This window comes from Perognathus longimembris, chromosome 11 (assembly GCF_023159225.1).
Source record: "Perognathus longimembris pacificus isolate PPM17 chromosome 11, ASM2315922v1, whole genome shotgun sequence".
Classification (NCBI taxonomy): domain Eukaryota; kingdom Metazoa; phylum Chordata; class Mammalia; order Rodentia; family Heteromyidae; genus Perognathus; species Perognathus longimembris.
The window spans coordinates 68,026,873-68,095,407 of record NC_063171.1 but is presented as its reverse complement, the minus strand read 5'-3'; the positions used below and the strand labels follow the sequence as shown (position 1 = coordinate 68,095,407).

The 68,535-nt window shown below is 65.9% G+C and overlaps 1 protein-coding gene and 1 pseudogene across 1 annotated transcript; one reads left to right on the top strand and one right to left on the bottom strand.

Moving 5' to 3' along the window:
• Nucleotides 1-37,050: 37,050 nt before the first annotated feature.
• LOC125360306 lies at nt 37,051-37,224 on the bottom strand (annotated as a pseudogene).
• A 2,899-nt stretch (nt 37,225-40,123) lies between these two features.
• Nucleotides 40,124-56,366, top strand: Psen2 (presenilin 2). The gene is given in 15 exon segments (XM_048357776.1): nt 40,124-40,160; nt 40,554-40,681; nt 46,226-46,384; nt 47,065-47,276; nt 48,697-48,725; nt 48,728-48,769; nt 48,772-48,836; nt 49,558-49,625; nt 50,609-50,829; nt 51,256-51,354; nt 52,062-52,145; nt 52,277-52,378; nt 53,028-53,146; nt 53,527-53,724; nt 56,356-56,366. Coding segments are annotated over 12 exon segments (1,338 nt in total). The 5' UTR covers nt 40,124-40,160; nt 40,554-40,681; nt 46,226-46,243; the 3' UTR covers nt 53,683-53,724; nt 56,356-56,366.
• The last annotated feature ends 12,169 nt before the right edge of the window (nt 56,367-68,535 follow it).

Genomic DNA, 68,535 nt, shown 5'->3' with positions numbered 1-68,535 from the left:
CTGGGTACGGTAGCACACCCCAGTCATCCGAACCACCTGGAGGCTGGGATTAGGAGAACTGTGACTTCAGGCCCGCCCAGACAGGATGGCCTGGGAGGCTCCACCACCACGGAGGGAAGCGGACGCTGTGCGTGCGCTGCAGTTCCAGGGGTGATGGGGAACCTAAAGTGGGGGGGTCACGGCTGAGGCACGCCCCCTCACGCTGGAGGGACGGCCCGTGTACGAGAAGGCCAGCCTGGAAAGTGCAAGCAGGACGCCAACTTCAACACCTAGTACAGAAAGCACAAGGGAGGGAGGGGGGAGGGCCGGAGGGAGGGAAAGATAGAAAGGAAGGAAGAAAGAGGGAGGGAGAAAAGAGAGAGAAGAGAAAACTGCAGATCTCTGGGATCGTGAGCTAGACAGATATTTCTTAGACACAGTACCGAAGCTGTACTAGATCAACGTTGCCCCCTGAAGGCTCTGGAAGCTGGCGGGTGGGCGCAGCGCTCACGGGCTCTGCGGCCCGGGGCACCGCGGGCTACGCAGCCAGTCCTTGTCTTAAACAACAGAAGACGTGAAAGGGGGCCGGGATGGAACTCAGCCAGCTTGAGCACCGGCCACTGGGATTTCATTGAAAGAAAGTTCTAGAACATACAAAGTATAGCCACAGAAAGCGGATTCGTGGCCCGGACGGAAATGGGGGACCCCGGGGAATTGTAGAGGGAGCTTTGGGAGGTGATGGTGGTGCTCAGCGTCTTGGGGATGAAGGTGAGTTCACGTGCGTGTGCGTCTGTGTGTGTGTGAGAGAGACTTGCCAATAACAACATGTTAGGAATGTGAACTTACATAGGCCGTAACTTTAATAAGCTTTCAATGGAGCAGTTCGTTGCTCCCTTCCCGAAGCCGGAGGACGGCCACTGGGCCCGGGGCCCGAGGGGGGGCTGGGGCTCCCCGCCTTCCCTCCCCACCCCTCTTGCTGAAGCCGGTCCTGAAGAGCACGCAGGGCCTCCCTTTGGGCTTCGGGGGGTGGGGGTGGGGGGAGGTGGCTCAGCTCTGCCGGCCCCCAGGGCCCCGCTTCCAGGGCCGCCACCCGCGCTGACCCCGGGTGTCCCGCCCGGGCGGGGGGGGGGTCCCCGCGGCCCTGCCAAGCCGGGTCTCTCCGCCCCATCCGGAGACACCCTGAAGTCTTAAGCACCTCGAGACAGCCATGCCCATATTCAGACATTCGCAGCTGCACGAGCGGTGCTGGCTGGCTGGCCGCCCTCGAGCCCTCGGCCTGCTCCCCCAGCGGAGACGCCGGGCCCCCGAGCCTCGGCCTGCTCCCCCAGCGGAGACGCCGGGCCCCCGCGGCCCCCCGAGCCCTCGGCCTGCTCCCCCAGCGGAGACGCCGGGCCCCGCGGGCCCCCCGAGCCCTCGGCCTGCTCCCCAGCGGAGACGCCGGGCCCCGCGGCCCCCCAGCCCTCGGCCTGCTCCCCGACCGGAGACGCCAGGCCCCGCGGGCCCCCCGGCCGGGTGGACGCCCGCGGGGACAGTGGGGGGCGGCTTGAGCTCAGCAGCCCGAGGGAGCCCACAGGTGTGCCGCGGGTCTGTGTGCGCCCTGGGGGGGGGAGCCCCCCCCCCCCGCCTTCTCCTAATTTCCAGGTTTAGGAGGCAAACAGGGCTGGAGGTGGGGCACCCGCGGTGAGCAGGACAGCCCAGTGCGCCTGCCAGGCCCCGAGTTCAAGCCCCGGTGCCGGCACAGCGCAGGAGGGAGGCAGACGCCGTCCCCGTGTTCCGAGCTCCCCCTCCAGGAGTGCGGGCTCAGGGGGGCTTCAGAAGAGCTGGGCGGGCACCCCGAGGCCCCGGGCTGGGGGCGCCCCCGGCTCAACGTGGGTCTGCCACCGCCGCTCCCGCTGACTGGACGCAGGGGGGCCAGCAAGCCAGAGCGCGGCCCGAGGGCCCGCCAGCACGCCGAGCGTGGGGGGGCCCCCCGGGGCGGCCGACGCGGGGTGCGGGCGCGGGGCAGTCAGCCCCTCGGGAGGTGCGGGAGACGCCCAGTGCACCTCCCAACCCTCCGTCCCTCGCCGTCCTTCAAGATGCGAGCGCTTGAGTCGGCGTTCAAGCCTCACCCCTGCCCAAGTCGCCTCGTCACTGCCTTCCAGATCCTTCTCGGGGCCTCTGCCTTCCTCATCTGCCTTGACGTGTCTGTCATCCTCTGGGATCTGGTTCCCCACAGGGCGCGGCTCCCCCATGTCCCGCGATCCCCCCGCCGAGCCCTCCGGTGCCGGGCCTGCGGGGGCTGCTTCCTCCCGCGGGGCCCCCGCCTCTGCCCGCGGGGGCCCCCGCCTCTGCCCGCGGGTCCGGAGCGAGGAGGCAGGCGACGCCCCACCCTTCCCTGCCGCCTGAGACTTGGGCGCATTGTTTACTTGTGATTAATTCCGGGGTTTGAACCCAGGGCCTAGCTCATTCCTTCACTTCGTTTTCTCCCCTCCAGGCTGGCGCTCTACCACTTGAGCCACAGCTCCACGTCTGGCTTTCTGCTGGGGGCTTTCCTCCCCAGGCTGACTTTGAACCTCGATCCTTGGACCTCAGCCTCCGAGCAGCTGGGGTTGCAGGCCTCCCTCCCCGGGCTCAGCTTGATTTCTTACTTTGATTTTGTGTTTTTTTTCTTTTTACTGTTTTTTGGGTGGTATGTGTCTGTAATCCCAGAACTTGGAGGTTGAGGCAGGAGGACCTCAAACCCAAGGCCAGCCGGGGCTCTGCAGTGAGAACCAGGCTCACTGATTGCACCGCTCCGCCATGCTCGGCTCTGCCCGCCCACCAGCGTGACGGAGGGGGGAGGGCAGCCGGAAGTAGCAAGTGTTAGGACTCCAGACTGAGCTGCTGGGACAGCACGTCCACTCTGCCCTCTCCTTGCTCCGTCCCCAGTCCTCGAGACCTCGTTCTGAGCACGCTATAGACATTCGTTCGTTCATTCATTCATTCATCCCTTCATCCAGCGTGGTAATCCGCTCTGGAAACACCTCCGCACTTCCAGGGCGGTGGCTCCACGTCCCTGTGGACGCGGCAACGAGGGCCTCGCGGCCAACCCACGCCCCGACCTGCGCAGCCCGGTGCCCTCGCCGCTGGGCAAGGGGCCGAGCGAGGCCCGGCGCTGGCGGAGCTGCCGGCTTGCGAACGCCCGCGGTTCACCGCCGGCAAGCGCCACGCACCGCTGACAGACGGGCCGGAGAGGCGCGATTGCGGTGCGTCTCAGAGCGCCACCCTCGGCAGCTCGGAGCGGGCCGGCCCCGGGGCGGCGGCGGGGCTCGGCTTGGGCGGGCGGCCCGCCGGACGGCGCCCCTCCCCGCCGGGAGCCTGCTGGCTGGGTCGTTCTGCTGTTGGGCGTTTGGGCTGCGCTGGGGTGGAACCCGGGGTCCGCCTGTGCCTGCTGGGCAGACTCTGTGTCTGCGCCCCCCCAGCCGGGCCCCCCTGTAAATCAACCCCGGGGGCAGCCTGGGGGAGGGCGGCCCGATGCCCGTGTCGGCATCGCTGGGGCTGCGCGACACCCAGGGGCCCTGGGGGACCACGCGACGTGACCGGAGCCAGCACCGGGGGCGGGTGAGACGCCTGGAGGGCACAGGTCACCCCCTTGGGTGGTCGGGGGGGGGTGGGCTTTGAACCTGAAGATCTCGGCGAGGAGAGCCGGGAGCCTCCCCCCCCCCCCGTTGCCTGGTGGGGTGTGGGGGGCGGGGGGGTGCAGCCGGGGCCGCGGGGCCGGAGGCTCTGGACGCGGGAGGCGCCATCCGCAGCGCCCTCCCGCAGGAAGGGGGGCTTCCCGCGCCCCCTTCTTTCCGCTCCTCACGAGGACGGTGGCCGCTGGGCCTCGGCGAGGCTGCGCGTCCGCGGACGCCGCTGTGTGCTTCACGCGCCCCGTTCCCCCCGCCCCTTCTCTCCTCGCCATTCCTGTCCGGTCCAGGCGGCAGGCGGGGCGGGCCGGCCGCCGAGAGCGCGCGTTACACACACACACGAAGGACCACCTGCAGATCAGTGAAACTCTGCCTGGGGTGGAACAGCCGCCCGTCCTCCCCAGACGCGCCCCGAAACGAGGGCGTCGCAGGGGTGGTCGCTGGAGCTCTTTGGCTGTGATGGTCTACGAACCCCTCGCCCTGCATCTTTTTTTATTATTATAAACACTAAATAGAAATAATCCTACTTCCTAAACACTTAGGATGACTGATGAGATGTTACTTTAAAGTACAACTTTAGTTCATGAAATAGTTAGGTTGATTTTTCAATAATTGTCAATAATGCAGTCGTTTATTATTGATGACCAATATTAGTTTAGTAATCATTAGACTCATATAATCTTCAATGTGGATGAAATTCAACCCTGTGTCGTGTTCAGCAACACTGCTATAACCCTCCACCCCTGCGCCCCTGTACCCTTCCCCCACGCATACACCCACCCTTCTCCAACCACCCCACCCCTCCTCCCTTCCTCCTTCCCATCTACACTCCCACCCACCCGCCACTCACCCCCTTATCCACCCACTCACCCACGCACCCATCCACCCACCCACCACCCACCCACGCATCCATCCACCCACCCACCCACTCACCCACGCATCCATCCACCCACCCACCACTCACCCACGCATCCATCCACCCACCCACCCACTCACCCACGCATCCATCCACCCACCCACCACTCACCCACGCATCCATCCACCCACCCACCCACGCATCCATCCACCCACCCACCCACGCACCCATCCACCCACCCACCCACGCATCCATCCACCCACCCACCCACTCACCCACGCATCCATCCACCCACCCGCCAGTCTCCCCTCTCCATCCTCATGCACCTATCCACCTTCTACTTCCCATTCACCCTTCTATCATCTGTGCATCCACCATCCACCCACCATCTCTCCTGTCTACCTGACCACCCACCTATGCAGCTACCCACGCGCCCGTCCATCTCCCCACCCTCCGCCTGCCCTGCGCTACCCGGCGAGGAGGTGTTGAGGTGCTCCGTAGCGCGCTGCGTTTCTGGTGGCCCGTGAGGATGCGGCGGGGTCGGCAGGTGAGGGACACGGACTTTGGAGTCGGGACCCTGGACTCACCTGTAGCTTCGGCTCCTTCACAGCTTTAGGCCACGCCGTTGACGTCTGTGAGACATCAATCTGAACCTCGGAGTGGTTTTCTAACGGGAACACAGAGCTCACCCGTTTATTGTTCCACCCTTAAAGGAAAGGTATTCTCCAGGGCACCCTAGCGCTGGCAAAGTCACTTCTTGTTAGAAGTTCCTTAAACGCGTACACACACAGGACTGTGTGTAAACACCGGGTTACGAGGAGTCAAATGAACCTGCAAAACCAGAACCATTTTTGAAGTAAAGCCTCTCACGCTGCCACGGACAAGAAGCCTTCAGATCCTCGTCGGCCCGCAGCCAGCGAGAGACACGGCTCCGCCATGCCTCGGGGTGCCCCTGGGACCCCGGGACGACCAGGCAAGGGGGCCAGGTGGAGATGCCGCTCAGGGTAGAGGCCCCGCCCCCCCCCCCCCCGCACAGTGCCAGGCGAGCACGCAAGCGAGCACGCAAGCGAGCGATGACAAACACGCCGCAGCCGCGGGGAGCTGGCCCTGCGTGCCCGGCGCCCTTGCGTTCCACTGTTTCGAGTTTCTCCCCCCCCCGGTTGGCGCTGGCTGTGCCTGTTCCTGGGGGGCCGGGAGGGGGGGCGGTGGGGGGGTCCCTGGCATCTTCAGTGGGGAAGTGGTGGGTTCTGCGGCCATGTTTGCCTCTGCTCCCCCGGATCCCCGGCTCAGAGGCCAAGGAGGAAGGGCTCTGGGAAGAACAGGTGGAAGGCAATGGGGGTTTCACGTTCTGAGGGCTGAGGAGGGAACGAGCTGTGTGGCTCAAGTGAAAGCGCACCGTCCTCACACGCAAGGTCCAAGGGAGCGCTTGGGGCCCTGAGTTCGAATCCCAGTACCGGAACAAGAAAAATGAAAAGGTAAATATAACAAAACTAATGAGGACAAGAAGACTCGGAGTGGTTGACTGACGCAGCCGGGACACACAGCAGAGGGGGGTCCTGAAGCCCAGGCCTCCGTGCCCCCCCCCCCCCCGCCGCTGCCAGTGGGGCTCACGAGGAGCAGAGCAGAGCCCTGAGTCCACTTGGGGATGTGTCTCCCGGGGAAGTGGGCAGGGGCGGAGATGGACAAGGAGAGGGGCGGCCCTGCCCCGGTGGGCGGCTCCCGGTGGGCAGAAGCGCTCGGGAGGGAGGGCCGGTCCACCCGGGCCCAGCCACCGCTGGAGGAAGGAGCTCAGTGCCCGCCGCCGGCCAGGCGCTGGATGAGCCGTGGGAGGGACGAGAGCACGCGGCGACAGCAGGGACACGGCAGCCAGCGAGGGCGGCGAGGTGTGTGCAGAGCGCGGCCAGCGGGCCGGAGCTCACGGAGGGCCCCGCGCGGCGGGCGAGGGCCGGAGCTCACGGAGGGCCCCGCACGGCGACCGAGGGCCGGAGCTCACGGAGGGCCCCGCGCGGCGGGCGAGGGCCAGAGCTCACGGAGGGCCCGCGCGGCGGGCCAGGCCGGAGCTCACGGAGGGCCCCGCGCGGCGGGCGAGGGCCGGAGCTCACGGAGGGCCCCGCACACGGACCGGAGCTCACGGAGGGCCCCGCGCGGCGGGCGAGGGCCGGAGCTCACGGAGGGCCCCGCACACGGACCGGAGCTCACGGAGGGCCCCGCGCGGCGGGCGAGGGCCGGAGCTCACGGAGGGCCCCGCGCGGCGGGCGAGGGCCGGAGCTCACGGAGGGCCCCGCGCGGCGGGCGAGGGCCGGAGCTCACGGAGGGCCCCGCGCGGCGGGCGAGGGCCGGAGCTCACGGAGGGCCCCGCGTGGCGGGCGAGGGCCGGAGCTCACGGCCACACTGCGGGTCGGTCGCATCAACTGCGCAGAATGAGCGCGTACGACACAAAAGAAAACTCGGCGGCATCACAGGCGTGTTCTGTGCGCGGCCGTCGGCGGGACCCCGGATCCGCAGTCCTCCCGCTCGATGGGGGAGGATGAGAAGTTGACAGAACCCCGGCAGCAAGGCTCCCTCCCGCCCGGCCCGGCGCGGCGCCCAGCAGCCGCAGCCCCCCGGGACCCGAGGTGACATCCCTCCCTTCCTGCGACGGCGCGAGGGAACTTGGGGGTCAGCCTGGCCGCAAGACTCAACTCAGAGGTTCAGCATGACGCCATCATCCTAGCCCTAGCGGGTGCAGGCCAGGGCCTCCCGTCCCCCCCCCCCCCCGCCTGGCTCTCCCCAGCCCAGCCCAGCCCACCGGACCACCAGGTCACGGTCCCTGCTGACGCCATTGTTTCTGCCCAAGTGAACCTCCGGACTCTTCCCTTGGTCTGACGCGCACCTTGCTCCCCGCCCCCCCCCGCCCCAGAGGCTGGAGAATCCGCACCCCCCTCCCGCCGAATCTTCCCGAGCTCAGCCACCACCTCGCGCCGGGGCTGCGGGGAGAAGCGGCCCCGTCCCGCGGCGGGGGCCGTGACGTCGCGTCACGCCCGGGCGGGTTCCGTGGGCACCCTGCCTCCTCGCGGGGAGGGAGACGGTGGGCAGGATGGGAGAGGGGAAGGCAGGACACGCGGGGGGCAGACCCGGCACCCACACGATGTACGCCTGCCTGCCTGCCTGCCTTTGGCTATGGATTGCTAGAAATTTCCTGGAACTGGGAGCTTAGTGGAATTAGAGGCTTTACCTGTTTTCTCCCAAACTCTGTATGTGGCTACGCGTCTCCTCCCCTCCCCGCCTTCTCCCTTCTCCTGGCTCTCCGTTGCCGCGCCCTCCGCCGACAGCTCCCCACACCCCAGCCGGCTGGGTGTTCTGAGCACCAGCCCTGCTTACCACAGCCTAAGTATTCCAACCCAGGGGTCAGAGTGTAACCCCCTCTCCTCTCCTGTCGCTGAGGACTCTGGGTCCTCCCTGTAAAGCATTCCCTCTCCCTCGTCCCCTTGCGCTATCCCACCCTCGCAGGGAACGTAGCGTTCCCCTCCAACTCCCAGTGTGACTCAGAGCCACCCTCCTCCTCCACGTCTGCCCCCTTCACGAACCCACGCAAAAGCCTGCTAATTTCTTATCCATCCATGCATCTGTCCATCCATCCAACCACACACCCAGCTATCCACCCACCCCCCACCCACCCCTGATTCATCGACCCGTCCATCTACCTGCTCACCCACCATTCACCCATCTAACTACCCGCCCATCCATCTATCTATCCACCATACTACATCATCTACCCAGCCATCCATTTGTCTGCCCATCTACCCATCTACCTATTCAACCACCTATCCATCCATCCATCCATCCAATCACTTACCATCTACCCATTCACCATCACCCATCTGTTCATCCATCCATCCATCCATCTACCCACTGGCGCATCCATCCATTCCATCTATCTATCCATCCATTCCATCTATCTATCCATCCACCCACCACCATCCATCCATCTACCTACGCTCCCCTCTCTCCGTCCAACCATCGATTTATCTCTCCATTCACTCTCTATTCACTGACTTATCCATCAGCCTACAAATGCTTGCCAGGCACTTGTTACTCTATACCATTCTAGGATCTGGGGACTTAGGAATAAACCAAACAAGCACAGCCCCTGTCCTTAAGGAAGGTACTTTCTAGCAGGGGAGCCAGATAGCATTAAAACATAACAAGAAAGGAAATTTTCCTTTTAAGATGGAATCTTGAACGTTTTTCCTAGAGTTCTGTTCGGCCAATATGACAATGGTCTCCCCCCCGTAAGGAATGGAGAAGTCAAAGTGAACCGAAGAGGCTCAGCAGCAGCGAGCGAGGAGGCTTCGGCTGCCAATACTGATCACCAAGAAGGGGTCTGGGAAGGGGGCGCAGCCCGCAGACCTGGGGCTCCCCAGCCTGGCCCTGCTTCCCGAAGTGGCAATGGAGTGCCGTCCGCCTCTCTGGGGTCCTCCCCCGGTACCCCCAAGCTGGGCAGCGCCAAGCCCGAAGCTCGCCGCACCTTCCCTCCCTGACGGACTGGAAGGTGAGAGGAACGGCTGTTGTGGAGAGGTGGTCGGTGTGCATGTGCGTGCGTGTGTGTGTGTGTGCGTGCGAGCGGGCTCGTTCTGGCCACAGTGGGGCTCCAAGGCAGGCAGCTGAGCCTGGGCGGCAGCAGAAGGTCCTGGCTCCCACGGGACGCTGTGGGTACCCCCCCGCCCCCCGGGAGGGAAGCTGGACCCGGCTCAAGTCGCACGGGCCAGGCGGGGCCGGGACCCCATCACCACCCCCGCCCCGCTCCGGGGTCTGCCCGCCCTCCTCCCCACGAAGCCGAGAGACGGACAGGAACGCGAGGGAAGTGAGGCCCAACGTCCCCCACGCTCCGCCGGGACGGCCCAGGTGGACGGACGGAGCGCCTCCAACGGCAGCAACGTGCCGAGGAAAACCACAGCCACCGGGAGGCCCGCTCGAGGCGGACGGGGCGGCCGCGGGAGGAAAGAACCCGAAGATGACGCCTGCCACCACGACACGGCGTGCAACGCTGACTCGGGACGTCAGGAAACACACGAGAGCCTCCTCAACACGGATTCGAACACGAGTGACGCTGCGTGCGTGGGGCTTGCACCCGCAGTCCTGACTGCTCGGGGCCGCTGAGCCCGGAGGGCCAAGCCTCAACGCCAGCCGGGCAGGAGAGTCCTCGAAACTCTAACCTCCAAATGACTACCGCAAAACAGGAGGGGAGCTGTGGCTCGCACGGTGGAGCACCAGCCTTGAGCAGAAAGGCTAAGGGGCAGCAACCGGGCTCTGAGTTCAAGCCTCAGCACCAGCCCTACAATAGAATAGAATAGAATAGAATAAATAGGTTAGACGAATAAATGGGCACTGTTGCCATCTGAATAATGTGAATGAAATGTGAGTACACAGGAGAAAGACCTGGGTGCACAGGAGGCAAAAACATGACTGTGTCAGGGTGGGGAGCGAACTCACACACAGAACCAGAGTCTTTAGGAACCCAGTCCAAGCTAAGCACGGCGGGGCACACCTGTCCTCCCCACTGCTTGAGAGGCGGAGACGGGGGGCCCTGAGCGGGACGTAGACCGCGGCAAAGGTAGGGAGACATTATCCCAAAACCTAGACAAACCGAAGGGCCAGCGGCGGACTGGAGCCGCGAGCCCCGCCCGCGCGGGTCAGGCCTCAACCCTCAGCATTGCACAAGGGCAAACAGGAGCACCAGGGGCACGTCAGTGAAACAAGGGGGTGAACGCTTATTTAAAAACAGGATAAACTAGGTCTGGGGATGTGGCCTAGTGGCAAGAGTGCCTGCCTCGTATACTGAAGCCCTGGGTTCGATTCCCCAGCACCACATATACAGAAAATGGCCAGAGGTGGCGCTGTGGCTCAAGTGGCAGAGTGCTAGCCTTGAGCACAAAGAAGCCATGGACAGTGCTCAGGCCCTGAGTCCAAGGCCCAGGACTGGCAAAAAAAAAAAAAAAAAAAAAAAGATGTTTTGATGTTTTGGCGTCCACGCTGGGTGAGTGCTCCCGTCCACGCTGGGTGAGTGCTCCGCGTCCACGCTGGGTGAGTGCTCCCGTCCACGCTGGGTGAGTGCTCCGCGTCCACTCTGGGTGAGTGCTCCGTCCACGCTGGGTGAGTGCTCCCGTCCACGCTGGGTGAGTGCTCCCGTCCACGCTGGGTGAGTGCTCCGCGTCCACGCTGGGTGAGTGCTCCCGTCCACGCTGGGTGAGTGCTCCCGTCCACGCTGGGTGAGTGCTCCGCGTCCACGCTGGGTGAGTGCTCCCGTCCACGCTGGGTGAGTGCTCCCGTCCACGCTGGGTGAGTGCTCCGCGTCCACGCTGGGTGAGTGCTCCCGTCCACGCTGGGTGAGTGCTCCCGTCCACGCTGGGTGAGTGCTCCGCGTCCACGCTGGGTGAGTGCTCCCGTCCACGCTGGGTGAGTGCTCCCGTCCACGCTGGGTGAGTGCTCCGCGTCCACGCTGGGTGAGTGCTCCCGTCCACGCTGGGTGAGTGCTCCCGTCCACGCTGGGTGAGTGCTCCGCGTCCACGCTGGGTGAGTGCTCCCTCCGTCACGCTGGGTGAGTGCTCCCGTCCACGCTGGGTGAGTGCTCCGCGTCCACGCTGGGTGAGTGCTCCGCGTCCACGCTGGGTGAGTGCTCCCGTCCACGCTGGGTGAGTGCTCCCGTCCACGCTGGGTGAGTGCTCCCGTCCATGCTGGGTGAGTGCTCCGCAGCAGGCTCCTCTCGGTGTTGCTTCCTGATGAACTGTGTGCACTCAACCTACCTCATGCACCTTCTCTGTTTAACACGTTCCTTACACACGCACACACACACGCACACGCACACACACGCACACACACACAGAGTCAGGTAGGCAGGGCTGATGGACACCGATGCGGGATCCGTGCGGTGGAGCCGTGGCCCAGGCTGCCGCGCCGGCTGCTCCCGCTGGGCTCCGCTGCTGCAGGGCCGCCGGCTCCACGGCCTTGCCACATCCTCCCTCCCCGGGGCCCACGGCTCCAGGGCCACGGCCTCGCCGCGCCCTCCCCCCCCGGGGCCACGGCCTCGCCCTGCCCTCCCTCCCCGGGGCCACGGCTCCAGGGCGAGGCCTCGCCCTGCCCTCCCTCCCCGGGGCCACGGCCTCGCCCTGCCCTCCCTCCCCGGGGCCACGGCTCCAGGGCCACGGCCTCGCCCTGCCCTCCCTCTGCGCCGCGTCACTGTGTCTCCACCCAGAACTAAGCAGGGTCTGGGAAGCCCAGTTGTGCCACGCCACGCTCTCAACGAGGGGGCACGCTCCTCCGCTCCCCGCGCCACGAGGCCTCGGAACCACGGAAGGCGCTGGGGTGGCAGACTCTGCCCTCGTCCGGGGCCAGGCCTGCTGGACGGCAGGCCACGGGGGAGGGAGGGGGAGGGAGGGGGCCCAGGTGCTCACCGCCCCTCCGTCCCGGGAGCACCTGGGCCTCTCTGCCTGGCCCGCCCTGCAATGGCCCCCTGTGCTCTGGCCGCGGGTCTGCTCTGTGGGCTCCTCACAGGGCCGGCCTCGTGCGTGGACACCCAGCACCTAGCCCGCGCCACCCAGCACCTACCGGCACCACCCAGCACCTACCCGCGCCACCCAGCACCTAGCATGTGACACCCAGCACCTACCGGCACCACCCAGCACCTACCCGCGCCACCCAGCACCTAGCATGTGACACCCAGCACCTACCCGCGCCACCCAGCACCTAGCACGCGCCATCCAGCACCTAGCACGTGCCACCCAGCACCTAGCCCACGCCACCCAGCACCTAGCATGTGACACCCAGCACCTACCCGCGCCACCCAGCACCTAGCATGTGACACCCAGCACCTAGCACGCACCACCCAGCACCTAGCATGTGACACCCAGCACCTAGCACGCGCCACCCAGCACCTAGCATGTGACACCCAGCACCTAGCATGCGCCACCCAGTACCTAGCATGCGCCACCCAGCACCTAGCACGCGCCACCCAGCACCTAGCATGTGCCACCCAGCACCTAGCATGTGACACCCAGCACCTAGCACGTGACACCCAGCACCTAGTACGTGCCTGGATGCAGGAAGTACTTGAGAGTGAACGCTCGCTGGCGCAGCTCGGAGTTCCGTGTGCACAGGTGGCTCTTACTGTCAAGATGGCGAGCGAGGTCAGCGTAACTCTGCCTGCAACTGGAATGTTCCGGCCCACGGTGCCATCAGAAAGGGACGGAAGTTTCAGGAGGTAGGGCCCAAGGAGAGGTCCTTAGGTCACTGGGGAGTGTTCTAGAAGGGGACTGTGGGACTCCAGCCCCCTCCTCTTTCCCGCTCTCCCTTCCAGGTCACGAGGAAAGCAGCTCTGATCCGCCGTGCCACGGTCACCAAGCACCCGACCCCGTCGGAGGCCTGAAAGCCACAGGTCCGTCTGCACATCCTGGAAGCCTCCAAACGGAGTCCATCCCCCCACCCCACGCAGAAACCGTCCTTGGCGAGGTTATGCGCTCTGATGCTTGGGGCAGTCATAAAACACGGACTGACACGAACGTCCATGTACATGTCCACGCACTAAGTTGCTAAAAATAAGCCCTGGTTTAAGGGAATTCCCCGGGACGGACGTCACTGAGCTCAGGGACCGCCTGCCAGGTGTGGAGGGACTTCTCCTCTCCCGTCAAAGGGAGCCATTGTCCCGTGAGCGCTTCCCCAGGGAGGACTCTCACCACAGAACAAGGGGGGGATGACCTCCACCGAGAGGCCGGGCCGGAGCCAAGGACGCGGGCGCCAGCTGCCCGGCAGGCCCAGCCCCCCCCCCACATCATAAAATGTCTGGGTTCCCCTGAGGCCAGCAAACAAAGGAACAAGTGCCTTTCGGAATAAGTAATCCCGGGCTGGGCACCGTCCAAGCCACGCGGGAGGAATCCCTCTGGCAGGCGGGCCGCGGAGCCGCGGAGCGGGAGGGACCTTCCCCCCCGCGGAGGCCGCACGGCTGGTCGGTACGGAGCCCCGAACCTGCGGCCACTGCGCCCCGAGGCTTCCTGTCTGCCCGCTTTACCGGAACCCTCTCCAGCTTCCGCCAAGGGTCGGGGGGGTGGGGCCTCTCAGAGAGCGCCCCGTGAGTTTCTTGGTTAAAAGTCTTGGTTCGGGGCCAAAGGTGAGAGCTTCAAGATAGACATGTGCTCTGCGTTCTAGAAACTTCCCCGCTCAGGACGGCAGAGTGCGATACCCAGACCCGGACGCAGGCCCGTCGGAGCAGTTCCCTGAGGTTCTCTGAGATCGCAAGTGATGTGCATAGAGCGTTGTGCTCAGCAGGGAAGGCCAGCCCCCGGCCCCGGGCCTCGACGACCCTCCCGGCCCCGGGCCTCGACGACCCTCCCGGCCCCGGGCCTCGACGACCCCCTCCCGGCCCCGGGCCTCGACGACCCCCCCCCCCCCGGCCCCGGGCCTCGACGACCCCCTCCCGGCCCCGCGGCCCGGCCGGCCGCCTTCTCTGCCCCGGGAGGCTGCGCGGCCCCGTGGCCGGTGAAAGCTGGTGGCGCCTGTCTGTCTGTGCTTTGGGGCGAGGCTCTGATCACAGCGTCAGAACAGCCACGAGCGGGGTGCTCCTCCGTGGCACGGCCCCCCCGGCTCCCCTTCCCACGGCGGGGCCCCTCTGGGTGGGGGATGGGGTGTGGAGACACGAGCGGGGCCCCGCACGCCGGCAGGAGTCTCCACCCGCCCCGCTTGCTCCCCATAACCGCGACAAACCTGAACACGAACGAGGTGAAACCCGCTGGAAGCCGAGGTCCTCGCCCTCGAACCGCGGAGGGAGGGCGGGTCAGCCTGCTGCCACCGTTCCACGGCGCGTCCCAGCCCACGCAGCACGCCGTGAGCGCGCGCTCTCCATGTTCCTGCGTGAGCCGAGAGAAAGACGCGCGTTCAAACAGGTCCTCTCTGCGGGCGGCGGGCGGCGGGCGGCGGGCGGCGGGCGTGGTCGCAGTCTGGCCGGCGGGCGGCGGGCGGCGGGCGTGGTCGCAGTCTGGCCGGCGGGCGGCGGGCGGCGGGCGTGGTCGCAGTCTGGCCGGCGGGCGGCGGGCGGCGGGCGGTGGGCGGCGGGCGTGGTCGCAGTCTGGCCGGCGGGCGGCGGGCGGGAGCCCCCTGCGCGTCTGAGAGGCAGGAGACCGGACGGCGTCAGCTCCACCCCGAGCCCACGTCCAAACGTGGCAATGAGAGGCGCCCCGCTTGGATCCCCGCGCCGTGCGGGGTGGAGAGGCGGGGGCCCCCGGTCCTTGGGTCCTCTGTGGGAGGGCTGGGGGCTCATCCCCATCAGGGACGCTCACCCCGCACCCCTACAAGTGTTCAACCAAGCGCCTGGCACCCGGTGGCCCAGTGACACCAACCCACGAAGTGAGTTACCACCCTCGGGCGCGACTGTCCCCCTATGAGCCCACATGAACCCACACCCCAGCCCCTGCCTGGGGGTACCCCAGAGCGCACAGTGAGGCGGCCCCCCGGGATGGACAGGGGTAAGACACCCCCTGCCCCGCCCCCGCCCCCCACGGGCCGCAGGCGTTGGCCCTCCCGCCCCCCCCCCCCGGGCGGCCGCACGGCCGAGGCCCCGGCTGCCCAGCACCTGCAGACGCCGCCCAGCCGCCCCCGCGCCCGCCCCGCACCCCGCGCCCGCCCCGCACCCCGCGCCCGCCCCGCACCCCGCGCCCGCCCCGCACCCCGCGCCCGCCCCGCACCCCGCGCCCGACCCGCACCCCGCGCCCGACCAGCGGGGGAGGCGCCTCCCGCCCCCGCCGCCTCCGGACCGGCTGCCCGGTTGACCACGCGCCGTTTCAGAAGCAAACGCACCCACGACGGCGGCCCCAGGCAGAGGGGGCGCCCTGCCCGCCCCACGCGGTCGCAGACGCGTCACGTCCGCCCCGACCGCCCGGTGACGCGCCCCCCCTGCCCCGCCGCGCGGCCGCCCGGGGCGTGGACCCGCCTGGGGTTCGCGTCTTCGGGCCCCGCCGTGACCCAGAGGGGGGCGGGAGGGGGGCGTAGACCGAGGGTCCCCAATGTGCGTGTGTGTGCGCGCGTGCGTGCGTGTGTGCGCGTGTGTGAGTGTGTGCATGTGCGAGTGTGTGCGCGCGTGTGGGCATGTGTGCGTGTGTGTGTGCGCGTGTGCGAGTATGTGCATGCACGTGCGTGTGTGTGCGTGTGTGCGCGTGTGCGCGTGTGCGAGTGTGTGTGCATGCACGTGTGTGTGCGTGTGTGCGTCATCGGGACGCACAGTGTGCGCGCGTGTGTGCGCATTGTCAGGACGCACAGTGTGCGTGTGTGCGCGTGTGCGAGTGTGTGCATGCACGTGCGTGTGTGCGTCGTCGGGACGCACAGTGTGCGCGCGTGTGTGCGCATTGTCAGGACGCACAGTGTGCGTGTGTGCGCGTGTGCGAGTGTGTGCATGCACGTGCGTGTGTGCGTCGTCGGGACGCACAGTGTGCGCGCGTGTGTGCGCATTGTCAGGACGCAGTGTGCGTGTGTGCGCGTGCGCGTGTGCACGTGTGCGTGGCGCGTGTGCGTGTGCGCGCGGTCGGGACGCACGGTGGGGGTGGGGCTCTGACGCGCGTGCACGTGTGCGTGGCGCGTGTGCGTGTGCGCGCCGTCGGGACGCACGGTGGGGGTGGGGCTCTGACGCGCGTGCGCGGTGGAGCGAGGCCGCTCCCGGGAACGCGAGCTGCCCGTCCCGGCCGCGGCCACGCGGGACTGTGGACGAGGAGCCCGGGGCGTCCGATGGCTTCGCGGAATCCACGCCGCCCCTCTCGCCCCTCTCGGCCCACGGCGCGCTCGCGTGGGTGGCGGGGACTCCGCGGGCGCCCGGGGTCCGTGGGCCCGGCCAGCGCCCCGCCCCCCTCGGTGCGGCCCCGGGTCCCCATCTCCTTCCCGTGACTCGGCCCGACCTGGGGTGATGCTGCCCAGTGAGCTGCGACCCCGAGAGGCCCCGGCCGCCCGCCCGCCCGCCCCGCCTCTGCCGCCGCCTCCTCCGCCCGCACAGCTCCTGGTCCGGGCCCGTGAGCGCGGACACCGGGGCTCACGGCGAAGCGCGTGTCCCGGGGTGCGCGGTGCCCACGCGGCTCTGACCACGGGAGCCCCGTGACTTCCGCCCCATCTTCCGGGACAGACGGCGTCCCCAAAGCCCTTCTCCCCAGCACACGCCACGGTCGTGAGCGCCGTGCCCGGCCCGACCGCGCACGCGGGAAAGGGTCCCCCCCAAAGCCAGGTAAGGGGCTGCGCCCCAGAACCCGCCGCACCCCGGGGCCCCAGGAATCCAAACGGCGACGGCCAGCGGGCGGCTTTGAGGGCCACCGCAGCCTGTCTGACTCTCAGAGGAAAAGAAAGGCGCAGCCAGGCTCCCCACCTGTGTATGAGGAACGAACGTGCTCGGCCTGGGCCTCTGTCCATAACGGGGAGAGGCCCGCGGACCCGTCGGGGAGGTTTTATTCTGGGGGACAGGAGAGAGGGGGAGGCGTTCCTTTGGCCTGCACTTTGCCAGGCTGGGCACCTCGTTGCGCGCTCCTCTCCCGAGCTCTCCTCCCTCTCCCTGCCTGAGTTTCCTCGGCCTTTTGCTCCCATCTCGACAATGTTGAGATTCGCCACAGCGTCTCCTGAGGACTGAACCGCACAGGAGCTGCCAGGAAGCGTCACGCCGGCCGTCCACCGTGCTGGCTGCCGGCTGCGGGGGGGGGGGGGGCGCGGGGGGGCTGGACTCGTCCACCAAGGGCTCCGGATCCACGAGGAAGGAGGGGAGGGGAGACAGGGAGGGAAGGAGGGGAGGGACAGAGGAAGGCTGAGGGAGAAAAGAGGGAGGGAGGGAGGGAGGGAGGGAGGGAGGGAGGGAGGGAGGGAGGGAGAAGGAGGGAGGGAGAGAAGGAGGGAAAGAGGAAGAAAGGGAGGGAGCGAAAGGGGGAGGAAGAGAGAGTGGGAAGGAGGGAGGGAGGGAGGGAGGGAGGGAGGGAGAGAGGGAGGGAGGGAGGGAGGGAAGGAGGGAGGGAGGGAGGGAGGGAGGGAGGGAGGGAGGCAGGCTGGCTCAGGGCTTGGCCTCTTCTTCCCGGGACGCGGGGCGCTCCGTCCCGGCACCGTTGACCGCCGGTGTTGGGTGAGATCTTGCAATTGTTTTCAAAGCAAAGTAAACAAGCTGCCAAGCACAAGCCGGGCTCTGGCAGCTCGCGCAGCTGATCCCACCCACGACGCCGGAGGCTGACATCCCAGGATCACGGTTCGAAGCCAGCCTGGGCAGGGAAGTCCGTGGGACTCTTATCTCCAATTAGCCGGGGAAAAGCTGGACGTGAAGCACTGGCCCTGAGTAAAAACACTTAGGAACGGCACACAGGCCCTGAGTTCAAGCCCCGGAACTGGCACAAAAATTTGCCAAGGATTCAGAGGTGTGTGGGGCCTACTTATTCTTCATTCCATCTTCTACTCTGCAGACGGCAGCCCCAGCCCCTGTGTGTGCCGAGGGCCTGGGCGCTGCCGGCTCCCCCCCCCCGCAAGCCCAGGCCAGCCCCCCGGCCGGGGCGCCCGGAACTGAGCGCCACCCAGACGATGAAGGTGGAGCACACTGTGGACAGAGCGCAGCCCCGCTGTGCGGCCAGGCCCTCCTGCTCCCGCCGGACCCGCACTGCTGGCCACCCTCCCGGGGCGTGGACGGGGTGTGGACGGGGTGTGGACGGGGTGTGGACGGGGCGTGGACGGGGCGTGGATGGGGTGTGGACGGGGCATGGACGGGGTGTGGACGGGGCGTGGGTGGGCGTGGATGGGGCGTGGACAGGGTGTGGATGGGCGTGGACGGGGTGTGGACGGGCGTGGACGGGGCGTGGATGGGGCGTGGGTGGGCGTGGACAGGGCGTGGATGGGGCGTGGACGGGGTGTGGGCGGGGTGTGGACAGGGGTGTGGACGGGGCATGGACGGGGCCGAGGGGCTCCTGGCCAGGGACGTCCCTCCCACCCAAGCCCGGGTCATCAATGTGGTCACTGTCACTGTGCCCTCGAGGAGGAGGTGGGGGGGATCTGCGTGGGCCCTGACCGGCCCGGCCTGGCTCTGACATGCGGGGCTCCCGTAGTTCGCCCTCCGAGCTGGCCGCCTCGGGGCTGGGGGCTGGGGCCTCCCGGGCCCCGCGCGTAGCCCCACGCTGACGGCGGTAGGACCTGACACGATCACCCCAAACGATCCCCGGGTCCTCCGTGTCCGGATCCGGCGAAGCTCCTTCCGCCCAGACCTTCTGGAAAGACCAGGAGCCCTGCGAGCTCCCACCGGAGGCGGGCAGGCGTGGTGGCGTCCACGTGGGTCTGAAACGCAAGGGGCCGGGGCTCCCGTCTCGCCCCGTCTTCCCGGGGTGTCTGCCGTGGGGCCGGGGCTCCCGTCTCGCCCTGAGCCGCGGTGCTCCGGGCCGGTGCTCCACCTCTTGAGCCACAGAGCCGCTCTGGCCTTCGGGTGTTAACCGGAGCGTCGCGCGGGCGTTCCCGCCGGGCTGGCTTGGCGCTGGGATCCTCCGCTCGGCCTCCTGAGTAGCCACGCGCGCCGGGCCCCGCAGACGCAGGACCGCGCCCCGCGCCGCCCCCCGGGCCGCCCGTGCTTTGTGCTCCAGCGTCAGTGCCCCGCCCGCCACCGCTCAACCCGGGGCCGGGCTGGGGAAGGGGCTCCGTTCCTTCATGTTCACCTCGGGGTTTAAAACCATCCCACCATAAAGAAGACGTATTTATGCTGTTTGATTTTATTGGGTGCTCGAGTCAGACGGAACCCAAGAGCTTGTGCATACAAAGCACACACGCTACCCCTGAACCGCACGCACACACACGCACGCACACGCACACACGCTTGCACATACACGCTCTGGCTTCCATTCCTAAGGCCCAATAAAGCTACTGGAACACCAGCCATTACATCTGCAGTCCAGGAATCAGGAGGGACAAGGGACCCCAAAACACCGCCGCCAGGGGGCTGGGAAGTGTGGCCCCTGTGTTTGGCATCAATGTACCCAGCTACCCCCACCCCGAGAAGAATGTTTTTTTAATGAATGAAATAAAATGCACCAGTTTTTTGGAATATGGTTTTACTGACAAGCCTTTGGGGTCCAGAGGCATAAAGAAACAAATTCCTTCGATAGTGTAGAAAGAGGGCTGGAAAGAGGGGAGTAGAGAGGGGGGCTGTCTGGCTCCAGGTTTGACACAAGTTACCCCTCAGAAGGCTTTCTTCACCCGGTAGGCAATGTGTTGAGACAAGTCCTACTTCAAGTCTAGTTGCGTGCTGTGGGTTAACACGTATACAGGAGAAGCTATGCCATCCTCTCAAATCACTTTCCTCTAATTCCCCTAAACACTTAGTAAAACAGACTGTTCGGCTTATCGAGGTGGGCGGGGGCTATAGGATGGATCTGGGTGACCCCCCAAGGGCCCATGTGCCACGGCCTCACCTCTCACTGCGGTGGGGGGGAGGTGGGGACAGTTAGGGGGGGCGGCCCGGTAGATCTCACTGCGGTGGGAGGAGGTGGGGACGGTTAGGAGGGGCGGCCCGGTAGATCTCACTGCGGTGGGGGGAGGTGGGGACGGTTAGGAGGGGGGCCCGGTGGGAGGATGTCAGGTCTTTGGGGTCTCAGAATGGCTTCCTGCTTCCTGGCCAGCAGGAGGGGAGCAGCTGTCTCCGCCATGATCAACAAGACCACTGACCCCATCCATACCAACAAGACCAACCGACCCTGGACCGAAACCTCGGAAACAAACCTTTCTTCTTTGCAGGGTGGCCACCTCGGGCGTTTTGTTACAGTGACACAAAGCTGACTGGCAGTGATGCCATAGTCAAACCAGAATTGGTGGGAGTTGGGAGTAAGGGCAGGGAGAGCCAAGAGAGACAGGTGTCCGAGGTGTTCTGAGGAGAGGGCGGGTGGGTGACCGGAAGGCAGGCTTAGGAGAGGTGCGTGGCCAGCAGGAGGTACGGCTTGTGGCTCTTGAAAACGAAGGGATGAAAAGCAGTTGCGAAATGTCTGGGTGTGTCTTGGTGGGTATGTAAAAACTATTTAAAATGAACTTGTGGGATAGACTCCGCTTTTCTGCTGGTGACCATTCCTGGACTGTTGAACAGGGTGATAGTTTACAGGGCTGAGGTTTAACCTGGGATATTATATTTCTTTAAAAACAAAAGGTGTAAATAAGACAGAACGGAAGCTCCTAGGAACGGGTTCTGCCTGCCCGAGTCCCTTTTCCTCTCTAGTTTTAAACATCTCCCAGCTTAAACTGGCTGTCATCACTGTAACATTTTTGAGTCTCAGGTCCCATTAACGTGGGCGGCTACACTGAGTCTGAAGGTCGGCGTCTCTCAGAGAAGGCTGACTGCTCGGGGGCCGTCCTGAGATTCTTCTTAGGTCTGGACTTGGTGCTTGTCTCCTCTCCACTGCAGGTCTAGACTGAGGTGCAGGCCTGCACCTGACCCTTCTCCCGCGGGGGAACCCCTGTGATATCCCTTGCCCAACACCCGAATATCCAGTGTCTGACTTTGAGCTTCACGTGCTTTCTGATGCAGATCCCGAAGCTGCCGGGCTGCTCTGCTCAGGACTTCCTAGCTGCCAGAGCCAGGCGGAGTCCCGCGCGCCTGCCCAGGAGCAGAGCACCGCAGCCCAGGCCAGGCCCTGGGGGCCGGCAGCGCCCCGGCAGTGTCTGTGGACTGACCAAGTGAGACAAGGAGCCGAGGGCGGGTTCAGAGACTGTGCTGTGGGCGTCCTGGACCTGGGGAGTCCCTCGTCCCTGGTCGGGCCGGGCTTGTGGAGCGTCCTCGCCGCTGCCCGCGGGCCCTCCCAAGCACAGAGCCTCCCACGGGTGCCACAACCAACTCCTCGGAGACCTGGCGTCGGGGTGCCAGGCAAAGCCTCGGCGCTGCGGGCGCCGGCTGGCTCCTCCGGGCCCCCGTCCCGGGCCCCCGTCCCAGAGGCGCCCGCCGCGAGAGCCCGGGGTGCCACCTGCCCCGGCACGGCCGGACAGCCACCTGCCTTACGCCTCCTTCGGGGGGGCTGTGACGCGCACGGCTGGCGCTCTACCACGCGTGCCACAGCTCTCCTCTAGCTTTTTTGGTGCTTAAGTGGAGATGAGAGGCTCACAGACCCTCCTGCCCCCGCTGCCTTCCAACCACGACCCTCAGACCTCAGCTTAGCCAGGACGACGGGCCCGACACCAGCACCCGGCTCTCGGACTCATCTCAATAACCTCTTGTCTGGTTTAGAAGTTGGCTGAAATAAGCTTGCCCTTCATTATTCCCTCTGACCTGCCGTCGTTCTTATCTCCCCTGTCTTTTGGCCCCCACACCTCCAGCATCTCTGTTAAAGTGGGTTGGCCACGTGCCACAGGTCTGATCTGCACCCGAGATCCATAGCACATCTCAAGGCCTCTCCACAAGACTCCCAAACCGAAGGGGCGACTCGGAGTGAGGAAAGACCCAAGGCAGCCCCAGAGGCACCAGTGCACACGTGTGAGGTCAGGACCGGCAACATGGCGCCCACAGGAACGTTGGCGTCGCCAGGGCCTGGGCCGGCCTCTCTCCCCGGAAGACACGGGAGGAGGAACAAAAAGGCTCAGGTCCGCAGAGGGGTGAGGAAGCCCAGAGAGACCGACTAAAGCAGGCAGACCGTTGGTCCCAGTGGGCGACGCCAGGCCTGGGAGGAGCCCGAGCTCCTGGCACCTTCAGTGAAGTGGAAATTCAGCAGGTCAGAGCTGCCATGGCTGGAGACAAGGCAAAGAAAGTTCTGGAGGCAGGTATTGCTCACGCCCTACAGAAAACCCCGCTTTCCAGGATGCAGAGGTTCAGAGAAGTGACCAAACAGAAGAGACAAGGAAACTGGTTTCATAGAAGCCATACATGGCTCAAACTTGGGTGGGTTTGACAGATATTTAGTGAGCACCGCCGCACGCCAGGGTCTGTGTTCCACCTGAGAATCCGCTTGCCTGGCACGCGCCAAGTCTGAGCTTCAACATCTGGGGGAAAAACCCTCCGTTAAAACACGTGTGTAGGTGCATCTCCTAAGAAGTAGATGAACAGGCCTCGTCCCAGGCCCCGCGTAAACGCCAACACGTCCACGGCCGCCCCGTCCACGCCCGCCCCGTCCACGGCCCGCCCTGTCCACGCCCGCCCCGTCCACGCCCGCCCCGTCCCCTCGCTTGGCCGAGGTCAGCACCAGAGGAGCCAGCCCGCCACGGCCGTCGAGTCCCGTGGCTCTCTCTGGCTGGGAAGCCATGGGCCCGGCCACGCTGGCCATCAACGCCACTTCCCTCCCTTCCCATCCCCTTCTCTCCTTCCCCTCCACCCCCTTCCTCCTCTCCCCGACTGGGGGGGGGGGCAGACGGGGACCCAGGAGAGACGGAGAGTGAGGACAGGGAGTGCTCACTTCCTCCTCTGGGGGCCCACGCTTCCCAATCCCTCAGGACCCTGCAATCCACCTGTCCAGGTGAAAGGTCACCTGGATGAGCAGCCTGGACAGGGAGAAGTCCTTGTGATGTTCAGGAACCAAACTTCCCACGGGGCGTCCAGGGAGGGTTCCCCCACCGCCCCCCACCTCTGCGGTGCAAGGGCCTGCCACTTCCTTCAGCCTCCTGCGGAGACACATCCGCGCTCTGTGCCTGCACCAGTGCCCTCCCACAGCGGGGCTCCCCGGCGGGGCCTCGGGCCTCTGGGTACCAGGAGCCCCGTGCTGGCTCTGCTGCCTGGGAGTTGCAGCCTCCTAGTTCTGCCCCTTCAGCCTCCCTGCCCAGCTAAAGACCAGCCCATGCCTCCCTGGGGGGTGGAGGCCTCCCTGGGGTGTGTGGATGCCTTCCTGGGGGGTAGACATCTTCCTGGGGGGGTGGACGCCTCCCTGGGGGGGTAGAGGCCTTCCTGGGGGGTGGACGCCTCCCTGGGGGGGGGGTGGAGGCCTTCCTGGGGGGGGTGAACGCCTGGGGGGGGTGGAGGCCTTCCTGGGGGGTGGACTCCTCCCTGGGGGGATGGAGGCCTTCCTGGGGGTGCGTGGATGCCTCCCTGGGGGGGGTGGAGGCCTCCCTGGGGGCGCGTGGACCCCTCCCTGGGAGCAGCTGCCACCAGAGCTGCAATCAAGAGAGGCAAAACAGGGGAAGCGAACCACAAGGGGACCACACAGCCGAGGCCCGGCATGGCTGACAGGGACTTGGGAAGGGAATCCGTATCCCAAGTCCTCGCATGGCTGGAGAAAAGTCCACTCCCAGTCCTGCAGCTGCCCAGGCAGCAGGCAGCATCGTGGAGTTAGTTATTTCGTGGGCCTCCAGACACCGGGAGGCTGTGGAGCTGTGGAGGCCAGCTCCGAGGGGCGGCAGTGCCCTGCTCACCTGCCCCGCCCCCCTAGCCACGGGGACCCCCAGCTGCCTGCTCCTCTTTCTGCAGACAGCGTGTGGAGTCAGAGTGAATCAAGGGAAATGGCGGCCCGGCCAGGGGTCGGGTACCTGGGGTGAGGCACCGGCCGGGCCCCGCCCCTGCTCCCGTGGGTGGGTGGGTGGCCGGGCGCTGGTCTCTCGGCAGGATGATGAGCTTGGGGCACCGAGAGGCCCCTGCAGACTGCCCTGGGCTGCAGCAAGATGGGGGCCAGCGGGACCACACACTGAGAACTCCGAGTTCAAGGTCCTGGGGCACGCTCCAGGGGGGACCCGGGCTTGCTCGCCCTTCTGAGCCGGTGGCAGTGCATACAGGACGCCCGGCACGGGAGCCGTGTGTCCCCACCGGGAACAGGAGGGGCGGCAGTGACGAGGACGGCCGCCACCCCGCCCCCCGCCCCAGCCGGGGTCAGCCCAGGTGCCCTGGGCCCTTGCGGGCGACGGAGCCCAGTGGGAGGCACGGGGGCCGGGTCTCCTCTGCGGGACGGCACAGGGTCTGGGTGAGCTCATGGTGGAATTCCTCACTTTGTGCGGCGTGGGGGAGGGTCGCTTGGGGGGGGGTCCCAGCCCTGGGGGGCTGCTCAGAGGGGTCCTGCGGCCGTGACCCCCAAGGCCGTCCCGGAGGCGGGGCTGAGCTCTCCTGCTTACACAAACGGCCAGGCTGGGAGGTCATTTGACTCTGGGAAAACACCCCGGGACTGCTGATCCCCACATTCCAAGCCGGCTTTAGCCGTTGTCACAGAAATTGCCTAGGAACAGCCAGGCTCCCGGTGCCCCGGGCTGAATGCATTTGAATAGCTCCCGGGCAGCTGGACAGAGGTGACCTTGAACCGCTCGCCTTGTGATTTCAGGTGCCTTCAAGACAAAACTCATGCAAAGCAGAGGCTTGTAAGACAGTTCCAGAATTCAGCGGAGGCCAGCTCATGGCAATGAGTCAGCTCCCGTCCAGTGACCTGGTTCCTCCCTCTGAAGCACCAGCTGCTAGGGGGCCAGCCAGGGCACCGAGGCAGCCTGCGGCTCCGCCACAGGGCAGAGTCGGGGGACCCCTTCCCCAGGAGGGCACAAGGGGGCAAGGGGCCTTTCTCTGGAGACAAAATCCCCCAAGTTGGGAAAAAGAAGGTCAAAGAAGATAAGGAGTGTTATGACTCGTAGCAAATTACTTTCCAAGGTATTTATGGCCTTTTACAATGTCGCCAAGGACAGCACAGGAGAAGGCCGGCTTTATCCTGGCTCTGACGCCAGCGTGGACGGTCAGGCGTTATTGTAATAGAACAGGTACAGTGCGCTCCTCACCCACCCTCCCAGCTACACTGCCAAGCCCAACGCGTTCCCGCGCTTCCTGCTTGATTGCGCCTCCCTTCTCCGCATCGTCTCTGCCTTTTGCTGAGGGTCACTGTCTCCCGGGGACCCCCAGCATGGCAGAGTCCACGGCGTGGCAGAGCCCCCGGTGTGGCAGAGCCCACGGCGTGGCAGAGCCCCCGGTGCAGAGCCCACGGCGTGGCAGAGCCCACGGCGTGGCAGAGCTCACGGTCCATGGTAGAACTCACGGTGTGGCAGAGCTCATGGTCCGTGGCAGAGCTCACAGCATGGCAGAGCCCCCGGGCGTGGCAGAGCCCCCGGCGTGGCAGAGCTCATGGCGTGGCAGAGCTCACAGCGTGGCAGAGCTCATGGCGTGGCAGAGCTCATGGTGTGGCAGAGCTCATGGTCCGTGGCAGAGCCCCCGGCGTGGCAGAGTTCACAGCGTGGCAGAGCCCCCGGCGTGGCAGAGTTCACAGCGTGGCAGAGCCCCCCGGCGTGGCAGAGCTCACAGCGTGGCAGAGCCCCCGCGTGGCAGAGCTCACAGCGTGGCAGAGCCCCCGGCGTGGCAGAGTTCACAGCGTGGCAGAGCCCCCGGCGTGGCAGAGTTCACAGCGTGGCAGAGCCCCCGGCGTGGCAGAGCTCACAGCGTGGCAGAGCCCCTGGCGTGGCAGAGCTCACAGCGTGCAGAGCCCCTGGCGTGGCAGAGCCCCCGGCGTGGCTCCCGGGCTCCCAGAGCCGCTTAATGAAGCACACACAGCAAGATGGCGCCAGGGTGGGCACCCTACCCCCTCTCCAAATCCCCCGTGCCTCAGGTCCTGGCCTTTCCTGTCTAGGTGGATGGCATGGAATTCACCCTGGCCCCAAACCAAGCGTCCTCCTAGACCCCCATTTCACTTGCCCATGTACCCCACCCCCAGTCCCCTCCCCCTCCCGCTCCCCCACCCCCGATGCCCAGGGCCGACCCGACGTCCACTTCTTAGCGAGTCCAAAAGCACAACGCAGGATGCGTGAGCGCGCAGGCCGTGTCCCGTGAAGCCGTCTCGCTTCCTGTGGTGGAGACCGGAAGGCGGGGGGCGTGAGAGCAGGGCTTGGGAGAAGGACGGCTCTGGGTGACAGCGGCCCCGACCAGCACCTCCCTCTACACCCCTCCAACACGAGAACAGGGCCGGGGGGGGGGGGGCTCAGCGGTGGAGGGTCTTGCCTAGCATGTACAGGGCCCTGGGGCCCGGGCTCCATCTCCAGCAGAGAGAGAGACAGACAGACAGACCAGAGAGAGCTCGATCTAGTCTCACATTGTTCCTTCTGCCCCGGCTGGCCTTGGACGGACCTCCGAGGAAGCAAGGATTACAGCGGGACCCACCGGCGTCTGGCTTTAATGTTTCCTCCTGGGCTTCTTTTCCCCCCCCCTTGGAGATTCTGGGACTAGAAGTCATTGCGTTCATTTCAAAGGCCTTACTATTAAAATTACATTTTACTTGAGTCTTTGGGATATACTTTTTTAAATGCCTAAACTGTTCCTCCTTTCGTCTGGTGTATTGAACACATGAACTTCGAAGGGGCGCTGGCGGCATCCACTGGCCCTTTCCTCCCATGCACCGCGCTCTCCTGTGGTGCACGAGTTCCGTTCGGCTTGGTGTGGCTCACTCTTAGCTTATTCGGGGTTCGAACTCGAGGCCTGGCTCTCACTGGGCCGGTGCTCCCCCACGTGAGCCGCTCCGTCAGCCTTGTTGCATCTGCTATTTCTCAGCTAGACGTTGCTTCATTCCCAGGCTGGTCTGGACCACGGTCCTCCGGTCTGTGCCTCCCTGAGGAGCTGGACGGACGGGGTTGGAGACGGTTTGCTTTCCTCCGTGCGTTGTTGGGTGGGTAGGGGGCGCTCACCTCCGGGCCTTGCTCTCTGGTTACACGGCCTTTTCGCTCAGGACCGGCACTCTACCCCCGAGCCGCATTTCAGGCCGACATTCAGGTTTTATACACACACACACACAAGGACATTGTTCTGGCTTCGGGTCCCGGTAGGGTTGGGATGACGCTGTCACGAGAGGGGTCAGGGGCCCGCCCGGGTGCGGTCACAGCGGCTCACGCCTGCCCGCACACTCACGGGGTGTGATGTCTGTGGGACACGCGCGTGTTTGTCTGGGCCCGCTGCCACGCCCCACGCGCTTCGTGCCCTTTCGCCCTTGGGCTCCCTGAGCACCAGGGCATCCCGAGAGAAACGTCTCCTTCCCACCGGAGCCAACGTAAACACTTGTCTCTACCTTGTGGACCAGGAGAGTCCAGAGGCAAACTTGCCTTTGTGACGATCCAAGGAGCGTCCCCAGCCAAGGAGGCGGCCTTCCTGCCGGCCGCGGGGCGAAAGCCAGGAAGCCCGCCCCGGGTCGGCCCCGGCCCCCCCCCCCGCCCGGCCGTGGGGGGGTCGGCCTCTGCGGGAGGGCGGCTTCTCCAGCCGCGCCAAGCCCCCGCCCGCGCCCGCGGTGGGCGCAGACTCGAGTGACGTCCGCCGGTCACTCATCGTCACCGTCGCCTAGCAGTACCTCGCTCTGTCCACAAAGAGTATGGGGGGACACACGGATTGAACTCAGGGCCTCATGCTGGTAGGACAGGTGCTCGACCCCTTGAGCCACGTCTCCAGTCCTATTCTGCTTCTCCTGCGGCGGGGGCGCCCGGTGCACATCCCCCGAAATGGAGTCCACCGGCTTCTTTGTGTCAGGGCTGGCCTTGAACCCGGATCCCCCCCAGCCTCTGACCACGGATGTAGCGAGGATTCTGGGGCCGGGCTGCCACGCTGGGTCCCGGGAACCGCTCAGGGACGCCTGGTCCGGGGACCTGAGCGCCACGCTCACCACACAGGGGGGTCGTGTCTCAGCCGGCAGCGGTGACTGAGCACGGAGATCACTTCGTGACCGCTCTGGGCTGGACTGTAGCCGACCCCTCGTGGGGTGGTTTCTCCAGGGTGGTTGGCTTCTGCGGCGGGGTCGCTCCTTTGCCCTTGGACCCTGTCTCTTGGATGTGGAGTCTGTGACGGGCAGCCTATAATTCCCGCTAGTTAGCTGCTCCAGACAGGACAAGACAGGGAAGGAAAGAAAGGCGGGCCAAGCCGGGCGGGAGCCATGCCTACAATGCCAGCAAGAGGCAGGGAATCACAAGTTCAAAGCCAGCCCGGGCTGCGTGGTGTGAGCTTGTCTAAAACATTAACAGGACCAAGTCTGTGGCGGCAACAGTAGACCTTGTGGCTCCCCTCCCCCAGGCCTGGGCCCGGCTCGGCAGGAAAGCCCTGCTGGCTCCCGCCTCCCACCCGCCCCACACCTGCCGGGATCTCCTGGCTGGCTGCCGTCCCCAGTCACCTGGTGTCCCCAGCACAGAACACCCCGGGGCCTTTTTCCTACCCCGCCCCGCCGGCCGGGCTGTCTTCGGTTCCAGGTGGAGAGAATAACAAAAGGCCCTTCACCTCCCCGGCAGGGGAGCTGGAGCGTGGCCACACGCTGGCACCGCGCGGGGCCCTTGCGCAATCCGGGAAGCCCGCCCTCCCGCCCGCCCGCCCCGCCTGTTCAAGATTGACAGCGGAAACCCCGACCCTTTGACCCCTGATCTGCTGCTCCCCACGTCGTGCTGTGGGGCCACCCCTGCTCTGGCGGAAAGCCCGATGGGGCCGGCGACCCTCACCCCTTTCTCTGTGCTCTGCTGGCCGTCCTAGGGAAACACAACCCAGCGGACGCCCACGACAAAGCCCCGCGCGCCCAGCGGGACCACCGCCATCGCAGCCGTGAGGGCCGGGTCCCCGCGGCTCACACCCAGCTACGCAGGAGTGGAGTTGAAAGCTAGCCAGAAAATCCACGAAACTGGTCTTCAGTGAAGCAAAGAAAAGCTGGAAGTGGAGCTGTGGCTCAAACGGTAGAGCGCTAGCTTTGAGTGAAAAGACTGAAAGACAGTGCTCATTCCCTGAGTTCAAGCCCAGTGCTGGCACAGAAAAATAAACCACAAAAGTGAGGCTGGGAACAGAGACACCGCCTCTGCTCAGCCCTAGGACGTTCCTCCAGCCCCGGCCTCCTCCCCTCCGGCCCGTCCAGTGTCCAGTCGAGCGCGGCCCACGCAGAGGGTCGATCCACACTTAGCAGCAAATGCTGGGCCCTTCTTTCCCCCTCCCGGTTATTCAAACACGCAGAGCCATGATTTCCCTACACCCATTAAGAGTCCTCCTCCATTCAAATGAGCCGCTGTCACGGGAATCTTCTTTCCATAACCTGGAGACTTGGTTGTAGATGGCCGGGCCTTCCAGGAGAGAAAGGCAGGCCAGGGGTTTGTGGGGGTCTGAGCTTCCCCACCCCCCCCCCGCCCCGTCCGACGGCCGAGTGCTGGGTGGAGCCAAATCCACCACAGGGCAAAGCGTTTGCCTCCGCGTGGCCTTCCCTGCAGCCCTCTGGTCCTAGCAGACGCCGAGCACCGGCGCCAGGCTCCCCGACCTCCCGGCTCAGAGGGGGCACGAAGGGCGGGGAGCCGCGTGACTCCCCCTTTTCTCCTCTTGTTGCCATGTGTGGGGTTGCTGAGTTCCGCCGTGCCAGCGATGTGCCCGGTTTGGGAGGCGGGGACCGGTGATGGCCACGGGGCCAGGCCGAGGACGCGGGGGGCGGAGGACAGTGGCGGAGGGGAGCCCCGGTGGGCGGCGGGGAGAACGCGCTCGGCAGCTGGGCCCACGCCGCTGGGTTCCAGCCGTGCTACGGCTGTCGTGTTCCCGCTCAACGAAAGCCCCCCCAAACTGACTCTGCGGGGCAGCGCGCGGAGCTGGGGCGGAGGGGGAGCCGGCCGCGAGGGGGCGGGGGCGGCCGCTCTGGGTCTGGATGCGGCGGCGCCCGCGGAGGCGCAGGCGTTGCCTGAAAGTCCTAACAGTGCATTTATGATCGTGAGTTCTCCCTCCCTGGGTTAAACAAACCCCAAACGAAAACCCCTGTGCTGTGAGTGTTTCGGAAAGCGAATCTGGAAACGTGGCTAAATAAAGCCAGCGTCTGAGTCTTTCTATATTTACAGACAATGGCGAATTCCTTCGGGGAGGGGAAGGAAGCGGAGCGGGGAAGGGATGTTTTGTTAGCCCCGGAGCAGGATGCGCGCGAACGTGACCCGGTCCTCCCGGGGAGCACCCGTAGGAACCGCGCTTGCGGCCAGCGCTGCTGACCAGCTGAGCCTCGCCGCCTTCCAGATCGCTGGAGGGGGACCACTGCCCGCTTCCTGGCGTTCCGGAAGGGCTCGGGTCACCTCCCAGCGGGCGACACAAATAACTCCGTGCGTGGCCACCCCAGATAGGCCATCTCGGGATAACATTCCTACCACCTTCAGAGAGAAGGAACCGATGACCTTTAAAGATAGGCCGGGAATGTCACCGCTTGAGGAACCAACGTCTTGCAAAGCAGGTAACGAAAGCTTTTCCCGTTCCACAGTCTGGACAGTGTCAATCAGTAGGAAACGTTTTTAACAATTCTCCTTCCTCGGGCTGGGAATGTGGCTTAGCAGTAGAGCGCTTGCCTCGTATACATGAAGCCCTGGGTTCGATTCCCCAGCACCACACATATAGAAAAAGCCGGAAGCGGCGCTGTGGCTCAAGTGGCAGAGTGCTAGCCTTGAGCAAAAGGAAGCCAGGGACAGTGCTCAGGCCCTGAGTCCAAGGCCCAGGACTGGCCAAAAGGAAAAAAGAATTCTCCTTCCTCCTCACTGTGTGATTAACTCATTCATTCAACATTTATTAAAAACAAACAAATAAAAAAAGCCGGGCATGGGGGGAGCACCTGTGAGCCCAGCTACTCAGGAAGCGGACGAGAGGACCGAGGTCCAACGTCAGTCCGGGGGAAAAGGTGCAAGCTTTGTCTAAAAACAATTCAATTGGGCTGGGAACGTGGCCTAGTGGCAAGAGGGCTTGCCTCGTATACACGAAGCCCAGGTTTCGATTCCCCAGCACCACATATATAGAAAACGGCCAGAAGCGGCGCTGTGGCTCAGGTGGCAGAGTGCTAGCCTTGAGCAAGAAGAAGCCAGGGACAGTGCTCAGGCACCGAGTCCAAGGCCCAGGACTGGTTAAAAACAATTCAATTGAAAAAGACTCTAGGTGGAGCATCTGCCCAGCGGCGAGAGGCCCTAAGTTCAAACCGCAGAGCCGAGAAGGAAGGAAGAGGAAAGGAGGGAGGGAGCACTGTCTCGGGAGCTGGGCGGCGTGGGTGGACAGGTGTGGGGAGGAGCGGGACTCAGCCCAGGCGTGGCGCCCGAGGTGGGGCTCTGGGGCGCACGGGCTCGGGGCTGGCGGAGGCAGGCTGGGAACGCGGCTGGAGGGACAGCCACGGGGTTGACCCAGGAAAGACAAGGGTGGCGGGAGCCTCCTCTGGTGCTCCGGTGCCGGGGGGCGGGGGTGCCCTGGCCGCCTGGGTCCTCTGCGTGTCCGGTGGTTGTGGGGGCTGGAGGCCGCCGTGCTGGACTCTCGCCGCGCCTGCGCACTGGGGGGCAGGGTTAAGCTGGAAGCAGCATTTGGGGGACACTCGCTGAGCCCGCGGCAGCCGGGTGCAGCGCATCAGCGAAGCAGGGTGGACACAGCGCGCCGGCTCCTGCGTGGCGCCGGGGGGCGATCTCGGTCGTCGCCAGACTTCTGCTTGAGCTTCCAGTTAGGGGGTGCAGGCGCTGGGCAGGCCGCCTCGGGACCTCGGGGTCACGTACAGTCCCCCAGGTGAGGCGGCCCTCCCGCTCCCTCCCGCTCGGCCCAGGAAGGGCTGCACGTCCCGACTGTCAGCACCCCAACAACACCCCTGCTCCTCCAGGACAGCTGTCACGCCCGCCCCCCAAGGCAACCGCAGACACCCAGTTCTCGAGAGGCCCGAGGAGGCGCGGGGCCTCCCTTGATTACACGCGGTGCTGCGATCAACCTCCGCATTTGGGACGAGATGGGCTTCGCCTTCCGGAAGGTGCTGAGCCTCGTGACGCTTGGCCGGGGCTCCGACGGTGGCGTGACCCCGAAACCCCAAGGGCCGTCCTGGAGCAGGCCGGGCGGGGGAGGGGGGTGGGGGGCGCCTGTGCCGCCGGGCTCAGCGCGTGCACGAGCTCGTGGCGGCCACGCGTGTGGCGGCCTGGCTCGCACCCGCCGGCTCCTCTGGGCTCCCGCCCGGGCAGCGAAGCAAGGAAGGGAGACAAGGGTGGGGAGCTCAGTGTGCGGGGGACCCCGCACCCCCACTGTCGTCCCCCCCCCCCGCCCGCCTCCCCCATCCCACCTGGAAATGTGCCCGCCTTGGGAGCTGGCGGCCCTGCGACCTGCGGACAAGGCCAGCGTCTGCGGGGGCAGCAGGAGTTGGGGCTGCAGCCCCGCAGCGTGGGGCTCCCTGCGGATGGGTCGAGAGGGAGGGTGGCCAGCCTCCGTGCCCACGCGGCCTCGAACCAGGACCTCCGTCTGCCTCCGAGGCCCAGGCCCGGCCGCTCCTCCTCCCTAACAGGCCGCGCCTTCCAGAGCATCTCCTGCTGTCTGAAGTCACCAGAGGCCGATGGGTGGAAGTGAACGCGAGGAAACACTGAAGGCTGCTCCCGAGGGTGTTCCTAGGCCATCAGGGACCAGAGAAGGGTTGACGTGTCCCCTGAGCGTTGGGGCCATCGCTCCCCGGGCTGCCGCTGCTCCCCTGTCCCTGGAGCCCGGCTCCTCTCACCTCCCCTCTCTCCCATCCCACCTCCCTTCAGTTGAATCCAAGTGAGCTGGGGGGGGGGGCGGGGGGGCGGAGCTGGCAGGGACACTCCTGCTCGAGTCTGCTCCCGGGACCGGAGCCCACGGGCTCAGTCCTCATCTGCCCGGGCTCGGGCTCCGCTGCTCCAGTCCGTCTTTGTAGGGGTTGTTTGTGGTCCCTGTCTTCCCTCCCACCGCCAACTCAAGGATCCAAGGAGACTGCAGGAAGCCACGGCCATTCCCCGTGGGTTTAAGCCCAACCCCTCCCTCAGACGCTAGAATCTGGCAGGGACCAACAGTGACCCTCTCACAGACTTCCTGTCCCAAGGCTGCATACAGTCGGGGCCAGGACTCCCCCATCCCCAAGGCTGGCATACAGTCGGGGCCAGTACTTTCAGTACTCGTTCTTTGCTGAGCCGGCAAGGTCCTCCCCCCATTCACTTCCCACCCCAGGACAGGCTGGGGCTTGCAAGGAAGGAACGTACCCTTTGGAGAAGGGTCGCCAGGGACCCGGTCGAGGCCGTGCCTGACCCTGCGCACACGCCCCGCACCGCCACATCTACCATGTGCTAGGAGCTGACCGGCGAGAGGACAGAGAGCTCGGCCAGGGGACCGGAAGGGCCAGCTGCCCCCACAGGCGTCTGTGTGCCAGTTACCACGGGTGACGTCCAGGGGACAGTGACTCCGCACCGGCACTGGTTATGACAGCCGCTGTCATCATGGAGGGGACCAGCGGGGACCCAGCCACACAGGGTCCACCCGCTGGCCCCACCAGCAAGACCCAGGCCTTTCTCACTGGGCATGCCCCAGTCCAGGACCACCAGGAGACCCCACCCCAGCCACCACGGCTGCCGTATCCCATCTTCTTTTCCTTCCTCAGCGTGGCTTCCTGCATCACGAGACCCAGCCCAGGGAGGGGGCAGGGTCCCCAGCGGGTGGGTGGGGCCTGAGGTCCGGAGCTAGGCGTGGTGACACCCGTGTCTGGGCCAGGCCAACCCGCGGGCCCCCTGCTCGGTCCCCGCGGGACCCGCCGTCCTCGAAGGCCCCCGTGGGGCACGTCAGTTGACACTGGTCGGGCTGGTGGCTCAGGAGCTGTCTCTCAAGAGCTTGCTCCTGACGCTCGAGTCCCTGGAGCTGGGCGATTACCGGCTGGTGACACGAGCGGCAGGAGATCTGGCGGCAGGGAGCCCGGGGCTTGGTGTGTGGTGGGGGGGGGTGCTGAGAACTGGGTGGATGACCTGGGGTGGGGGGGACTGGCCCGTGCCTTGCTCGTGACCTCTGAAGATGTGTCCATCTGGTGCTAACAGACACCATCCGTGACACCTGACACCATCAGTGTCGCCTGCGAGGTGCCACCAGCCCGCGCCGCTGCTACTGGTCACCGCAGCTGGGACTCCCCGCTCCCCCCGCCCCCCCGCCCCCGGGGGGTTCGCACAGTGCGCCCAGTCCCCACTACCATGGCCGGATCCAGCCGGATGACCACCGGGGCAGAAGGCCCTGTGAAGCCTGGAAATGCACCGTAGATGCAGAGACTGTGTGGGCCTGCGAGCCTGGGAACGGGAACGGGGGAGACTGTGTGGCCTGCGAGCCTGGGAAAGGGAACGGGGAGACTGTGCGCCTGCGCGCCGGGGAACGGGGAGACTGTGCGCCTGCGCGCCTGGGAACGGGGGAGGGCGTGAGGAAACTCAGGCTCCGATTTGGGGCCTTCATCCCATGAGCGGGGATTCTTCATAGCTCATGAAATAAATGGCAGCAATTCAGAAGTTTCCAGCCCAGGAAGCCACAGAGCCCCGTGACGGGGAGCAGAAGGCAGCGTGGGGGGCGGGGAGACTCCCCTTTCAGAGCCTAGGACGGGGCCTGCCGAGGCTGGCGGTTCCTCGGAGAGAAGACCCCGCGGCTCGCGGGCCGTTCAGACGCACGGAAGCCCCACGTGGAGCGGGGCACCGCGTTAGCGCTCTAGGACCGAGTGGCAGCAGCGGACACGGACCTGCCGGACAGACGCGCAGAGCCTGAACACCTGGCGAGGCCCGTGGGTCTTGAGCTCACGGGACCCGTGTGAGCAGCAGGGGCGGGCAGCCCCCCACCCCAGGCCGCACGGACGGCAAGGGGGAGCCACTCCTCTCCGGACCCCAGCGTCAAGTCCTCTTTTGTTTTGAGAACCCAAGCCGAGGACGGGGTGTTGGGAGTTTCCCCTGCAGGGACCCCAAGTGCGGCCTGAGGGCCCTCACACCCCCCCCCCCAGCTCTCCGCTGGCCCTGGCCCTCTGGGGCTTCAGCTGGGTCTCCCTGGTGCCCAGGCCAGCACGGAAGGCCTGGAAACCGCAGCCCCGGCCCAGCGGAGCCTGGAATGAGCAGAAGGCCGCCCTGGCTTCCGGGGGGGACCTGAGCGTGGGGGCCGGGCGCCCTCTAGTGGCCGACGGGCGCAGGGCTGGAGGCCCTGGACCGCTACCTCCTGAAGACCCCGGCCCGGGCAGGGGCAGGATGGGGCGTGCCTGGCGTGGGTTACACGCGCCAGTGTGACCTGCACTGTATCGTACGCGGTGCCGGCCTCACGCCACCCTCCACGGGGGCAGCGGCTCGGGGAGGCCCAGGCCCCAGCCTCCGGGCGGCAGGGGCAGCCTGTCAGGACACCGCAGGACCCCGGTGGGTGCCCAGGCTGTTCTCTCCGGGAAGCACTGGGCGTTGGGCAGCCCGTCAGTAGAAGGGAGGGAAGGGAGACCCTTTACCAGCCAGGGAGTTTGGCGGAACCACTCTGGCACTTTCTGAGGGAACAGACGTGCTTTCCTGTCCCCCTGAGGAGGTGAGCCCGGCCACCCTTAAGCAGAGGGGATGCACCCCAGAGACCCGGCCTCGGGAGGGAGGAAGACAAACACACAGCAGAGTCTACGTACGGCTTTAAAGAAGTCAGAGTGCGGCTTAAAGACAACAGGAAAATAAAATACCACAGCACATCAAAAAAATCATAAACCATGACCAAGTGGGTTTCATCCCAGGAATGCAAGGGTGGTTCAACCTATCATTATATGTAATGCATCACATAAATGAGACCAGAAGCAAAAAGCACAGGGTCATCTCAAGGAATGAAGAACAACAGGTAACATCCTTTTACGATATGAAGTTAGGAACAGACGGAACACAGCTGACCTTACTAAAGACGATATATGACAAACCTATATCCAACATCATATGAAGTGGAGAAAAACTGAAATAATGTCGCCTAAGGTCAGGAATGAGACAAGGGTGTCCATTCTCCCCACTCTTTTTCAACACTGTGCTAGAATCCCTACCCAGCAATGAAGCAGGAGAAAGAAATAAAATTCAAAGAGGGAAAGAAGAAGTCAGACTATTCTTATTTCCTGATGATGTGATCCTGTACTTAAGAGACCTACAGACTCCACCAAGAATTACTATAACTCACAAATACCTTCAGAAATGTAGCAGGATGCAGAATCAATCATCAAAAACCAGTATTTTCAGGCTAGGAACATGGCTTAGGGTAGAGTGCTTGCCTAGCATGCATGAAGCCCTGGGTTTGATTCCTCAGTACCACATAAGCAGAAAAAAGCCAGAAAGGGAGCTGTGGCTCAAGTGGTAGAGTGCTAGCCATGAGCAAAAGAAGCCAGGGACAGTGCTCAGGCCCTGAGTTCAAGCCCAAAACTGTCCAAAAACAAACAAACAAACAAAACCCAGAGTTTCTTTATGTATCAACTATGAGCAGGCTGAGAAAGAAATCAGGAAAGCAATTCCCTTCACAATAGCTCAAAAGCAATAAATACCTAGATATTAACTTACTCAAGGAATGAAACCGGAATGGGGAGGAATTCAGTAAAGAATTCTTTGTATATACACCACAGAATTGAGGAAAGTAAGGAAGGGGTGAGTCGAAGGTATAAAAATGGTGAAGGGATGACACAGAGGACACAGATCAAGATGGATTGCACACATAAACTGCTTTGTTAAATGGAAAAAAATATCCGAGAGAGAGAGAGAGAGAGAGAGAGAGAGAGAGAGAGAGAGGAGAGATGGTATGGCTCAAGCGGTACAGCATCCGCCTAGCAGGGCCTACCCAGGGCCTGATTTAAACCCCAGACTGAGAAAAATATTCTAAGAAGACAAGTATCGCACAGAATGATAAGATGCTAAATGTCAAGTGTACTGATCAGATCCGACTGAGTGAGATTACATGTCAGCGACACATGACTGCCAAGTCTTAGGGGCTTGAACGAGGAAGGGTTTGTTTGTGTCTAAGTGCAAATTCAGTCCCTGACCGTCACAAGTGATGCAGTTCAGCACCCCGCTTGGGGGGATGGCAGGGGTCTGCACATGCAGGGGACAATGGGTAAGCCTTGCCAGGGAAAACCACCTTGGTGATCATGGAGGCTCCCCTGCCGGGCCACGCATAATAATATGTCGTTTATCTGGGTTTCTTTGTTTGTACTGGGGGTTGAGCTCAGGGACTCGGGCGCTGTCCTAGCTTTTTCACTCACAGATGGCACTCTATCACTTGAGCCAGGCCTCCACTTCCATTCTGTTTTCACACTACAGAATTGCTACGGTGTGAGTGTTTTATCCTCTCAAAATCCATGCAAAACCCCAAGTTAGGTGGTGGTTGGTCCTGCCGGGCCAGCCGGCAGGGGAACAGAAATCCTGACTGAGGGCGGCAGGGATACGGAAAAGGAAAAATAAGGCAAGAGAAAAAAGACAAGAGACAAAGATGGGGTACGGGAGGTCTGCAGCCGTGAGGTTGAACCTCAAGACTGCAGCAACAGTTTATTCTTAACTTCCAGCTTATATGCAGTTTTGGAACCAGGGAATAGCATAGGGTTGTTAAAATTCCAGAAACATAAAGAGTCTTTGAAGTTTGCAACATTTGATTACAGTAAACACAGGACAAGATTGATTAACATAGGAATCTACTCCAGCGGACATAGCAAGGTGGGGACATAGCAAAGCAATTCCGGACAGTGGCTGAGGACTTTGCCTTTAGCATATCCTGGCGGTAACAGCACAGCCAGAGGTGAAAATGAACCTAGGTGCAAGTTTGGCTCGAGACATCTTGGCGACACTCGGCACAGCCAGAGGTCAGGATGAGCTTAGCTGCTAGCTCGGCTCCCGACAGTTGGTGATTGGGTGGAGAGCCCTTATGAATGGGTCTTCAGCTTGGATAGGGGTCCTAGAGAGCTGGTTCCCCGCTTCCACCCGTGAGACAGGAGACCCTGGACGCCCGCTGTGAGCCCGCAGAGGTCTCCACCTTGGCTGCACAGCCTCCGCGACAGTGAGGGCCGGGTGTCTGTCGCGCTTGTCACCACGGCCTCCACAACCTCTGTCAGCATCCGTCAAGGGTTAGCTGAGGGTCCTGGCAACGGGGAAGCCTCTCCAGGACATAACCGGGCTCCCAGGAGAGGGTGAGGCTAGTCCAGGCGTGTGGCCCGCCTACCCACACTACCACGTGGCGCTTCTGCTTGTGACATCTGCTGTCAAAATTGCATGACCCAGCCGGGATGCCGCGCCTGTCATCCTAGCTACTCAGAAGGCTGAGATCTGAGGATCCGGGTTCAAAGCCAGCCTAAGCAGGAAGGCCCATGAGACTCTTATCTCGAACGAGCCACCAGAAAACTGGAAGTGGCGCTGTGGCTCAAGTGGTAGAGCGCCAGCCTGGAGCCGGAGACCTCAGAGACAGCGCCCAGGCCGGAGTTCAAGCCCGACGACTGACAGAATACAAATAAATCGCACGACCCCCAGAGATACAGATCTTAGTGTCAAACAGCGCCGAGCAAACCCGCTGCAGGCGGTGGGGGGGGAGGGAGAGGCCCGGGCCCAGCACTGTGAGCCACGGCCCGGGTCACGGAAGACACGGAAGGGAGGCCGGTCTCACCGGGGGGCCGGCCGTGTGACCCGGTGAGGGCCGGGCCGCCCGCGCGCCGCAGGCCGCGCCCCCAAGGGCCGCCCCCCACCCCGGCCGCCCGCGCGCCGCAGGCCGCGCCCCCCAAGGCCGCCCCCCACCCCGCCCGCCCGCCGCAGGCCGCCCCCCCCCCCGGGCCGCCCGCCGCTGGCCGCGCCCCCCAAGCCGCCCCCCACCCCGACCGCCCGCCCGCCGCAGGCCGCGCCCCCCAAGGCCGACCCCCCCCCCCGCACGGACAGAGCTCGGCCCGCGGCTGCGGACGCCCCGCTTCCTTCCCCGCGGACCTGGCGTGTTCGCTTATTTTCGAGGGGCGGGCGGGCGGGAGGGCTGGGGGAACCCGACTGCGGACGCGGAGCGGGCGGGAGGTCGCGGAGCCCCGGGGAGGCGTCTCGGGGCCGCCTCGAGGCTGCGGTCCCTGAAGGACACCCCGACCCACCGCCACCCGCGACCGCCGCGGGGCTCCAGACGGCGCCGCCGGAGCTCGGGGTGGGCCCGGGAGCCGAGGTCCACAGTGCCCCCCCCGCCCGCGTGGCTGCTGGCCCCGGTGGGAAGGCCGCGGCCGCACCCCGCACCGGGCTGACGCGGGCCGCGGCCACCGCGCAGGCCAGGCCCACTCACGGGGCGGGAGGGAGCGGAAACGCCCCCGTGGGCGGAGCTTGGCGGTGGACGGGCGGAGGCGGCCAGTGGGCGGGGCCCCCGGCCAGGGGCGGGGGGGAGGGACTGGAGCTGTGGCGGAGTCTTGGCTGGCGCCGGGGAGAGGCCGCCCGGTGGGCGGGGCCGGCGCCGTGGGCGGAGTCTTGGCCGGGCTGGGCGCGGGGAGAGGCCGCCCCGGTGGGCGGGGCCGGCGCCGTGGGCGGAGTCTTGGCCGGGCTGGGCGCGGGGAGAGGCCGCCCCGGTGGGCGGGGCCGGGGCCGTGGGCGGAGTCTTGGCCGGGCTGGGCGCGGGGAGAGGCCGCCCCGGTGGTGGGGCCTGCGCCGTGGGCGGAGTCTTAGCCGGGCTGGCGCGCGGGGGCCTGCTCGGTGGGCGGAGTCTTGGCCGGGCTGGGCGCCGGAGAGGCTGCCCCGGTGGGCGGGGCCGGCGCCGTGGGCGGAGTCTTGGCCGGGCTGGGCGCGGGGAGAGGCCGCCCCGGTGGGCGGGGCCGGGGCCGTGGGCGGAGTCTTGGCCGGGCTGGGCGCGGGGAGAGGCCGCCTCGGTGGGTGGGGCCTGCGCCGTGGGCGGAGTCTTGGCCGGGCTGGCGCGCGGGGCCTGCTCGGTGGGCGGAGTCTTGGCCAGGCTGGGCGCGGGGAGAGGCCGCCCCGGTGGGCGGGGCCGGCGCCGTGGGCGGAGTCTTGGCCGGGCTGGGCGCGGGGAGAGGCCGCCCCGGTGGGCGGGGCCGGCGCCGGTCCAGCGGGGCGCTCCGCCGGCTGCGTGGAGTCAGCGGGCCGCGGCGTAGCAGGTGAGCGCGCGTGCGGGGAGCGGGCCGCCGGGCGGGGCGCGGAGCCCGAGCCCGCGGCCTGGCGCGCTCCGGTGGAGCCGGGCCCTCTCCGGTCTCCCCTGGCCTGGGCGCTCCGGGCCCGGAAGGCCCTCGCTGCGGCCTCTGCCGCGCCTCTCAGGCGGCCTCCGGGGGCGAGGGGAGGCCGCGGCCGGCGGCGGGGTGTGGAGAGAGGGCGGCCCCGGGCCGCTGCCTGGCCCGATCCTCCCGCCGCCGGCGTCCGGCCGGGGGTGGGGTGGGCGCGGACCCGCGGCGTCGCGAGCTCCCGCGGGCCGGGCCGGTTCGGGCGCCGGGCGGGCGCACGTGGGCGCGCGGGGCAGGCCCCCCTCACCGGCGGTGTCGGGGTTGTTTTATCAGGCCTTGCAGCCGCGGGGAGACACCCGGCCCCGGCCGTTGGAAGCTGCAGGAAGCCCGGCTCCGGGTTCCGCGGACGGAAGAAGGGAGGCCCCGGAGCTAGAGCGACGTCGCCCGCCCAGGGCGCCCAGGTAGGGAACGGCGGGGCCCGGCTCGCGCCCGGTGCGCTGGCCCGGCCTCCGCGGGTCAGGTGAGGGAGCTGCGGCCTGTGGGCCTCCCTCGGGGGGGGGGCACGAATCCTCGGTGACGGGCGGAGGGACGCGGGAGGGTGCGGCCGACGCCGCCCCGCGGGGCCCCCGGGCGCCCGGGCTGTGGACACCCGAGGATAAGCCGCTCCAGGTGTGTGCGCCTCGGGTTCCGCCTGCAGCCCGAGAAACAAAGGGCTAGTGAAGCCCGGCCCGGCCCCGGCCCCGGCCCCGGCCCCGGCCTTGTTCCTGTGTGGGCTCGCAGGAGGGAGGGCCAGAAGGGAGGGTGGACGTTGCTGCGGATTTGGAGGGGAGCTCAGGATCCCGCAAGGGTGTGGAAGGTCCGCGGAGTCGAGTGTGGGAAGTGACTCTCCCCTCCCCCCACCCCCCCAGCCCAAGGGGGAGCTAGCCCATGGGGGGGCCTGGCGGGAGGCTGCTGGCCTGACGCCCGCTGTGAGGGGCCCACCTCCTGTGGGGGCCGCCCTGAGTGGAGTCTCACCACCTTGCTCTTGCCCCAAGTTGGTGTTGATAACCCACGCAGCCATTCCGCACATCCATAAGAACTTCAGCAACACCGCAGTGGTTACCACCGCCTGCCTTCCACCCAGGGAAATCCCAGGTCTGGGAGCAGTCAAGCAGGCTGGCCGGTGGTACGGCTTCCGTGCCCATGAGCACCAGGCTCTGGCCACATCCCTGTAACTTGTGAGCGCTCAACAGTCATCTCCCGTCCAGGTCTCTCTGCCCTGCTGTCACAAAATGTCCGTGGGGGCCCCACGATCAACTTCCTGAGAAACTGGAAGCAAAAAAAAATGAAAGCATTGCTCTCTGTGTGGGTCAGCTGCATGCCCGTCTGTCAGGACATCTGTGGCCATTCAGCTGTTGCTTTGTGGCTCGGGCCCTGTTTACTGGGACTGAATAACAACGTTCTGTGATGGCCCCATGCTGCAGCCCCCGGGGAGGGCTGCGGTGCTCAGGGGTATTTCCTCCCTGCAGCTCCCTTCCAGTAGGACTCTCCTGGGTTTGTGTAACAAGCTCTCTGCTCCAAGCACAGGGACGCGTTACTGCCACAGGAGTGGGAGGGGAATAATCTCAGTTTTCCTCAGGAAAGACCCAACTCAACTAGGTCACCTTTTCCTCTGCTGAGCAAACAGGCTATTTGTTGCTCTTGGATAAACTTCTAGAGCAGAAAAAGAAAAAGGGTGCTCACCAGCTGTACCTTAGCCAGAAACCCTGACTGTGTGTGTGTGTTTGCTCAGCTGTTTTGCTCACAGTTGTCACTTTACCACTTGAGCCATGCCTCCAGTTCCATGCTGTTTTAGTTTTAACTAAAGTTACACATGGCTAAAACATTCAGGTTATCTGTTAGTCCTCTACCCAGGCCGCTGCTGCTAGCACCTATATCTTTCTGTGTTCTGATCAAGATACCTACGTGTGTTATCTGTAATGCAACAGAGGTAGCAAAGTGTGGGTGCCCTCCCATTTTTCTTCGTGTGTTAATGTTGTACTTAAGATTTTTTCCTTCTCTGAGTATGCTAATACTGTGATTTGGACTTAGTGACACCCCAGGGTCCATGTGTTAAAGGTATGGTCCCCAGCTCGGTGTTTGGGAGGTGATGGAACCTCTACAAGGCTCCCTCTGGTGAGAGATCTTTAGGTCGCTGGGGGCATGTTCTCAAAGGAGACTGGGGTCGCCAGCTTTCAGGCTCCTTAGCTTCCTGGCCATGAGACCAGCAGTTCAGCCCTACCATGCCATGCTATGCTCCCTCACCACAAGCCCAAAGCAGCAGGCTCCACCCGCCATAGACTGGAACCTCCAAAACCGTGAGCCAAATAAACCTTCTCTTTTCATAAGTTGATTGTCTCAGATGTTTGTCATAATAATGGTAAGCTGCCTGACCCAGCTTGGAAACTCAGTTTCCAAGTGTGGAGAGCCATTGAACATGCCTTTATTGTCCTTGGCAGTCCCCTGGCAGGACCCTTTCCCTCTGTGTTTGACCATGGACGCACTGCTTCTTATTTATTCAAAAAAAGAAAGAAGCTAGGCGCCGGTGCTCACACCTGTAATCCTAGCTACTCAGAAGGCTGAGGTCTGAGGATCACAGTTCAAAGCCAGCCCGGGCAGGAAAGTCCGTGAGACTCTTCAGTTAACCACCACAAAACCGGAAGTGGTGCTGTGGCTCTAGAGAGCTCTCGGCTTGAGCTGAAGAGTTCAGGGACAGTGCCTAGGCCCAGAGTTCAAGCCCCATGACTGACAGAAAAAAAAAATAGAAAAGGAGGGAAGGAAGAAGGAAAAATTGTGGGTTCTACTCCTGCCTCTGCCCCCACACTGCCCTTCCCAGAGTCTCAGGAAATAAGAGGTTTCCCCAGCTGCACTGGTCATAGCAAAGAGCTAATGGGAGGAGGCCCCGTCAAGGCCCCCTCGGGCCTATAGTCTGGGAGGATGGGGTGATTTTCAGGGCTGGGGACTCAGCCAGGAGGGTCTGAGGTCACCCCCCAGTGTGGGGAGAACCATCCAGCGGTGATGTGTCATGATATGGGCAGCGGATGGATGGACGGTTATCAACCAGGCTCAACTACATGGTCAGGGGCCAGGGCTGGGGTTGCAGGGTGGGCAGAGAAGCGGGGGCTTCTCAGGGTGAGGCTGGCCTCAGAGTGTCAGGCAGTGGTCATGTGACCCAGAGGACCCTTTGAAAGCCAGAGAGCGCTTCTGGGAAGAAGAGGGCAGTCTTAATCCCAGACCTGTCCTGCAGCCCCAGGTGCTTGTGGCAGGAAAGAGACCCTCGCTGTCCAGGGGGCTCTGCTGTTTTAAAATCCCATTTCCTGCGTGGCCTTTTGGCTTTAGGGCAAACCTTGCTTTTCTCTGCTGTGAAAAGGAGGTCGCAGAAACTGGGTCACCCGGTTTCTGTGATCATTGCGAGAGCTGTGGACGCCAGACCTGGGAATTCCTGTGCTTTGCCTCCCCGGGTTTGGCTGATCAACGTTACAGCCCCCGTCAGCTGTTCAGTAGTGAGATTTAGTGGCTGCCTTGGATGTTTTACTGCTTAATCTTGGGCTGCCTCAGCCTCGGGGCTTTGTTCAGAAAGAGATTCTGAACAGTCTGTCAGCTGACTCTCACCCCTGGTCCCCCTCCCTCTGCTGTGGCTTCTGCCCCCCAACCCTCAGGCCGGTGGTGGGAGGTGGGTGCTGACTGTGGACCGCAGCTGCGGGGGGCGGAGCTCTACATCCCTGGTTGTGGAGGCACCCAGACGTTTGCTGTCCTCCAGCCTCCAGGGAAGCCTCCCAGAGCAAGCCTGGGTATTGCCCAGGGCAGCAGACCCGCGCCACCGCTCTGCCGCCCTGCCCCTTCCAGGCCGCAGGTGTGAGCATCGCCGCACGGGCTTCCGTCCGTCCCCCGGGACAAGGAGGCGGTTCAGGAGTGGGCCGGAGGGGAGGAAACCTCTCAAGTACTGGTGCTGGGTGTTTCCCTTTAAAAATGAATAGCTTGAGCTGGGCGCTGGTGGCTCACACCTGTCATCCTGGCTACTCAGGAGGCTGAGCTCTGAGGATCGCAGTTCAAAGCCAGCCCAGACAGGAAAAGTCCATGAGACTCTTATCTCAAATTAATCACCTCCCCCCAAAAAATCTGGAAGTGGAGTTGTAGCTCAGATGACAGTGCCCAGACCTGAGTTCAAGCCCGTGTACCAGCATACACACACACACACACACACACACACACACACACACACAAATAAACTTGCAAAAAGTAAAGATCAGCTGGCTTTGGTGGCTCACACCTGTAATCCTAGAAGTTCTAGAAGTGTGGAGTTCACACCCATCACCCCAGGTGCCAGAGGAGGTGTGGAGTTCACACCCATCACCCCAGGTGTGAGAAGAGTTCGCTCCATTGTCAACAGTGCTGTACTGTAGTTCCTTGGGGTGACCCTCTTCTTTTCCTTCAGTGCTGGGGATCCAGACCAGGCCTCGCACATGCTGGGAAAGCGTTTCTGCCTCTAAGCCTCCTTGTCCCTGGGTTCCAGGCCCTGAGTAAGAACTCACCATTGCCTGAGGGGTAGAGAGGGAGCCCCTGGTCCCCGCAGGCGTGTACGTAGGGAGGCCCAGCCTCCAGGAGGGCCGGATGGAGCTGAAGCTCAGACCTACCGCTTTCCGGCTGAATTGGGGTGGTCATAGAGATTGCAGTTTGTGTGGCCTGGCCTGGAAGGAGCCAAGCCACACCCGGTGGCCCTGGGCTCAGCTCAGTCTCCAGGGATTCCCGGTGAAGGCAGGGCCTTCCGAGGCATGGAGTCCTGGTAGCTGACAGCTTCTCCCGTACCTCCTCCTGCAGCCCGCCTTGCGCTGCTGGCTGCTTGTCTCCGGGAGCACCCTGAGTGCCGGGGCCTCCCGTGCTGGAACCCTGAGGGGTCAGAGGCCGCTGTTTGCAGGCCTGGGAGGCCAGCCTGGAGCTGCCGGGGGGGGGGGGGGGGCGTGTCCGGGCGGCGGGAGGCGGCCGCGGCCCTGGTGGAGGGACCTGCCAGCTTCATGCGTTCCAGAAGTGGCTTCCCTGCAGATGGACCTGGAGAGGCAGGGCTGCCCATCTCCCAGCTGCTGACTGGACAGCCGGAGCGCGCACAGCCAGACCCCGGGACGCGTCAGGCCTCGGGACACGAGTCCTGGGGGGTTGGGCTTGGCATCCTGTGGGAGGTTCCCCGTGTGCCACCCCCACTCCCGTGTCCTGGGGTGGCATCGGCCTCCCCCCCCCACTCTGTGCAGGCACAGGGCTGCTCTCTTGCCCTCCGCGGAAACGTTTCTCCTGTCCCTGTGCCCCAGGACCCGCCAGACCCGGAGCCCCGTCCTCTTTTGAACACAGACTGGTTCCTGGACCCTGAGACTCTGTCTCCTGGGCATCCACCGGGCCCTGTCCCGCGTCTTACCCGCAGTCAGACCCCGCCACCCCTCGTGGCTCCTGCCTGCTCCCCTGGCCGTCGCTGGCAGCCCCGATTCTCCGTGATTGTGCCCGAGGTGACCCTGGCGTCTGATGGGACGCGCGTGAGAACCGTGTGCCTCGGCTCCTCCACAGCGGAGCCCTGGCTGCCGTGGGCCTCTCTGATGTGGCGCCAGCTCCTCGCGCCGCCATAGCCCCGCCCCACCCTCCTTGCCCGGTATCCCTCCCCCCAAGCCCCGCCCGTCTGCGAGGCGGCCCCTTCGTGCCTCTGGTGTTGTAGGGTAAGAGTTTTCTTGCCTTTGCCGTGGTTGCCACACAGCACCTGCCCCCGAGGCTTGTGGATGGGTTGAACGGATGAATGCCCTAGCAGTTCACGCGGCTCCCGAGTTGCCTGGTGGGCATTTCTGCCCCTGTGACAGGCTCTGGGAACCCGTGTTTTACGGCCGTCATTCGACCGGCAGCGTGTCAGGAACAGCGCCTTTGCGTGGGTCCGCCGCCTCCTTCCGGCCCCTCTGCCCGGCGCGGCCTCTGCCCGGCAGCGGGGTGGAATGAGGTGCCTGTGCCCCCTCCAGGCGCGACCCAGGAGGGCCATGTTCACGTCCACGGCCTCCGACAGCGAGGAAGAAGTGTGTGATGAGAGGACGTCCCTGATGTCGGCTGAGAGCCCCACGCCGCGCTCCTGCCAGGGGGGCCGGCAGGTCCTGGAGGACGGGGAGCGCGCCGCCCAGTGGGTAGGTTCCCCAGCAGTCGAGATCCTTGGATCCCAGATGTGCCGCACCCCCCCCCCCGCCTGGGCCCCGTCTCCCAGATGTGCCGCACCCCTCCACCCCCCCCCCCCCCCCGCCTGGGCCCCGTCTCCCAGATGTGCCGCACCCCCCCTCCCGCCTGGGCCCCGTCTCCCAGATGTGCCGCACCCCCTCCCCCCCCCGCCTCGGCCCCGTCTCCCAGATGTGCCGCACCCCCCCCCCCGCCTGGGCCCCGTCTCCCAGATGTGCAGCATCCTCTGAAGCCCCTTCAGTTCACAGCTGCAAGCTTGTGCACCCAGCTTTTGCAGTACAAAAAGTTGAAGGGAATTTATTTCTTCTGCCCATCCCCCGTGTCTTCCAACCCAGGGAGTCCCTGGTGAGCTGTCGCCCGCGTCTTTCCGCACTCTCCCCTGCTCCTGGCCCGACCCCGCCCCGGCCAGCGCGGCCATGGACACGGGGCCGAGTCGTCCCGAGTCCCGTGTTTGGGGAGACGACAGGGCTTTGCATGTGTTCCGCGCCCTGCGCCGTGGGCTCTTGCGGCCGTGGCCTCCTTCAAGGCCGGCTGTGGCCCTGTGTCCTGCCCTCCGCCCCGCCGGGCGGCCCGTCTGCGGGCTGAGGCGGGCTTCCCCCCTCGGGCCGCGTGCTCACGCTGTGGTTTCCCACAGAGATGCCGGGAAGGCGAGGAGGACTTGACGGCCCCGACGGCTACCCCTGCGGCGGGGGCCCCCGGGCGGCCGCCGGGGCTGGAGGACCAGCTGACCCTCAAGTACGGGGCCAAGCACGTGATCATGCTGTTCGTGCCCGTCACCCTGTGCATGGTGGTGGTCGTGGCCACCATCAAGTCCGTGCGCTTCTACACCGAGAAGAACGGGCAGCTGTGAGTCGGGGCCGGGCGGTGGGAGGCTGGGGGGGGAGCAGGGCCCCAGGTTCACGGCCTCGTCCGTGGGGGGTGGAGATGGGGCTCCCTGGAGAGGTAAGCACACAGCCGTCACTCAGGGCCCCAAAGGCCGAGTGCTTGGCAGGCAGGACTGACTGCAGGTGGACGCGCCCTGTGCGCTGCCCCCCCCTCCAGCCGAGTACTGCCGAGTGCTGCTGTGCCCCAAGTACCACCGGTGCCCCAGGACTGCGTGTCCCTCCAGCCTCCGCCTGCGTGCCAACCGTAAACCATTGTGTGCCACGGCCACCCTCACGCACCAACAACTCCCAGCCTGCCTCCAGCCGCCCCCCCCCACCCCCGGGACTGGGACGTCTTTCTGATCTCTGCTCCCCCAGATATCAAACGAAGGGGGAGTAGGCGGGAGCGTCCCTGACCGTTCCCCGTCCCGTTCTCCTCATTGCCAAACACCTTCTCCAGACACATCCTTCTCCTTTTGGTTTCAGGCTTCTTTTAGCTTTGTCTCCTCTCCCCTTTGGAGCTCAGACTCAGAGCCCCCGTGACTAGGCAGGTGTTCTTCCGCTTGAACCACGCCTACACCCATTTCACCTTAACTATTTTCCAGAAAGTACCTTGCATTTCTGCCCTCCCACCTGTGCCTGGGGTGACGGGGGTACCGCCATGCCTGCCTGGCATGGTGGGGTGAGGGCCTCGCTAACTTTCTGCCCGGGCTGGCCTGGAGGTGCATTCCCGAGCTCTGTCATCCGAGTAGCTGGTATTACAGGCAGGTGCCGCGGTGGCCAGCTGCTTGCTTTGGTGACTGTTTTTTTTTTTTTTTTTTTGGCCAGTCCTGGGCCTTGGACTCAGGGCCTGAGCACTGTCCCTGGCTTCTTCCCGCTCAAGGCTAGCACTCTGCCACTTGAGCCACAGCGCCACTTCTGGCCATTTTCTGTATATGTGGTGCTGGGGAATCAAACCCAGGGCCTCATGTATATGAGGCAGGCACTCTTGCCACTAGGCTATATCCCCAGCCCCTGGTGACTGTTTTTTAAATGGAGCAGCCCTGCCCTTGGGAGCTTCGTAGCCTTCAGGAGAGTCAGCAGCTCAGGGAAGGTGTTGGAGGACTTGGCCAGCCGTGGGCCTCTTCTGTGTGGGAGAGGGAGGGAGGGGGGCTGGGGAGGGGAGGGGCGCCGCGGGGGCTGTCAGCGGGCCTCAATTGGGGCGAGAGAGTGCAGTTCCGTCACCCCGCCTGGACCCCGTGCCTCCCTGGGTCCGGGACGGGGTCAGGAGCCTGGGCCACGGGGAGGGCAGCTGCCGCCAGGGCCCAGCCAGCCCAGGGGGTCTCCCCGTGCCTGAGCAGAGCCGGGCTCCCGGGCGGCGGGCCTGCGGAGCAGGCAGGAACGGAGCCCCCTCTTGACCCCAGCATCTACACGCCCTTCACGGAGGACACGCCCTCGTGGGCCAGCGGCTGCTCCACTCCATGCTGAACACGCTCCTCAGATCAGTGTCATCGTGGTCATGACCATCTTCCTGGTGGTGCTCTACAAGTACCGCTGCTACAAGGTCAGCCCTCCCCCGGGTCCCCCCCCCCGGGGGGTGCCCTCACCTCCAGGAAGCCACCACAGCTGCTGTCTCCCCACCCTCGGTCTGTGTGAACGAACACCTGTGGCCCCCACCTGAGCCCCCCACCTACGGGCTCCCCGGCCACCCCCCTCCTGGGGGGAATCTGCCCCACCTCCTTCCCATCTCAGTCTAGTTCGGGCTGCCCTGGCCAGCACCCCCCCAGCTGTGGTTTGACTCTCTTTTGGGCAGGGAGACTCCCTTGTGCCCCTGGGGGTTGTGGGCCCGGGGCGAGGGCTGAGGGCTCCCTGTTGGTGGAATTGTCCCCGAGGTTGCGGTAGGCTTGGGAGGCTGGATTCGGGACGCGGGCCTGGAAACTGCAAAGACAGGTGGGAGGCGACCTTCAGCTTGCCGCCTCAGGCGCAGTGCCCGCGTGGGGTGCAGGCCAGAGGGAAGAGAAGGGGGCAGGCCGCAGGGCCCTCCCAGCCGTGGGCCATGGGTCAGTGTCAGGGCCCCTAGCTTGTAGGCCGGGGGGGGGGGGGGCAGGGCAGACGGCCACCTGCCTGGGACAGAGCCTGACGGGAGCTGTGTGGCTCCTCCTCCTGGCTTGGGCGGCCATGCTGGGAGCCTGAAGTTCATGGAGATGGACGCCTGTCCCGGGATCTGTGGCCTGAGGGCAGGGAAGATGGACACCTGGTGCAGGTGGCCCTGTTCTCTTGTCCAGTTCATCCACGGCTGGCTGATCATGTCCTCCCTGATGCTGCTCTTCCTCTTCACCTACATCTACCTAGGGTGAGTGCGGCCACTGAGCTGCAGGGGCTCTGGCTCCCTCCTGTGGCCGGCACCACAAACGATCTGGGAGGGGAAGAGTGGATGCTGGGTGCCAGGCCCTGCCCCAGCCTCCAGGCTCTTCTCTCTCCCGCCCAGGACCTGGCCCAAGCCCCTGCCCCAGCTTCCAGGCTCCTCACCCCGCCCCCAGGCCCCTGCCCCAGCCTCCAGGCTCCACTACCCGCCCCAGGCCTGGCCCCTGCCCCATCCTCCAGGCTCTTCTCTCTCCCCCCCAGGCCCCTGGCCCAGGCCCCTGCCCCAGCCTCCAGGCTCCTTGCCCCGCCCCCAGGCCCCGCCCCCAGGCCCCTGCCCCAGCCTCCAGGCTCCTCTCCCCCCCCCCCCAGGCCTCACCCCAGGCCCCTGCCCCGGCCTCCAGGCTCCTCTCCCCCCCCCCCAGGCCTCACCCCCAGGCCCCCGCCCCCCAGGCCCCTGCCCCAGCCTCCAGGCTCCTCTCCCCCCCCCCCCAGGCCTCACCCCCAGGCCCCTGCCCCGGCCTCCAGGCTCCTCTCCTCCAGACCCTCCCCCTTCTCCCCAGGCCTCCGGGTGAGAGTGGACTCTGTGGGCCATCTGTCTCTACTAGCTCCTGATTTGAAGCAGAACCATCATGAAGGGGTGGTCTATGAATGCCAAATGGTGGAACCCCCCTCAAAGTTTATATTTAACTCTTGGGCTAAGCCCCCGTGCTCCCCGCTTTACGGGACAGCGGCCCTGCAGCCTTTGAGGTGGGGTGGGGGGCTGACCTGGGGCCGGGGGGGCAGAGGCAGGAGTAGAGAGCTCTCCAGAAAGCTCCGCCCGTGGGCAGAAGGCCTGCCACAGGGCCAGCGCACCGGTGTGTGAGCACCCAAGTGTGAGGCACCAGCTCACACCTGCCGTGTGGGGCCAGCGGGGGGGAGGGAATGGGTGGGTGGGCCAGGCCTGGCCTGCAGCCCCCCTACTCCTGGCTGCAGGGAGGTGCTCAAGACCTACAACGTGGCCATGGACTACCCCACGCTGCTGCTGGCGGTGTGGAACGTGGGGGCGGTGGGCATGGTGAGCGTCCACTGGAAGGGGCCCCTCGTGCTGCAGCAGGCCTACCTCATCATGATCAGCGCGCTCATGGCCCTGGTGTTCATCAAGTACCTCCCGGAGTGGTCCGCCTGGGTCATCCTGGCCGCCATCTCCGTGTACGGTAGGCACCGGCGGGGGGGGGGGGGGCGGGGGGGCCAGGCCCGCCTCTCCCGCTGCAGGGGGGAGGCCGGCGCGGACATGCCCGGCCCCCCTTCCTGAGGTGCGCCAGGAGACCTGGGCCGCCACACACACACGCGCGCACACGCACACGCACGCACACACACGCGCACACACACACACACCACGCACGCACACACACAGCCTGTCTCCCTGTGTGCTCAAAACCACGGCCACGTCGTGAGCCCCGTTTTAAGGCTGAGGAACTCAAGGTTCCGAGACGTGGGACTCGGAAGTCCGTCCCCGGGTGGGTGCGCAGCCCTCTGCCCTGGTCACGAACGGTGGTGTGGGGTCCTCGCTTGTTTTGAGGGCGCGCCCAGGCCCCCGGGAGTGCGGGGAGCCGTCTGACAGGGTGTCTGTGTTGGCTCAGATCTCGTGGCTGTGCTGTGCCCCAAAGGGCCGCTCAGGGTGCTGGTGGAGACTGCCCAGGAGAGGAACGAGCCCATCTTCCCAGCCCTGATCTACTCCTGTGAGTGGTTGCAGCCTCCGCCCGGCGTGGGGCTGGCAGGCCGCCTGACGTGGGGCCCCGGGTCGTGGCCGTGGGGCCTCTGGAGAGGCCCTCGGGGGGTGAGAAGGGGAGCCTGTGCGGCCCGTGGCTCTGCCCAGAGCCCTCGGCACAGGGCGCCTCGGCCGCGGCCCTGGGAGAGGCCAGGGTGGAGAGAGGCGTTGACGCCTGTGACCCGGCTCCCTCTGGGAGGAGGGGCTGGGAGCCAGGACGGCGGAGGAGGCGGCCCTGTGTGCGCGGGCGGCGGGCGCTGGGCCGGGCTGTGTGGTGGAACACCGCCGAGCCTTAGGAAGGAAGGAGATTGTGGTCTCGCCCCCCCCCCCCCCCCCGCGGCAGCAGGGCACAAAGACACGCGGAGCCCTGCCACGTGACCCTGCCACAGGACTCACCCAGAAGTCAGAATGGGGGGGGTGTCGGTTTGTGCCACTTGTAAATCCCAGGGGCACCTGAGCACTGTTGAACTGCACACTTAGAAAGGTCACGTTTAACGGGGCAGTTTCCGCCATTTTAAAGGAGCCAACTGGTTTAGCAAACTGCTTACTGACAATGACAATGACTGTCTTGTTGTCAGCTTCGTGGTGGTTTGGGAGGTGGGGACAGGGAGGGGTGGGCGCGGGCGGGGAGCGAGGGCCCTGGGAGCCCGGCCTCAGGCCAGCCCCATCTCCTCCCAGCCGCCATGGTGTGGCCCGTGGGCATGGCCAAGCTGGACCCCTGCTCTCAGGACACGCTCCAGCTCCCCTGCGACCCGGACATGGGTGAGTGTGCTGGGGGGGAGGGGTGGGGAGGGGGGGCTGGGCATGGCCGCCCCTGTGGGGGAGGGAGGTGGGTGGGGCCCTGACCAGCCTTTGCCTCCCCCCCCCCCCACGGCAACCCTGGTGGACCCCAGAGGATGACCCCTACGAGAGCTTCGGGGAGCCTGCATACCCCGAGGCCTTGGAGCCGCCCCTGCCTGGCTACCCTGGGGAGGAGCTGGAGGAAGAGGAGGAAAGTACGGCACCCACGTGCCCCAGTGTGCTTCCACGGGGCAGCGGGCGGCCCTGGGGGCCTCGCGCGGGGGGTGGGGGGTGGGGGCGGTCCTACTCACACGCAGGCCTTGTGAAGGCCAAGGAGCCGGCTCCCCCCCCCAGGTGGTGATGTCAGGTGCACTGGGCTCGGGGCTGGGATCCGGGGGCCTGGGCGGGGACTGATGGCGCCCTGAGGCTGAAGGAGACCACGGGTGTCAGGCGAGGGTCCTGAGGAGGTGGCGTTGGGGCTGAGCCTGACTGGAGGGGCAGCGGAGGGGGTCCCCCAGCTCAGCCCACGGGCCAGCGAGAGGGCAGGGCAGGGCAGGGCCCGGGCACAGGTGCAGACAGCGGGGGGCCGGGGCAGAGGCAGCCGGGCCTCACAGCTCGGGAGTCTAGCGGGCCGGGCCGGGCCCTGGGGCTGTGGCCTGTGCAGCTTCCTCCAGTGACCTGCAGGGCAGAGTCCAGCGCTGCCTCCTCACTGGGCTGCCACGGCGGGGGAGAGTTGGGGTGGCCACTTCCCCGGGCAGAGGGGAAGGGGAGGCGGGAAGTACGCAGGAAGCACCGGGATTCTGAGTGGAATGCCCCTCCCCCGCCTCGCCCTTGGCCGGCTTCCTCCTCTCTCCCGGCTCTCAGGGGGCGTGAAGCTGGGTCTGGGAGACTTCATCTTCTACAGCGTGCTGGTGGGCAAGGCGGCGGCCACGGGCAGCGGAGACTGGAACACCACGCTGGCCTGCTTCGTGGCCATCCTCATTGTGAGTGGGGGGGCCTGGCTCCTGCGGGGAGGGGCGGGCAGAGCTCCCCCCCGGGGGGCGGGCAGAGCCTCACTTCCTGCACGGGGAGGGCGGGCAGAGCCCCACTTCCTGCATGGGGAGGGCGGGCGGAGCCTCACTTCCTGCACGGGGAGGGCGGGCGGAGCCTCACTTCCTGCACGGGGAAGGCGGGTGGAGCCTCACTTCCTGCACGGGGAGGGCGGGCGGAGCCTCACTTCCTGCACGGGGAGGGCGGGCAGAGCCTCACTTCCTGCACGGGGAGGGCGGGCAGAGCCCCACCCCCCAGCCCAGCCCGGAGGTCCTGCCCCTCCTCTGGCGCTCACGGTCGCCACCCCCTGCCCCGTCCGTCCGTCTGTCCGCAGGGCTTGTGTCTGACCCTGCTGCTGCTGGCCGTGTTTAAGAAGGCGCTGCCCGCCCTCCCCATCTCCATCACCTTCGGCCTCATCTTCTACTTCTCCACCGACAACCTGGTGCGCCCGTTCATGGACACGCTGGCCGCCCACCAGCTCTACATCTGACCGCCCGTGTGGACGCACCAGGAGCAGGCGCTCCGTGCAGCCGTGTGCTTGAGACCTCCTGCCGTGCGGAGGAGGAGGAGGACGAGGAGGACGAGGAGGAGGACGAGGAGGACGAGGAGGACGAGGAGGAGGAGGAGGAGGACGAGGAGGAGGAGGACGAGGAGGACGAGGAGGACGAGGAGGAAGGCAGGCAGAAGCTGCCTTCGGTGCTCTTCCGTCACCAGCCCCGCTGGCCTGGGCCCGGTGCGCGGCAGGCCGGGGCGAGCCTGCGGGGGGACCGGCCCTCCGGGTCTGGGAGCAGAGGAGAGAACGGGCTCCCGCCAGCCGCGCCCCCGCTTGGTCACGGGGGTACTGTGACATAGTACTTTTGGAAGCGCAGTCCGGGCTCGTCTGGCGGCTCTGCTGGGAAGTGGCTTCTTGTGAATGTCAATAAACGGCCGCCTCTCGCGGAGTGTGCGGCCTGCCTTGCAGAGGTCTGGCCATCCCAGGCCCCGGAGGGAGCGGCTGCTGCCTGCGCGGGTGACGAGGAGCGTGTCTCCCCGCCTCGCCGCAGCCGAACCACCGCTCCCCCAGCCCGGGCTTTGGGGGGCCTGCAGGAGCCGGGTACACACTAGGGAAGTGCTCTACACTGGAGACACACCGGAGCCAGTGCACACTAGGGAAGTGCTCCACCACTGGAGACACACCAGAGCCAGTGCACACTAGGGAAGTGCTCTACTGGAGACACACCGGAGCCGGTGCACACTAGGGAAGTGCTCCACAACTGGAGACACACCAGAGCCGGTGCACACTAGGGAAGTGCTCTACTGGAGACACACCGGAGCCAGTGCACACTAGGGAAGTGCTCCACCACTGGAGACACACCGGAGCCGGTGCACACTAGGGAAGTGCTCTACACTGGAGACACACTGGAGCCAGTGCACACTAGGGAAGTGCTCCACCACTGGAGACACACCAGAGCCAGTGCACACTAGGGAAGTGCTCTACTGGAGACACACCGGAGCCGGTGCACACTAGGGAAGTGCTCTACCACTAGAGACACACCGGAGCCGGTGCACACTAGGGAAGTGCTCTACACTGGAGACACACTGGAGCCAGTGCACACTAGGGAAGTGCTCCACCACTGGAGACACACCGGAGCCAGTGCACACTAGGGAAGTGCTCTACTGGAGACACACCGGAGCTGGGTGCACAAGAGGGAAGTGCTCTACCACTGGAGACACACTGGGCCCGGTACACACTAGGGAAGTGCTCCTCCACTGGAGACACACCGGAGCCGGTGCACACTAGGGAAGTGCTCCACCACTGGAGACACACCAGAGCCGGTGCACAGTAGGGAAGTGCTCTACACTGGAGACACCGGAGCCGGTGCACACTAGGGAAGTGCTCTACTGGAGACACACCGGAGCCAGTGCACACTAGGGAAGTGCTCCACAACTGGAGACACACCGGAGCCGGTGCACACTAGGGAAGTGCTCTACTGGAGACACACCGGAGCCAGTGCACACTAGGGAAGTGCTCCACCACTGGAGACACACCGGAGCCGGTGCACACTAGGGAAGTGCTCTACACTGGAGACACACCGGAGCCGGTGCACACTAGGGAAGTGCTCTACTGCAGACACACCTGAGCTGGGTGCACACTAGGGAAGTGATCTACACTGGAGACACACTGGGCCCGGTACACACTAGGGAAGTGCTCTACTGGAGACACACCGGGCCCGGTGCACAGTAGGGAAGTGCTCCACAACTGGAGACACACCGGAGCCGGTGCACACTAGGGAAGTGCTCTACCACTGGAGACACACCGGAGCCGGTGCACACTAGGGAAGTGCTCTACTGGAGACACACCGGAGCCAGTGCACACTAGGGAAGTGCTCCACAACTGGAGACACACCGGAGCCGGTGCACACTAGGGAAGTGCTCTACTGGAGACACACCGGAGCCAGTGCACACTAGGGAAGTGCTCCACCACTGGAGACACACCAGAGCCGGTGCACACTAGGGAAGTGCTCTACACTGGAGACACACCGGAGCCGGTGCACACTAGGGAAGTGCTCTACTGCAGACACACCTGAGCTGGGTGCACACTAGGGAAGTGATCTACACTGGAGACACACCGGAGCCGGTGCACACTAGGGAAGTGCTCCACCACTGGAGACACACCGGGGCCTGGTGCACACTAGGGAAGTGCTCTACCACTGGAGACACACCGGGGCCGGTGCACACTAGGGAAGTGCTCTACCACTGGAGACACACCGGGGCCGGTGCACACTAGGAAAGAGCTCTACACTGGAGCTGTGTGGATGGCCGAGGCTGTGGCTCAGGCATTTAACTTTGACACCGGCAGTCAGTCGCATCATATTCCACGTCCCTGACATTGCTCCCTGCACGCTGGGCTGCCGTGGGGTCTGCAGTCCGCCAGCCCCTCCCCCGCTCTGCATCCCCTGGCAGGTGAGAGCTCTGTTTTGACTGAGCAGGTGCCGCGACGGTGTCTTACTTCGAGTGGGTGCGGGGGACGCTCCGGTGTGGCCTTGTGTGCTGCTGGTGTTTGTGCAGCTGGCCGTCTCTGCTTTGGACGGCTGGCCTTCTGTGTACTGACGTGATGTCTCTTGGATGCATAGTCTAGGGGCGCTGCTGTGTGGTCAGTCACAGCCACGCACGGCACCGTGAGCGCACTGCCTGGTGACGTGGTAACTTGGTGGGTGTAGGACTGCAGGGTGATCGCCCCGCTCTGCCAGCTCGCGTCTCAGAAGTGTGCCGTCCCGAGTGTGCCGGACCGCACGGCGTGTGCCGCCCCGAGTGTGCCGCCCCGAGTGTGCCGGACCGCACGGCGTGTGCCGCCCCGAGTGTGCCGCCCCGAGTGTGCCGGACCGCACGGCGTGTGCCGCCCCGAGTGTGCCGCCCCGAGTGTGCCGTCCCGAGTATGCCGTCCCGAGTGTGCCGCCCCGAGTGTGCCGCCCCGAGTGTGCCGGACCGCATGGCGTGTGCCGTCCCGAGTGTGCTGGACCGCACGGCGTGTGCCGTCCCGAGTGTGCCAGACCGCACGGCGTGTGCCGCCCCGAGTGTGCCGCCCCGAGTGTGCCGGACCGCACGGCGTGTGCCGCCCCGAGTGTGCCGCCCCGAGTGTGCCGTCCCGAGTATGCCGTCCCGAGTGTGCCGCCCCGAGTGTGCCGCCCCGAGTGTGCCGGACCGCATGGCGTGTGCCGTCCCGAGTGTGCTGGACCGCACGGCGTGTGCCGTCCCGAGTGTGCCAGACCGCACGGCGTGTGCCGCCCCGAGTGTGCCGCCCCGAGTGTGCCGCCCCGAGTGTGCCGGACCGCACGGCGTGTGCCGCCCCGAGTGTGCCGCCCCGAGTGTGCCGCCCCGAGTGTGCCGGACCGCATGGCGTGTGCCGTCCCGAGTGTGCCGGACCGCACGGCGTGCCCCGTGGGAGCTGAGGAGGGCTGGAGCGGCCTCCCACCCGCCAGGCCCCGCGGAGAGCGAGGGCTGCGCCTGGGTCTGTCTGTAAGGCCTGGGACATGGCGTCTTCCTTAAGGAACCCTCCATATCCTTCCTGCCTGCCTGCCTGCCTGCCTTCCTCCCTCCCTTCCTCCCTCTCCCCCTCCCCCTCTCTCTCTCTCTCTCTCTCTTTCCTGTTGTGCCCGTCCTGGAGTTTAAGCTCGGGGCCTGGGCGCTTCTTCTGTCTTTTGTGAGTTCTTTACTGGAGACGCGCACGCTGAACGCCCTCCTCTGCCCGGCCCGCCTTCCGCCGCGGCCCTCGGGTCTCCGCCGCGGGCGTAGCCGGGGTTGCGGGTGCGAGCCTGGTGGGTGTCTAAAAGCTCATTTTTTTATTTTCACGAGATGTTTTTAGTTCACTGTCATGGCCCGGGAGTGGCTGGGTTGGCTGGGGGGGGGGCGGGCGCTGTGGCGGGCGGTCCCCCCTCCCCCCCCCCCCCCCCCGCCCATCGCTCCGTGCTTCTCTGGAGACGCTTCCACACCAGGACTCGCGCCCCCGCCCTCGGTTCTGCCCCTGGCACCAGCTCTGCCCCAGGCCGAGGTGGGCAAGGCGAGGAGCTGGGGGGGGGAGAGCGTGCTGAGGGTGGGCGAGGAGCTGGGGGGGGGAGAGCGTGCTGAGGGTGGGCGAGGAGCTGGGGGGGGGGAGAGCGTGCTGAGGGTGGGGGAGGAGCTGGGGGGGGCGGGAGAGCGTGCTGAGGGTGGGGGAGGAGCTGGGGGGCGGGAGAGCGTGCTGAGGGTGGGGGAGGAGCTGGGGGGGCGGGAGAGCGTGCTGAGGGTGGGGGAGGAGCTGGGGGGGCGGGAGAGCGTGCTGAGGGTGGGGGAGGAGCTGGGGGGAGGAGAGCGTGCTGAGGGTGGGGGAGGAGCTGGGGGAGGAGCTGGGGGGGCGGGAGAGCGTGCTGAGGGTGGGGGAGGAGCTGGGGGGGCGGGAGAGCGTGCTGAGGGTGGGGGAGGAGCTGGGGGGAGGGAGAGCGTGCTGGGGGGGCGGGAGAGCGTGCTGAGGGTGGGGGAGGAGCTGGGGGAGGAGCTGGGGGGCGGGAGAGTGTGCTGAGGGTGGGGGAGGAGCTGGGGGGAGGGAGAGCGTGCTGAGGGTGGGGGAGGAGCTGGGGGGGGCGGGAGAGCGTGCTGAGGGTGGGGGAGGAGCTGGGGGGGGGAGAGCGTGCTGAGGGTGGGGGAGGAGCTGGGGGGGCGGGAGAGCGTGCTGAGGGTGGGGGAGGAGCTGGGGGGGCGGGAGAGGCGGCTGAGGGTGGGGGAGGAGCTGGGGGGAGGGAGAGTGTGCTGAGGGTGGGGGAGGAGCTGGGGGGGCGGGAGAGCGTGCTGAGGGTGGGGGAGGAGCTGGGGGGGCGGGAGAGCGTGCTGAGGGTGGGGGAGGAGCTGGGGGGGCGGGAGAGCGTGCTGAGGGTGGGGGAGGAGCTGGGGGAGGAGCTGGGGGGCGGGAGAGTGTGCTGAGGGTGGGGGAGGAGCTGGGGGGAGGGAGAGCGTGCTGAGGGTGGGGGAGGAGCTGGGGGGGCGGGAGAGCGTGCTGAGGGTGGGGGAGGAGCTGGGGGGGCGGGAGAGCGTGCTGAGGGTGGGGGAGGAGCTGGGGGAGGAGCTGGGGGGGGCGGGAGAGCGTGCTGAGGGTGGGGGAGGAGCTGGGGGGGCGGGAGAGCGTGCTGAGGGTGGGGAGGAGCTGGGGGAGGAGCTGGGGGGAGGGAGAGCGTGCTGAGGGTGGGGGAGGAGCTGGGGGAGGAGCTGGGGGGGCGGGAGAGCGTGCTGAGGGTGGGGGGAGCTGGGGGGCGGGAGAGCGTGCTGAGGGTGGGGGAGGAGCTGGGGGGGCGGGAGAGCGTGCTGAGGGTGGGGGAGGAGCTGGGGGAGGAGCTGGGGGGGGCGGGAGAGCGTGCTGAGGGTGGGGGAGGAGCTGGGGGGGCGGGAGAGCGTGCTGAGGGTGGGGGAGGAGCTGGGGGAGGAGCTGGGGGGAGGGAGAGCGTGCTGAGGGTGGGGGAGGAGCTGGGGGAGGAGCTGGGGGGCGGGAGAGCGTGCTGAGGGTGGGGGAGGAGCTGGGGGAGGAGCTGGGAGGTTGGGGGGACCGAGCGCCCCGCTCCGGGCGTCGGTGGAGGAGGCCCGCAGCCGCGTCCGCGGAGCCCGAGCGCGGAGCCCCGGCGCGGAGGAGGCCGAGGCGGGGCGGACCGAGGGGGGCGCCCAGTCCCCAACAACAAATGAAACCTTTGCCATTCCAGCTTTTGGTTCTGCAGGAGAGCCGTTTCCATAAGCTACGCCACTATGAGGGGGTTTATTATCATCATTACTGTGCGTGTGTGTGCGTGCGTGTGCCTGTGTGTGTGCGTGTGTGTGCGTGCGTGTGTGCGTGCGTGTGAGCGTGCGTGTGTGCGTGTGTGTGCGTGCGTGTGTGTGCGTGTGTGCATGTGTGTGTGTGTGCGTGGTGTGCGTGCGTGTGGTGCGTGTGTGTGCGTGCGTGTGTGTGCGTGTTGTGAGCGGTGCGTGTGTGCGTGCGTGTGTGTGCGTGCGTGTGTGCGTGCGTGGTGAGCGTGCGTGTGTGCATGTGTGTGTGTGTGCCGGTGCGGGGCCTTGAACCCGAGCCCACCCGCCTTCTCTTGGGCTCTCCGCGGGGCCGCGCCGCCCCCGCTCACCACCAGGGGCAGCCGGCCCCGCCCCGCCCTGGAGCCCGGCCCCGCCCCGCCCTGGAGCCCGGCCCCGCCCCGCCGCCCCTCGGCCGCCCCGCCCTGGAGCCCGGCCCCGCCCCGCCGCCCCTCGGCCGCCCCGCCCTGGAGCCCGGCCCCGCCCCGCCGCCCCTCGGCCGCCCCGCCCTGGAGCCCGGGCCCCGCCCCGCCGCCCCTCGGCCGCCCCGCCCTGGAGCCCGGCCCCGCCCCGCCGCCCCTCGGCCCGCCCCGCCCTGGAGCCCGGCCCCGCCCCGCCGCCCCTCGGCCGCCCCGCCCTGGAGCCCGGCCCCGCCCCGCCGCCCCTCGGCCGCCCCGCCCTGGAGCCCGGCCCCGCCCCGCCGCCCCTCGGCCGCCCCGCCCTGGAGCCCGGCCCCGCCCCGCCGCCCCTCGGCCGCCCCGCCCTGGAGCCCGGGCCCCGCCCCGCCGCCCCTCGGCCGCCCCGCCCTGGAGCCCGGCCCCGCCCCGCCGCCCCTCGGCCGCCCCGCCCTGGAGCCCGGCCCCGCCCCGCCGCCCCTCGGCCGCCCCGCCCTGGAGCCCGGCCCCGCCCCGCCGCCCCTCGGCCTGCCGCGCCCTGGAGCCCGGCCCCGCCCCGCCGCCCCTCGGCCGCCGCGCCCTGGAGCCCGGCCCCGCCCCGCCGCCCCTCGGCCGCCGCGCCCTGGAGCCCGGCCCCCGCCCCGCCGCCCCTCGGCCGCCGCGCCCTGGAGCCCGGCCCCGCCCCGCCCTGGAGCCCGGCCCCGCCCCGCCGCCCCTCGGCCGCCCCGCCCTGGAGCCCGGCCCCGCCCGCCGCCCCTCGGCCCGCCCCGCCCTGGAGCCCGGGCCCCGCCCCCGCCGCCCCTCGGCCCGCCCCGCCCTGGAGCCCGGCCCCGCCCCGCCGCCCCTCGGCCGCCGCGCCCTGGAGCCCGGCCCCGCCCCGCCGCCCCTCGGCCGCCGCGCCCTGGAGCCCGGCCCCGCCCCGCCGCCCCTCGGCCGCCCCGCCCTGGAGCCCGGCCCCGCCCCGCCGCCCCTCGGCCGCCGCGCCCTGGAGCCCGGCCCCGCCCCGCCGCCCTCGGCCGCCGCGCCCGGACCCCCCCCCCCCCTGCGCGGCGAGGCCCGGGCCGGGGCCCCCCGCAGCGCCCGGCGCCCTGGAGCCCGGCTCCGCCCTGCCGCTCCTCGGCCCCCGCGGGCTCTGCCGGCCCGGCCGGGAGAGGCGCGCCCTGCGGGCCACCGTCTGGGGAGCCGGGCGGTGGGAAGCGGTACGAGGATCTTGGGGAGCCTCCTGGGAGGTCCCCGCCCCCCCCGCCCCGCACCCGGGAGGCGAACGTGAGCCCCGAGGGTAGAGCCGCTTCCGGGAGAGCCCGCAGCCCTCCCGCCGCGCCCGCGTCTTCGGGATCCGCGCTGTGGCGCCGCGCACCGCACCGCACCGCACCGCACCGCACCGCGCCGCACCGGGGGCCGAGCCGCCGGCCTCTCTGCTCTAAACCCGCAGCTCCACGACCTTGCTCCGCACAGGGCCAGGCGCAGACGTGGTTCAGCCACCGGCACAGACCAAGGCAGCCGTCGCCGGCTTTCCGGCTCCCTGCCGGTGCTGCAGCGCGAACGCGGGGCCGGGCGCCGTCGGAGCCTCTCCGCGCGAACGCGGGGCCCGGGCGCCGTCGGAGCCTCTCCGCGGGAACGCGGGGCCCGGGCGCCGTCGGAGCCTCTCCGCGGGAACGCGGGGCCCGGGCGCCGTCGGAGCCTCTCCGCGGGAACGCGGGGCCCGGGCGCCGTCGGAGCCTCTCCGCGGGAACGCGGGGCCGGGCGCCGTCGGAGCCTCTCCGCGGGAACGCGGGGCCCGGGCGCCGTCGGAGCCCTCTCCGCGCGAACGCGGGGCCCGGGCGCCGTCGGAGCCTCTCCGCGCGAACGCGGGGCCTGGGCGCCGTCCGAGCCTCTCAGCGCGAACGCGGGGCCCGGGCGCCGTCCGAGCCTCTCCGCGGGAACGCGGGGCCTGGGCGCCGTCCGAGCCTCTCAGCGCGAACGCGGGGGCCCGGGCGCCGTCGGAGCCTCTCCGCGGGAACGCGGGGCCCGGGCGCCGTCGGAGCCTCTCCGCGCTCCAGGCCGGCGCTCTACCCCTGAGCCGCAGCGCCGGGCCCGGCGTTGCGGGCCGCTCACTGGAGACGCGCGTCTCGTGGGGACTCTTCTGCCCGTGCTGGCTCTGAACTGCGCTCATCAGACCTCGGCCTCCGGAGTAGCCACTTGCTTTTGTATTGGGTCGTGGACCCGTTTTTCTCCTCGCCATCTTTGCAGTGATTTGCAACTTAGAACCGACCTTGGTCCGCCCGGGCCGCCTCTCCTTCGGTGTTGCTCCACGGGACTGGATACGTCCAACGCCTCTGGGTATCCCTAGTGCCCGCGCCCTGAGCTCCGGTGCACAGTCGGACGGTCCTCATCCCCCAGGTGACTGGCCTTCCTAAAGTCACTTTCAGGGCTGGGGAGATAGCCTAGTGGCAAGAGAGCTTGCCTCGGATACACGAGGCCCTGGGTTCGATTCCCCAGCACCACATATACAGAAAACGGCCAGAAGCGGCGCTGTGGCTCAAGCGGCAGAGTGCTTAGCCTTGAGCGGGAAGAAGCCAGGGACAGTGCTCAGGCCCTGAGTCCAAGGCCCAGGACTGGAAAAAAAATAAATAAAATAAAGTCCCTTTCACCGTGCAGAGCTCCCTGGTGTGGGAGTTACAGCCAAAGAGCTGCTTCTCAAGACAGGGATGCAGTAGAGGTTCTACTTGAATTTTAGCAGTTGGTAGAAAGCCCCGTGGGTGGGCACAGCTGTCTGCAATGCCGTGAAGGGGGATCCCGCTGGGGGCACCCGGCTCTCAGCCTGGATGAGTTCAAATGACTTGAGTTTGTGCAGAAGAAATAGTAGAGAAATCAATAAATCTACTGAACAGCTGGAAGTCCAGGAATGGAGAGAGGAGGAGGGAAGGGAAATGAGGAAGGAGCCGGGCCATTCTCGGAGAGGAGTCAGCCTACAAGAAGTCCCGCCAAGACGGGATAAAGGGCTTCGAGGGGCTACCTGCTAAGCTGGAGTTGTTGAGACGCCCTGGCCCCTGCAGGGGCGGGCATGGCGCAGCCAGGGACCGCACGCAGCCCTGGAGATGGCCCACGCGCATCCAGCAGAGGAGAGCTCACGGTCAGACCGCTGTGCAGGGCGCTGGTCCATTGTGATCACTGTGACAAGTACCCGAGAGACTGGAGGCGAGACTGTGGCTCAGGACCGCCTGGCCCTCCCTCCCTGCCGGCCTGCCCAGAGGTGGCAGCAGGGGTGAGGGGCGGAGGGGGAGCAGGCTTCCTCTTATCCGCTCAGTCTCGGGGACGGCGCCCCTGCCCGGTTAGGCAGTCTGGACGTGCCTCGCAGACACCTAGAGGTTTGCTTTACTCAGCTTCCTGCGGCCTCCTGATCCAGTCCAGCTGACGAATCGCCGTCTCTGCCCCAATCCCCGAGGCTCCCTCACCCGGTTCCCCGAGGGGACTGCCCGAGCCTTTGAAGGGGACTTTAGACCCTCACTGGTTGTGGAATAAACCTGTCTCCCCCCTGCCCCCGCCCCGGTCAGTTGCAGGGCTTAAACTCAAGGCCTGGGCACTGTCCCTGAGCATTGTGCTCAAGATTAGCACTCTATCGCTTGAGCCCCAGCGCCGCTTCCGGTTTTCTAGTGGTTAATTGGAGATGAGAGTCCACACACTTTCCTGCCCGGGCTGCCTTTGAACCGCGATTCTCAGGTCGCAGCCTCCTGAGTAGCTGGGATTCTAGACGTGAGCCACAAGTGCCACGCTGGAAGGAAGACGCTGCGAGTTGAGCTCAGGGTCTCGCTACCACGAGAGCTGTTTTTTCTCTTTCCAGAGTGTCTCACATTTTTGCCCACTGGCCTCAACCAGAGTGTGCGGTCCTCCTGTCTCCTGAGTGTGCGGTCCTGTCTCCTGAGTGTGCGGTCCTCCTGTCTCCTGAGTGTGCGGTCCTCCTGTCTCCTGAGTGTGCGGTCCTCTCTCCTGAGTGTGCGGTCCTCCTGTCTCCTGAGTGTGCGGTCCTCTCTCCTGAGTGTGCGGTCCTCTCTCCTGAGTGTGCGGTCCTCTCTCTCCTGAGTGTGCGGTCCTCCTGTCTCCTGAGTGTGCGGTCCTCCTGTCTCCTGAGTGTGCGGTCCTGTCTCCTGAGTGTGCGGTCCTCCTCTCTCCTGAGTGTGCGGTCCTCCTGTCTCCTGAGTGTGCGGTCCTCCTGTCTCCTGAGTGTGCGGTCCTCTCTCCTGAGTGTGCGGTCCTCCTGTCTCCTGAGTGTGCGGTCCTCCTGTCTCCTGAGTGTGCGGTCCTCTCTCCTGAGTGTGCGGTCCTCTCTCCTGAGTGTGCGGTCCTCTCTCTCCTGAGTGTGCGGTCCTCTCCTGAGGTCCTCTCTCCTGAGTGTGCGGTCCTCCTCTCTCTGAGTGTGCGGTCCTCCTGTCTCCTGAGTGTGCGGTCCTCCTGTCTCCTGAGTGTGCGGTCCTCCTGTCTCCTGAGTGTGCGGTCCTCCTCTCTCCTGAGTGTGCGGTCCTCCTGTCTCCTGAGTGTGCGGTCCTCCTGTCTCCTGAGTGTGCGGTCCTCCTGTCTCCTGAGTGTGCGGTCCTCCTGTCTCCTGAGTGTGCGGTCCTCTCTCTCCTGAGTGTGCGGTCCTCCTGTCTCCTGAGTGTGCGGTCCTCTCTCCTGAGTGTGTGGTCCTCCTGTCTCCTGAGTGTGCGGTCCTCCTCTCTCCTGAGTGTGCGGTCCTCCTCTCTCCTGAGTGCTCCTTTTTGTGCCGCGCCCGTGGGGGCCTTGTGCTGGGGGGCCAGCCCTCTCCGTGGGCCGAGCGCGGGGAAGTGTGCTGGAGGGCCGGTGTGATGGCAGCCACCTTGGAAGCAGATTTTCCCCTCGTAGGGGAGCGTGTGATAAACTCACCCACAGGCCTCCCGGCCGTCCTCACAGTGCCACCTGCTGTCCATTCCGACGGTGTGTGAGTCGCTGCGGTCAGGCTTTCTTAGTTTCTACCCAAGATTCCAGCCCCAAACAGGCGAGGCAGGGGGCAGCGGGAGCCATGGGGCAGCGGGAGGCAGGGGGCAGCGGGAGCCACGGGGCAGCGGAAGGCAGGGGGCAGCGGGAGGCAGGGGGCAGCGGGAGGCAGGGGGCAGCGGGAGGCAGGGGGCAGCGGGAGGCAGGGGGCAGCGGGAGGCAGGGGGGCAGCGGGAGGCAGGGGGCCGCGGGAGGCAGGGGGTAGCGGGAGGCAGGGGGCAGCGGGAGGCAGGGGGCAGCGGGAGGCAGGGGGCAGCGGGAGGCAGGGGCAGCGGGAGGCAGGGGGTAGCGGGAGGCAGGGGGCAGCGGGAGGCAGGGGGCAGCGGGAGGGCAGGGGGCAGCGGGAGGCAGGGGGCAGCGGGAGGCAGGGGGCAGCGGGAGGCAGGGGGCAGCGGGAGGCAGGGGGCAGCGGGAGGCAGGGGGCAGCGGGAGGCAGGGGGCAGCGGGAACCGCGGGCAGCCGCGCCCCGCCGCCCCCTCCCCCCCGCCGCCCCCTCCCCCGAGGGCGGCGCCCCGCGCTGACGGACGCGGGCAGCCGCGTCTCCGGCAGGCCAGCCCTGAGATAAAAAGTCATAAATAGCCCGGGCCCGATCCTGGGCCAGCTCCGTGTCCTTGGGCTGCAGGGCCCACAGGCCCGGCCCCGGGGGGGGGGGGGTGCAGCGCAGCTGCTGTGGAAATTTCCATGAGCTTCCACCCCTCTGGGGAGCTCTGGGAGTCCCTGGGGCTTGCGAAAGAGGCGGGAGCCGTGGACCCTGCTCCTGGGCCGCCCCGGAGGAACGGCCACCGCGCGTGCCAAGAACACGCGCGCACAAACAGGTTGCAAAACCTTGAGCCAAAGTCGTCAAGAAGGTCAGGGCGCGTGGCCAGGCGGGAGCCACGCTCGCGCCGGCCCCCCAGCTCCTCTCCACCGGCCCCCCCTTCCTAACGAGCTCGCCCCCCCCCAGGGCACTGGGGCGAAAGCTGACCCTGTCTCCACTCGCCAAGGGACGGCGAACAGTGTGTGCGTTTTTAAAGGGAAAAAATGTTTGCAGCACATGCCATTCCATAGATTATCCCTGGGAATAGTGTTAGGAACTCAAGGTGAAATTACAAAATGATGTGTAACGCACTGATCCATGACAAGCTGCCGCGAGAGGAGAGGCCCGCGCTGTGGGCAGGCGACGGGGCCCCGCCGGTCCCGCGTGCGGCCCGAGCCCGGCCCCGAGCTGCCGAGCAGCGGCTGGGAAACCCCGGGGCCATCTCACCGACGGCTCCCACACGCCACAGCGGGGCCCAGGCCGCGCGCGTGCGCGAGCACACAAGCATGCACGTGTCATTGTGCGCCACGCACGATCCTGTGTGCCCGCACGCACGCACGCACAGGGGTGCGATTGTGCACACGCCCCACCCTGTGTGGAACCACGCGTGCGCACAGCCACGGACCTGTGTGCCCTTGGGTGTGAACTGCTGCTGTGCACGGAGGCATGGATGTGCTCGCACACACGGGGTGGGCGCGTGCGTGGACCGGGAGGGCGGGGGGGAGGACGGGGGGGGGCAGGCACGCCGCTCGGGGGACCTGCGCATGCGTGGGGGTGAATCTGGGCGTCTCTCCGGCTCACTTCTCCCTCCTGAGCCACGTCAGAGTCAGCTGCCTCCCCTGCGAGTCGGGAGAGCCGGGGCGGGGGAGGCGGGCGGGGCAGGGCCGAGGGCACCGGGCGCCTGCCGGCGTGAAGGGCGGTGCAGGTCCGCTGCTGGTGCGGCGGGAACAGGCGGGAGGAGACAGGCCGTCCTCGAACCTGCAGCCTTCCCGCCTCCACTTCCTGGGGGCCGGACTTACAGGCGGGCACCACCATGTCCGGCCAAGCAAACCTTAGAAAAACAGATTAATAAGGGTGTGCTTTTCCTCGTGAAAGAGTGAGATCAGGGGCTGGGGATATAGCCTAGTGGCAAGAGTGCTTGCCTCGTATACATGAGGCCCTGGGTTCGATTCCCCAGCACCACATATACAGAAAACGGCCAGAAGGGGCGCTGTGGCTCAAGTGGCAGAGTGCTAGCCTTGAGCAAAAAGAAACCAGGGACAGTGCTCAGGCCCTGAGTCCAAGGCCCAGGACTGGCCCCCCCTCCCAAAAAAAGGTTAGAGGTGACCTTTTAAAATTTGTTACTAGGGAAAGCTTTAGGGCAAGGTGGAGGCCATTTTGTCTTTCTCCAGCATCGATTTGTTAAGGTGTGAGGAGAAGTTGTCTAGTTAAGCAGTCGTAGGGTCGAGTCTGTTTAGTGGGGCTGGGTGGAACCCAGTTTCTCACGGCTGCCTCAGTAAATGTGAGCCCCGCCCCCCTCCCCCCCCCCAGTCCGGGGATCTGTTAGGATTCTTGCTTCCTTCTGTCCAGTGAAGGGAAGGGTTACTAAGACATGGGCTTGGGTAGCTGGCCTCTCTGAGCGCCCAGGCCGGGGGAGCCGGAGCCGCCGGGACTCGAAGCAGCTTCCTGCTTGGGAATGACCCTCCTGGGCCAGTGGCTTGACCATCACACAGTCGTGACTGGGTCTTCTTTTTATTCTTAGCCGTATAGCAGTCACCAAAGGGCCCCGGCACCAAAGACAAGGTGGATACGAAGCCCGGCAAGGCGGCGTGGAGTAGCCACACTGCAGTTCTACAGAGGCCTCGGGACATGCCTTCCAGAGGCTCCCGGGGAAGATCAGGCCCTTCTACTTTAGAATCCAGCCTTAAAGAGAAGAGGCTGCAACTTGATCACCAAGTGTCAGCTACCACTATGCCATCTAGAAATAAGAGATGAAATTATTAAACCCGTACTGTATTATGCAAAGTGTGTCAATCCTGCAGACCTTGTTGCTGTGGGTCAGTCTTGCCAGATGACGGAAAGTGCTTGAAGCACGCGCGTTAGCGGGGTAGGGTGAAATGATAGAAAATAACGGTCTTTTCAATTTGATTTACAAGTCATTCTCAGTATATGTATGGTAGTTAGACAATACTTTGTGGAATACGTGAAATGTCCTACCTGCACTGTTAGAATTATTAAAGTAACAATAAGTCAGACTGTCACTGCGGTGGACACGTTCCAGGACTTCAGTTATGCTGTCTTCAGTGTGTTCACGCGTTCCTTCTCTTAACCACCGCACGGTGATGAGTGGCACGGAGGGGAAATCAAGGCACAGAAAGGTCGGGTGGTTCCGGACCACAGTTAGAAACAGGCAGACTCCCGGGTGGGCTGCCGGTGCCCTGGCTGTATTTTTCGTGTGTGGTCCCGGAGCCTGACCTCGGGGTCTCCTGTTACGCGTTTGCTTTTCAGCTCGGGCCGGTGCGCTTGCACGCGAGCCACACATCCCGTCCCCGTCTTTTTGAGTGCTCACTGCAGGTGGCTGTTCCAGGTGCCGGGCTTCCAGGGGTGGACAGAAGACCCAGAATATGTGCTCACTGATGTGCCACTTGGATACCAGCCAAGCAAAGCACGGTGGGTGGTAAAAAGTACTAGGAAGGGAAATACCACACAAAGGCCAGGTACGGTGGCTCAAGTCTGCGATCTCGGCGACCCAGGAGACAGAATGGGAGGATGAGAGTTCAGGCCAGCCTAGCAGGAAGTCGGCAAGACCCGTCCAGGTGCTAGCCGAGCGTGGGCACACACCTGCAGAGCCGGCTGGGGTCTCGGCAGTCTGACTGGCCCGGGCGGAACTGCACGACCTCGCCGT